This window comes from Rhododendron vialii, chromosome 1a, assembly GCF_030253575.1.
Source record: "Rhododendron vialii isolate Sample 1 chromosome 1a, ASM3025357v1".
Classification (NCBI taxonomy): domain Eukaryota; kingdom Viridiplantae; phylum Streptophyta; class Magnoliopsida; order Ericales; family Ericaceae; genus Rhododendron; species Rhododendron vialii.
The window spans coordinates 10,440,866-10,512,954 of NC_080557.1; the positions used below are offsets into that span (position 1 = coordinate 10,440,866).

Consider the following 72,089-nt stretch of genomic DNA (forward strand, 5'->3'; position numbering starts at 1 on the left):
ACAATTTTTTTATGAGGTTTCAAAAAGGAAATAAGCACAACAAATTAGGACAGAGGGAATAACTACTTAGTATAATGTTACTCCTATGTCAATAGCTTAAAACTTTTGGGTTGAATATAATTAAAATTTGTAGAATGACCTTGGAAAATCTTGTCAGATGTAGAAGAATTAATATAAAATTTCAATTAACTTGTAGCATATATTGAAGTGTATTTTGAATACTGTAGCATTCACATGCGGGGAGGTTTGGAATTCCGGAAAGGATAATTAAGCTAGCCCACCTAAGATTTCGATCATGCGAGTGATTTAGAGAAAAGGGCTTTTCATGCTATTATCACTATAATACCATGACTATGTTTTTATGTACGTACAAGTTGGTTTGAACACTTAATTATACAGAGTAATCAAAAAAAAATTCCCTAAGTTATATATATATACTAATACCATTGTGTATATATATATATATATATATATATATATATATATATATATATAGGGGGAGAGAGAAAGAGAGAGAGAGTCCAGATCTTATAAGGGATCCCGCAAGGCCTTACCGTGCAGGACTCCCCTTTCCCGGTCGAATTACGACAATCCGAGCCGCTCAAAGTGATCAGAACGTGATTTTAAAGGTACTCGCGTGAAATCAGCAAAAAAAATGATCGGAAAGGGCTTAATCCGAACAGTTTTTTATTGAACGGTTTAGTAAAAAACTGCTCGGATCAAGCCCTTTCCGACCATTTTTTTTTTGCTTAGTTCTCGCGAATACCCTTAAAATCACATTCTGAACACATTGAGCAGCTCGGATCGTTGCAATTCGATCGGAAAAGGGGAGTCCTGCACGATAAGGCCGTGCGGAATCTCTCATTGGATCCTAAGTGTGTGTGTGTGTGTGTGTGTGTGTGCGCGCGCGCGAGTGCAAGGCCGGCCCAAAGGCAAGGCTCAAGAGGCCACCGCCTTGGACCTCCACATTTTGGGACAAAAATGGGGCACCCCTTCCTAGATAAATATATATATTTTCTATGCGCAACTATAATACAAACTCTTTTGGTGGTTCAGTGATAAAGTGTTTGTTTTTCCACATAAGATGCTTGAGTTCAAATTCTGGTAGGATATTGTTTTGAAGTATCTGTTTGCCTTTTGAAGTGTGTGTTTGCCAAAAAAAATTATCTTGTCACCCAAAAAATTAGGGCTACTATAATTCGAACCTGAGTCCACTAAATATTATAGCAACCGCACAAGCTATTAAGACCAAAATATTACCATGTTAAATAGTATGAACTAAAATGATATATAGATAAGTATTCTTGTTTATTGTTTTTAAATTAGAAAATTTATGTAGAACCCTATTACATCATTTTCATGACCTAAGGTATCCAAATACCTTAGGCCGGTCCTATGTATGTGTGTGTGTTCTTCTGTATATATATATTTACCCTCAATTAAGACACATGATACAGCGCATGCAGGCTACAAATTATTCACAATGGAATGGTCAAAACTAAAATGCATGAGATCATAGAATCACCTGTAGAAATGATAAGTATGAGAGCAAGCACCAATTTTAAGTTAAAAGGGGAGAGGTTCTTCATGTTGGATTGATTTGTCAAGTTTTCTACCCACTCGATCGACTTTCCAGCAAGAAGAATGGATTGGTGTGTCTGGACGTTGCAGATTTTCTAGTCAAATTTATATAGCCTTATAGGTTATTGCTAAAGGTGTGAGTATTTATTGCTTGTATTTAGTACATTGACTTGGTTACGATACGGGAAATCATTTTAAGAGATTACTGTAATCAGATTTTACTATTTATTGCTTGCATTTAGTACATTGACTTGGTTACGATACGAGAAATCGTTTTAAGATCACTGTAATCAGATTTTACCGCTTTGGAGATTCATATCAAAGTAAATCGTTCGTAACTTTCTTCATCGAGAGGGACAGATATAGCTGGCTATTTATAATCTCCCGCCGTTCATATTGAATCCCCTCTCGCTCTTCATTGGTGGAGTACGTGAAAGTTTTGACTTCATGATCGAAACCACATAAATCTTTGTGTTTTTGTTTCGATTACTTGTTGGTTTGTTTATTTTCTACTTTGTAATTTTTTTTGATTGGCAAAAGTAATATTTTATTAAAGAAGACTCTACAAATGGTACAACAAGGTGGGGGAGAGGGGAGAGAAATTCAACCAAAGTTGTATATAAAAAAACACCTCAAAGGCTGAAGCCCAAACACCTGGGGCTAAGCCCAAAACATTAGATGGGCCAAAATCCCAACACCTAAAAGGTCAAGCCTCGAAAAGGGCCAAACCCAAAACAACAACCTCAAAAAAAAAAAAAATTAGCCCAAAACCACAAGCCTAGCCCCACTCCGCCGCTCCACAAAATCTAGCAGCCCAACTGCAGTACAATTTACAATTCAATTTCCCATAGTTGAAATTTACAATTCAATTTCTCATAGTTTGTGGCTTTGCGTTTAATTTTAATTTTTGCTAAACGTTATTAGTACAATGTGCACTCATGTGAGGCAAATCCTAGGTCCGCCACTGTCTGGACCAGGACAGCATCAACACTCGCAAAGCAGACACCAACAGCACTAGAAACAGAATTTGCCGAAATCATACCACAGCTGACACCTACCTCAAGATCACCACAAGCCGTTAGGCAAAGACCGGCTGCACCCCAGGGAAACACCGGCGGGAAACCTTGTCAAACTCGCCACCTCTGCCAGCAAATCTGCACTTCGCTACGGTAGTTGTCATAGCAGATTGGTATAAAAGGAATAATGAGAATAGATTTACCCGTAGAAATGAAAAGTACGAGCACAAGCAGACGAAATGAAAGTTTTAGTTTTGGAGTGTGTTTTCTCAATAACATTTGCCAAACTTTTCTCCAGGATAATAGTAAGCCCTCTATAAGTTCCCCAGAGTTCCGCTTCAAGGCTAGAGTCCCAGACAAGCTTACCAAAGAACCCTAAGATCCAGTCGCCCTTTGAGTCTCGAAACAATCCTCCAAAACCTCCTTTACCGTTTGATTCGTACCAGCAACCATCCGTGTTTAACTTGATTGAACCTGTAGAAGGAGCAATCCAATTAGCACATTGTGAATGGGGCGGGCCATGCATGCAGAGGGATTTAAAGGCTTCCTCAATCTCGCGCGCATAAGAGTATATTAGCTTGGCACTAATGAAAACTGCCTAGTCCATATTATCAATACTTTTTTTTATTACGGTCTTTCCAAATTTGCCAAAGAGAAGTGATAAATAGAGTAGGCCAAGTTAATATTCCATCTATGCTCGCAGAATTTTTAAACTTTAGGTTCAAATGTAGCCATTCAGATAAAGGTCTATCCCATCCCCTTCGCATGCTATGGCCAAAAGTGATTGCATTCCAAAGCTCAACAGCTTTGGGGCAGAACATAAGACTTTCAGTTCATTTATTTACCAATTAAGGGATACGCATTGCCTCATGAGTGCAAATGGCATTGAGTACTTACATTTGATCTTGGCCATGCAGTACATCAAGTAAGGCAAAGCGGACTACTAGGGAGCTAGGTTAATTTAGGGGTACTTTTAATAATCAATTAAGTACTACTAATCGGCAAGGATGCTTGCTTGCAGCTGAGACGAAAGAAAAATCCACGGCAATGTCCTTTTAGCTTTGCTTCCCATTATCTTCTTAGGCGCGCCATCACATTTGGTATTATTATTCGGGCACAAAAAACTTTCCAAGGAATGTCTGTCTTGCATTAATGTCACCCTCTTCTTCACAGCTTGTTCAGAAGCACTACCATGTGTTGCAGGCTCTGTATATAGTAAATATTTATAAGTGACATCAATTTGTTTATGATATGAGCCAGTAATTAAACGAGATAGATTAATTTCTAATTTTAGTCAATAGGGTCAAAAAATCGTACCTAAAGTCAAGCTGATTGGGCTATAACTCCCCGTTAGGATGAGGTTACTATACTACAGAATTTTATGTAGTTATTTGGCTCATACTAGCTTTACCCAAATCGTTTGCAGATTCTACTTGGTGTACGTACGAAGCATTTTCAACTAAAGGTCCATAGTTTTTGCACCTAACAAATAACATATATTGCCAAAATTCTAAACGTGCTTTCTCAAAATTTTCCTCTAGAAGCTAAACGTGCCATCGTTAGGATGAGGTAACTACGCCATAGAATTTTATGTAGTTATTTGGCTCATACTAGTTTCACCAGAATTGTTTGCAGATTCTACTTGGTATACGAAGCATTTTCAACTAAAGGTCCATACTTTCAGCACCTAACAATTAACATATATTGCCAAAATTCTAAACGTGCCTTCTCAAAATTTTCCTCTAGATGCACTTCAGAGTCCTCATATTCCATTTTAGTTGTCTTGATACAAGAATATTGAATTGCACATTTTGCAGTACTGGAGAAAACTTAAGAAATTTAATTGCTCATGTTGGGCATGTGAAACCTGATTTGATTTGGGTCGCAACTTCGCGGAGGTAACTTGTTCTCTTTCTTCATTCAATACATGGTGCAACTTGTGAGAGCCCTGGATGTACTCAACAAGACATACCAAAAGAAAAGCAAAAGCTCACAGAATAATGTCCCAAATAAAAACAGATAGGCATGTGGGTGGGAGGCTAATTTTTTTCCCCTTCAAGATGAAAAGGGGAAAGAGGCAACGAGATAAGATAACAAGCAACCGAACAAATAGAGAAATTTCCATCTATGGAAATCCTAACCTAGAAACAGATAGTTAGGTGGGAGGCTATCTTTTTTCCCCTTCACAATGAAGAAGTTAGTACAACTTTTAACTTAAAATGGTTAACTGCATAACTTAGAAGACTGCAGAAATTTTCTAATATCACCAAATGACGAATGTGTCACATTGAGTGGCCCCTGGTGACCTACATGTGATATCGTGACCGGCCAAGCGGGTGTTAAGCCACCGAAGGCCTGCTCAAATTCTAATTTAGGGATTTCTCACATCATTGTCATTTTAAACCATATAAGCAAAGTATGCGGAAGCGTAGAATAAATAACATAATCCCAGAGCTTCTAGGTGTACAAGTATAATAAATACAAACCATTAGACACCGCTTGATTCTCCACGGTTATTCTAACACTTCAATCGGTCCACAACTTGCTATCTACCTTAACCTGGAAAGATTGGAAAAAAATTTCATAAGCTAAAGCTCGGGTGAGAAACGTATACCAAAGTTATAAATTTGACCATGGAAATACCCCACATTATAAAATAGTTCAAAGCAACAATCCAAATATTTCATTGAACATCCTGTACATGCATTTTAGTCCGTAAGCTCATTTCTTCGGTCCAAGAGATGTACCCTTTTCATTTCATTTCTCTTTCTACTCTTGCACTTTTGAGCGATAATAGCATTTAACGGTATTTTTGCCAGTCGGTTGGGGAGCGACCCAATTGAAGAGTGGTAAGATATCAATACCCAATGATGCCTGGCTGCATCTCCTACCTTATTACTTCATGCCACTAGTATCTTTACCGTTCCCTAGCGCTTGGGACACTGTTTGAATGAATCATATTATCACGAGCATGTACTAGCAATCAATAAAATTGAAGTTTCCAAAATATATTGGCATGGTCTAATTTAACTGAAACACAAAAGATTTATAAACTAGCCATCGCATGGATTAACATCAACTAAACCAAGTAGAAAGTTCAAATTCCATATTTTCCACGAAAATCAAGCAATGGCATCTCATTCCAAAATTTCATAAATACATGTAACTAAGGTACGCACAACTCACCAAAAAGTAGCGTCTAGCTCATCACGCATGTGAACTACTTCATTGAATTGATACCTAAGTAGAAGTGCACTGATTATCAATAACCCGAAATTATGGCTAAGTAATTAGTCTAAATTAGGACACCCCTGTAGGACCAATAACAATTAGTTCCCAAATCTCCCACAAAAATCCAATTCTCAACCTTTTTCACCGATTGAAATTCCAAAAGGATCATAATGAAATGTAGTTTAAATGACATGAAATATTTATCTATTTAATACTCTTAACTATGAAGAAAACATCAAAAATAGTAACTCCTGCGAGTTTGTCTGAAAATTTTGGAATATGTATGAATAAATTGAGGGAATGGGACCTAGAACTCAACAGGCAATCTAATCCTTTGTCAAAAATAAGTATCCTCTGAGATTATAAAATGGGTTTTATGGTGTAGGGCTCGAAAATTAGGAGTAGGGATCAAGAACAATGAAGGATAGGAGGATTCAAATTTACCGGTTAAGTTTCCTTGACTTCCGAAAAGAAATTGGTGTTGAACGATGATGGTCATGGCTGGACCAGACCTTAAAGGAGAAAAATGGCCGCCGCCTTCTCCTTTGCTCTCTCTCTCTCTCTCTCTAAACGGTGGAAGAAAACAGAGGTGGGGTTGATATCCTAATACTAACTAAAGTGTAATTAACTAATATAGGAGTAATATCCTTATACATGAATATATATACTTCGGTGGATTCAAAAGTTGAGTCAGGACCCATTTCACCCATGCATGCCACATGTCACCACAAAGCACCACGTCCCACCACGCGGTGCTTCGTGCCAGATTGTCGCTATTCTGATTCATTCGCATACAAATTCCGGTCTCCAAAAATTCTCATAATTTCAACATAAACAAATAAAAATATGAGGATCATCGTAGCGGTTTTCGATTTTCAAGGAAAAATCCTAACATAGAATAACTCGTACCATGTATCAGATATAACTCAATTGTCCCTTAATATTTACAAAATTAAATCATACTTCCCACATTTATTCGGATCATGATACACTTCGCGTAGCCTAGCTTACTACTTGAACACTCAAGTTCCTATTCGGATCACGTGACTAGAATATTAAAAGTCAGGATTTTACAATTTCACACAATTAAAATAAGATAACAATAAGATAAAGACAAGCATGCATAGGAAGCCGCAAGAAGTCAAAGGGAGGGCATTATTGTCTCATCCATACTACTTCTTTTAAATGTGTAATGATGTTTCCTACTCTTTACTTTCCACAAATATCCCTAACACTTACAATTAATACCTATCCCACCCTATGCCTCTTCCCAAACGACACAACACACCCAATGACGCTTCTTTTCTGAATGCTCCACCGGTCGTCAACTACAAAAACCCCTCTTTCTAACTCTCCCTCCATCTACTTCTCCCACCTTCATTCCAATTCCGTCTTCCTCTGAGTCTACCTCCACAGTCCCCTCTAACATTCAATCCGTTTGTGGACTGTTACTCAGACCCTATCCTTGCGACCTCCAACGAAGTGGAGTATGGTGCCCATTATATATAGCCATCTTGATGACCTCTTTGGACTGCTGTCACGACCCAAAACCTACCTTGGAAGTCGTGACCAGCCAAGCGGGTGTTAAGCCGCCGAAGGCCTGCTCATAATCTAGTTTAGGGATTTCTCACTTCATTGTCATTTTAAACCATATAAGCAAAGTATGCGGAAGCATCGAATAAATAACATAATCTCAGAGCTTCTAAGTGTACAAGTATAATAATTACAAATCATTAGGCTATACACGATTCTCCACGGTTATTCTAGCACCCCATTCAGTCCACAACTTGCAATCTACCTTAACCTGAAAAATTGGAAAAGGTTTTCATAAGCCAAAGCTCGGGTGAGAAACGTATACTAAAGTTACAAGTTTAACCATGAAAATACCCCATATTATAAAACAGTTCAGAGCAACAATCCAAATATTTCGTTTAACATCCAGTACATGCATTTTAGTCCGCAAGCTCATTTCTTTGGTCCAAGAGATGGACCTTTTCATTTCGTTTTTGTTTCAACTTTTGCACTTTTGAGTGATAATAGCATTCAACGGTATTTTTGCCAGTCGGTTGGGGAGCGACCCCATTGAAGAGTGGTAAGATATCATTACCCGATGATGCCTGGCTGCATCTCCTACCTTATTACTTCCCGCCACTAGTATCTTTACCAGTCCCCTAGCACTCGGGACACCGTTCGAATGAATCATATTATCACGAGCATGTACTCGCAAACCAGTAAAATTCAAGTTTAAAACATATTGCCATGGTCTAATTTAATTGCAACTCAAAAAATTTACAAACTAGCCATCGCATGCATTAACATCAATTAAACCAACGAGGAAGTTCAAATTCCATATTTCTAGCAAAATCAAGCAATGGCATCTCATTCCAAAATTTTAGAAAATACATGTAACTAAGGTATGCGCAACTCACCAAAAAGGATGCGTCTAACTTGACGTGGCACTGAACTAGCCCAAGGCACTGGTACCTAACAAAATGTACAACAAATTACCATTTGTTACAGTTGAACTTAGGGGTAAACTAATTTCCAATTCAGGCCATCGAATTAGCATATGGACTGGTTTTTCTTTATAGTTCTAAATTAACAGTATTATATACTTAACCTATTACCTATTGTGAAGTTACGGGAAATACGCAGGAATTAATTAGCAGAGTCTTTTATTAGTTTAATCAAATTGCTATTCCAATCTCTTAAATCAATTTACGATGGCGAGTTCCGGAACTAAACTCTTTACCGAAAGGGGTTTCGCTTGTGTGAAAATTTCAAGGGTTCAGGTATAGTGAGTGCAAGGAGAGAGAGTTATAAGAAATTTTGCCCCAAAATTTATTCCTCTATTATGAACAGTATACATATCTCTTATTACTAACTGTAAAATAGAGTAATAGGTGAGAAAAGATTACCAATAGGAGCTGTAGAAATCCTTCGGAAAACAAACGGAATCGATCGAAATCGAAAGCGGTGGGTCGATCTCGGTAAAATGGAATAGGCAGTAGTCTCTCTCTCGTTTTTGTTTTGTTCCTTAATTTAATATTTACCCAATATATGTATATATATATACTTCGGTGGAACGTTGAAGTAAACATGCAAGAGGACACCTGCCATAATCCTCATGACTCATCAAATTTCACGTCCCATTAACGCAAACTATGATCAAACGCGTTCGGATTTCAGTTTTCAAAAAAAATTCCAAAAATTCAACACAGACTAATAATAATTTAAGGGTCAACGTGGCGGTGTCGGATTTTTAAGGAAAAATCCCATCGTTGCGTAACTCATACAATGAGTCGGGTTTCTATTCGGACCACGTGATTAAACTACTACTTTTTTTTTTCCTTTTAAAAAAAGGCAGGATTTACATTTCTCCCCACCTTAGAAAATTTGGTCCTCCAAATTGAATATATTGATAATCATCGAATAACAAAGAGTCTTTGCGAAGCTTGAGTAGCATTTTTTTTTTCTTTCCCATTTTGCGTAGTCAGCTTAATTTCTTGTATCTTGATCAGCGGTGGTAGAACACGTTTGTCACATTTGGTACACAGCGTTCTGAGTTTCACTCGACTTGTTCCTCGTATGCTATCTCCTTCCCAATCGTTGCTCTTCATGAGACATATCGAGATTCTGCAACACTTTCCGTATAAAGCTTTGAAGGACGTCTAGCTTGCACTTGTCGGATAGCTACTGGTGTAGGCGAATTCCGCTGATAGTAGTTGCTGCCCTTGACTTAAAAATCCTCGAGTAAACTTGCATCGATCATCTCTTTTAGAGTTAGAATCATTTGCTTGAAAGTGATAAAAATTCCCTAAATCTGGACTCAGATTCTAGATGTCCATTTCGTACAATTACTTGGACATGGAGTTCAAAAAGTTGATGTCGATATTCTAGATGTCAATCAATTTTTCGTTTTTCATCGATATGCTTCCTATGTCTTGTCATTCAGCCCAAATCTTTCTGTCCCATCCGGAGAACGGGAATTCGTACCATCGTATGCATCTACTTCAGCTTTTGATGTTCTTTTCATATTTCTCTATCGAGATCTTTCCTCATCAGCTTTGATAATAACGGCAGCCTCTAGAAGAAATCCTAAAATCTAGTTGACACAGTCTAAGAAAACCTATTCATACTCTACCAATTATTCCCTATATCAACTTGCTTGAAACGTTCCAGAAGTTGAGTCATATAACAATTACTGCTTTCATAACAGATGAAAATTCAAGGAAAAAGAATCATATTCATATTGGACATTTAACAAGTTCCATGGAGGAGAAAAAGCTTTTAGATTGATCAGATAAGGCACCATTTAAAAGAACAAATCTGAGCATATAACAATTTTGGAGATCGAGTAAATTGTTAGCTTGGTTACAACACATTTCTTTCTAAGTTGTTTGAATAGGAATTGGGTTTAGAGGCAAGGGCATGGAAGAAGAAAATGCACAATTTCTGATTTGTACATTCACTGAACCCACATAAGCCGAATGAAACCAAGTTTACAAAAGAGTTAGAAAGGAGCTAAAAATGGAATTGCACAGAGTCTAGGAATTAATCAAGTTACTCATATGCACATCTTAGAAAATATAATGAGGGCTGACATAGAAGAATTTCTGAGGTTTCACCATTAGGATTCACAAAAAGCAAACAGAACACAAAGTTATACAAAAGCTCAAAAGAAGACTACAAGGGCTAATTGAATCAAAGTTCCACAATAGAGTTCAAAAGAATACAACATGAGGCAGTAGAATCAAAGTTTTGCATCATACAGAGTAGTTCAAAAGAAGTTGAAAATGGATTTTGTTGAGAGTTTAGAGACTAATCTAGATATTTCTCTTGAAATTGAGTCGGCCTAATGCATTTCAAACTAAACATCCAAGACTAGTCATCTGATATAGGCAGAAAAATAATTTAGAGAACAATAATCAGTGTTTAAGGGCTGTACAGTGCAGTCAGAGAGTAATAGCTTTCATCTTGCAATGTGATGAAAGCTACGAACAATTATTGGAGTTCAAACTTCAAACAATCGATGGAACAATTCTCCTATTTCATTCCAGAATAAAGCACAGTAGTAGAGAATTACTTTCAAGAAGGTGGAAGCAATGAGTACGATTCAGACTCATTTGGATCACGCTCAATTAATTATAAGAAGTTCAGTAGAGAAACAATGCTAAGAAATAGGCAATGCTGATTCGAAATATGCCCATCAAGTTCATATTTGATCACAAAAGAAACACAAAGAAAGACCTGAAGTAGCGCAACAAATGAGATTCATCAATAAAGAGTATTGTATGTCACAATTAGATTGAACAAAATTACCTTATCTCAAGAGGACTTCTAACAATGTTGACACAATGAGATTCAAGCAAATAAGCTTCATCTATAATGAGTGTGATCTTATAGCTCTAGATTCTTGGAAAGGTACACTTGATAGCCAAGCTTCCACTGCGCACTCTGATTATCTTTTTCCCAAGTCGTTTCTTCTCCCTTTTTTTTTTTTTAAAGATATAGTTAACTCAGGTCATCTCATATGAGAATTTAGCATCCTATCCCATGCCTTCCATTAGATATAAAACAAAGTTTTAATGTTGACTGCTTTCTAGGACTCGCATTTCATAATTCACACAATCTATTATTTGCTTCTTGTGTAGTTTGTGACCACATTTTAACGTTTCACATCACCCATATTCACTAGAGCCTCCTTCCATAAAGAGTGTTGTGTCTGAGATCATTACTAAACAAAGGCACGATGCCATTCAGTGTCCAAAAGGATTTCCTCAGTGCCATTTAGATCACAAGGTAGTTAGACATCAATTTTTGTCTATCTATAGACACTATTTCTAAATATGAGATCAACTTCAAGGTAGAACAAATAGAACACCAAGGCACATAAGTTGGTGCAACTATTGTGCAGGTGACTCCTAAAGCTCTGGGTTTTAAAAAATCCATAAACTAATGCTTTGATACCACTTCTGTCACGACCCAAAACCTACCTTGGAAGTCGTGACCGGCCAAGCGGGTGTTAAGCCGCCGAAGGCCTGCTCATAATCTAGTTTAGGGATTTCTCACATCATTGTCATTTTAAACCATATAAGCAAAGTATGCGGAAGCGTTGAATAAATAACACATTCCCAGAGCTTCTAAGTGTACAAGTATAATAATTACAAATCATTAGGCTATACACGATTCTCCACAGTTATTCTAGCACCCCATTCAGTCCACAACTTGCAATCTACCTTAACCTGAAAAATTGGAAAAGGTTTTCATAAGCCAAAGCTCGGATGAGAAACGTATACCAAAGTTACAAGTTTGACCATGAAAATACCCCATATTATAAAACAGTTCAAAGCAACAATCCAAATATTTCGTTTAACATCCAGTACATGCATTTTAGTCCGCAAGCTCATTTCTTTGGTCCAAGAGATGGACCTTTTCATTTCATTTTTCTTTCAACTTTTGCACTTTTGAGTGATAATAGCATTCAACGGTATTTTTGCCAGTCGGTTGGGGAGCGACCCCATTGAAGAGTGGTAAGATATCATTACCCGGTGATGCCTGGCTGCATCTCCTACCTTATTACTTCCCGCCACTAGTATCTTTACCCGTCCCCTAGCACTCGGGACACCGTTCGAATGAATCATATTATCACGAGTATGTACTCGCAACCAGTAAAATTCAAGTTTCCAAAACATATTGCCATGGTCTAATTTAATTGCAACTCAAAAGATTTACAAACCAGCCATCGCATGCATTAACATCAATTAAACCAACGAGGAAGTTCAAATTCCATATTTTCTAGCAAAATCAAGCAATGGCATCTCATTCCAAAATTTCAGAAAATACATGTAACTAAGGTATGCGCAACTCACCAAAAAGGATGCGTCTAACTTGACGTGGCACTGAACTAGCCCAAGGTACTGGTACCTAACAAAATGTACCACAAATTACCATTTGTTACAGTTGAAGTTGAACTTAGGGGTAAACTAATTTCCAATTCAAGCCATCGAATTAGCATATGGACTGGTTTTTCTTTATAGTTCTAAATTAACAGTATTATATACTTAACCTATTACCTATTGTGAAGTTACGGGAAATACGCAGGAATTAATTAGCAGAGTCTTTTATTAGTTTAATCAAATTGCTATTCCAATCTCTTAAATCAATTTACGATGGCGAGTTCCGGAACTAAACTCTTTACCGAAAGGGGTTTCGCTTGTGTGAAAATTTCAAGGGTTCAGGTATAGTGAGTGCGAGGAGAGAGAGTTATAATAAATTTTGCCCCAAAATTTATTCCTCTATTATGAACAGTATACATATCTCTTATTACTAACTATAAAATAGAGTAATAGGTGAGAAAGATTACCAATAGGAGCTGTAGAAATCCTTCGGAAAACAAACGGAATCGATCGAAATCGAAAGCGGTGGGTCGATCTCGGTAAAATGGAATAGGCTGTAGTCTCTCTCTCGTTTTTGTTTTGTTCCTTAATTTAATATTTACCCAATATATGTATATATATATACTTCGGTGGAACGTTGAAGTAAACATGCAAGAGGACACCTGCCATAATCCTCATGACTCATCAAATTTCACGTCCCATTAACGCGAACTATGATCAAACGCGTTTGGATTTCAGTTTCCAAAAAAAATTCCAAAAATTCAACACAGACTAATAATAATTTAAGGGTCAACGTGGCGGTGTCGGATTTTTAAGGAAAAATCCCATTGTTGCGTAACTCATACAGTGAGTCGGGTTTCTATTCGGACCACGTGATTAAACTACTACTTTTTTTTTTCTTTTTAAAAAAAGGCAGGATTTTACAACTGCCAAGTTTTCTGCTTCCAATAATATTTGCATTGTAAGTTTAATTTTTCCCACCATCTATTCCCCCATCTTCATCGACTATAAACATTTACATCAACTATGACAAGCACCAAAAACCTTTACATCAACATTTACACCAATGGTGACACCCTTTGGTGCTCTTTGGTGACAAAAAATTGGTGTTGACACGGAATATACTCAACGGTGACTAAATAATGAGGAGATTTGGTGAGGAGATTTGGGTGACCTGACTAAATAATAAGGAGATTTGGTGACAAAAAAATTTTCACTGAAGATAAATTTCGGTGACAAGTATAGAGTTGTCACCGAAAGATATGAATTTTTGCACTCCCTGGTTCCAATTCATTTAGGCACGCATATAAAAAGTAAAATAGAATTTTTTTTAATTCAAAACTACGTCGTTTCATGCGTTTTGCTTGTCACAAAAAACAAGCCCTAATTTTACACTTCTCACACTGCCTCGCTCCACTTTTACTCTACCTCTCTCCACTCCTGCATCCACGCTCCATTCCCGCTGAAGATTTCCATCAGCAGCGACGGTGACCCCGACCACAAACCGACGGCCGTTGTTCCGATCATCCCAGGTCTTTTTCTGTCCCTCTAAGTATCTCGCCCCATCATTCTCTCTCTCAATCACAAAATTTGTCTCTGTCTCTCTCGATCTCTCTGTTGTCTTCGTCTAGCTAAACATTTTTTTTTTATTCTATCTTCACTGAAAAGGCAGGACACTTCATCTCCGTCCCCTTCCTCGCCGGCCAGCACCACCACCACACTCTGTGATTTCTGGTATATATTCACCAGGTTTGATTTGATTTTTTCCCTTAATTCTTTCCCAAATACAAAGTAGGGTTTTAATCGAACACCATTAGAATTTTATAATCAGTTAGAATTTACACAAATTTTGCACTTGTAGGATTTGGATTTACATTCGTCGAGGCATCGGTTTTCATTTGGATAACATATTGGGGTTTTTAGGTTGACTGACTCATTCGGATAACAAGCTCAAGAAATAGGAGATGAAAAATATTGTTTCCATGCGTCATGGGGACACTCCCCCAGCCCCCAAGCTATTTCCATCCCAAATCTTCTTATCCACAGGTAACGGGCAATTTTTTGATTTCCATAATTTTTTGTCTCCACATGCGATCTTTACTTGTTGAGCTCAAATTTCGTGATGTACATGTCCCTACTTTTTATAGCTATATTCAATCTTCACGTTGTGATATTCTTTCACAGTTCATGGTTTGTGAGATTATTTGTGTTTGCTTTTTTTCTGGGCAAGTGCAATTATATCCTTTCTCATTATTGGTCACAGAGATAACTCTTCAGACAGCACAATTCTTTCATCCTACCACTTGTTTGATTTAATTTCTGAGAGGAAATAGATGTCATGACATGCTGATAAATGAATCTCAAGTTGCATAAGAAGATGGCCCTATTGATTTAGAACATAGAATCAGCAGGTGTTTTTGTTGCCAAAACAAGAAATGAACTAGAAATAAGAGGTAGAAACAACTTTTGCCAATACTAATGACCAGGACTCCACTTTCTTTTACAGGACAACAAACAATGCTGCTAATGCTGCCTAGGTATGCACCTGTAAGTACGGGGTTTTTTTTTTCTTGGACTAGCTATGTTCGCCTCTGGTGATTTTGATAATTTGAGTAGCAGAGAATGTGTTTTACCTATGAATACATGGAAGTCAAATTGATGTCTTAAATTTTTGGATCCATCGAGAATTTGAACGAAACCAAATTTGTAGGACGAGTAATGAGATTTTCAATTGAAGTGCATTTGGATTAAAAACAATCTGCCACTATAGTCCCATTAATTTGTGCTATATCTCATCCAGATATAAGGGTATTCAAACTTTCCAGATGAAGTGAGATGATTGATCCCAATCTATCCACCCTTTGGAGTCTTGTAAAGGAGGGCACTTATTGCATTGCCATTTAGCTTCCCACTTCAAAACGACTACCATTTCTGCATGTTTTCAGACCTTCTCCTTGAACAAATATATAAGTATCACCTGTAAGGGTGAATTGTGTTCTACGGTTTTGTTCAATTAGGGGCAATTAACCATAGGACCTACAGTCTTGTTTGTTTGGTTAGTTCTATTGTTGCTAAATATATATGCATTGTGTTTGCTAAATGCTTATATCTTATTCCGCACCATTATCTCTTGTGCGTAGTCGACTAGTTGGTACCTTACACACTCATGTTTAGATGTGTATTGTCGCAAGATGTGCAGAACAATAAGGAAGATTATTATTCCCCCAAGACATAAACATAAACAAACAAATAAAAGGACTAGGGCATGTTTGGCCACTTCCTTTTTCATTATGAGTTTTGCATATTTGTACCTCACTTGGTATTAGAACATTTGTCTCTGTCCTATTAATTCGTCCTTTACTAATCTTGAGGATCATGTAGAATCTTAAGTGATAATCCTAAATTCCTACACTCTTCCCATATTTGTAAGGATTAAGTATGACTATTTTCATTTCATTTTGATTAGGTGGGGAAAAAAAATGACTTTATCTCTTTGATCAGTTGTCCCATTTGCTGTCTTTTGCATATTACCAGAGATATGTCTACTACTTAAGCAGTTATGTTTGCTATCTTTTGCATATTACCAGAGCTTGTTCCTGTACTATGGAAATTTATGAAGCAATGCCACGAGAATCAGAAGTGATCAGCCTTGTCTGGGCATTTAACATATCTGCCGGCAGATGCACCTAGCTGGCTATTACCTTTGTCAGTTTTCTGCCCTGTATATAAGTAAGAACTTTGCTTCGACGAATATTCTTTATCTTGATTTTCATGTAGTCGTCTAAATTGATTTGGTATATATGTGTATGAACATCCTTTTTTTATGGACCAGGCATATGCTTACGATAGTTGTTAATGGGGAGTTCTACGAGCAAGAGAAGCCACTGTCTTTAAAAGTTATCAAATGCTTGATTGTTATCTTTAAGGCAGGTAATATTTGTAGTTGTAGAATCTTTAGGTCAATGTATTTCAGAGAAAATGGCTCTCTGCAGTATTTGATAGTCCTTTCCCCTTTTAGGTCACTATATATCATGGCAAGGTGAAAAAGAAAGCATTGTACTATTGTTATTTCTCATCTGAGGAGTTTTTGACCTATACTGTTGATCATTTGTTGGTAGTATATCACCAGTGAAGTTTACATTATGCTCAGTGGCCTTTTTATTTCCTGACGGGCTATAAAGATGGATGTCCAGTTGCCATTTAACATTTTGGTTGCTCATTTCTGTAGGCCTTATGGCAGCTCCTGTGGTTGAATCCTGTTGCTTCCCCAAATGTATCCAAGTCTACTGTTGATGTCTTTTCTCTTAAGAGGCACCCCTTGAATTTATTCAGCATAGAGTTAGCATTGTAGCTTCCAATCTTCTATCACAAGTATATGATCTCATCTTGGTAATTGTTGGTTTGCTTTTCATAGATGGAGTATTGCTTGCTTAGCAAAAAAAATGGATTTTTTTTTAAAATCTGTGAAGCCGCCAGACAGTATAACAGTTATTGGTTAACAAAAATTATAGAACAATTGCAATGTCACCTTCATGAACTGACTTTTGTCTTAAATTATGGTTTTTATGAGTAAGCTTCCTTTTTTCTTCATTTACCTTTTGGCCAGTACCTAGTGTGATAATGCAGTACAAGTAGAACATTCTTCAATAGCTGTCACGTTACTAGTTTCTTGCATTCCCATGAACTGTGACGGATGCCACATGAAATGAAGAAATGAGAAGGTATATTCTCCATGTGCTTAATTTTTGTAAAAGAGAATGACCCGGCCTAAGCAGGCCGGATGCTACCATTGAATTTTCTGATAGTTTTAAAAGTGTGATAAAGCTTGAATTAATGTTGTTCATGTGTTGGATATGTGTCTGAAGTGTGTCCGGAGCTTGTCCATGTCTTATACGTTTCCGACACCGACACTTTGATTTTGGCGAAGTTTTGCTGCTACGTAGGTTGCATATCATCGATATTATATAGAATGACATCAAAATCTAGGTTGGGTAGCTCGTTGGGTAGCTCGCTTAGTCACTCATGAGTCATGCCATAATTCGTTATATAACAACTTGGAGCAAAATCACATTCTTTTTTAAACCTTTCGTAGGCTTGACATGTTACATAATTGCTTCTTTTTTTTATTTTTTGCAATTTTGTACAGGTAAGGAGTTGGAGTTGCTTTTTGACAGTTTACCAAGATGGAGTTGAAGACTTTTTGGTAGATAAATGGAACACTTGTTTTGAGTTCTTTTTGTCATTGGACACACCATGGATATGGATGTTTTGTAGTTTCGGTAATGCTGTTAAGTTTGAAGTGGTCATTGTTGTAGGATGAATGTTTTGAAAGGTTGTAAAGTTGGATGATGAATGTTTGACTTATTGGATATTTAATTTGAATGATATTTTGCTTCTTCGCAATTTAAGTTTTGCTAAGTTGAATCATAAAATACAAAAAAAATTTGAAACTTTGTAAGCTAGCGAAAACAATATTCTTATTTTTGGTGACAAAAGAGATTGTCACGGCTGTGTACTACCACTACGATAGGTTATTGGTGACACACAATTGGTTGTCATGGTAGGTACTTTTGGTGACAACTTTTGTCACAGAAAAATCTCTATTTTATGACAGCATGGTGCTGTCATCATTACTTTCTGTGACATAATCACTTTTGTCGCAGAAAATCTCTCTTTCGTGACACCATATTGTTGTCACTGTTACTTTCAGTGACAATTGTGTCACGGAAAATTTGTCTTCGGTGACACCAAATTCTTGTCACTGTTAACAACATTCCGTGACAGCTACACAATTTTATCACCCTTGACTTTCAGTGTCATGGATACAATGACACCTCTCCTTGTGTCACCAAAGATAATAGGTGACAAAATTTAGACTTTTGGTGACATTTTTACATGTCACGAATGTGTTTTTTGTTGTAGTAAAGCCAATTATAATTGTATTGCTTCCATCAATGTCTTTCCATAATCTGATTCCTTCCTTTCACTTTGTTAAATTTCTTTAGACCAACTTTCAAACCGGGCATTGGAAGTTTATTCTTCGTTCAAAAGGCCCAAAAATGAGATCCATAGAAGGTAAGAATTTGGCAAGACGACTAAAACTCTTGCTAGAAGCTCGAAAACCTGTGATATTCACTTTTGTTATTTAATGGCCTACAACTTGTGGATTCAATTAATGCTCCTATCTTTACTTTTTGGAGTTATGTACAGATGAAACCATGACCCATTAATAGATGTATAGGAGGGATCGGTACGCTTGATTGATTGCTAAAGAAAAAAGAAAATACATTCAAAATGTGTCACGCCCTCGATTTTCAACTAAAATAATAATATGTTTTCTACAAACAAAAGTTTTTTTCTCAACTATATCTTCCTTTAAATGTCGTGTAAATCCAAACAGCCAATCAAGTCGCTTCTTCTTCTTCTTTCTAAATTTTTTTTTTTACATAAAGTCTCCCAAACATTTACAATTAAACGGGTTTCATAATAGTCAAGGAGAAGAGTTTATACATGGCTTTACATATATTCTAAACAAAAGGGCACAACCTTCAATTGGGAGTAAAGTACACAACATGAATTGGACTAGTTGATGAATACTTCCTTAATGATACCAATGAAGCTCTCACGAGACGTCTCAATGTGCACTCCATGCAATCCAAGCTAAGTGTCATGACGAGTACCTGAAAGGATAGGGTGAGCTACACTAGCTCGTAGAGATATCCATACCTAAATTATATGCAGAAGTGAAGACAGATCCCAAAGAAAAACATTTTCCAAAATAAAAACATATTTGTTTTGCTAAAAGGTGGAACTCAAAATACCATACACATGCTAGAAAATATTTGACTCCATGTATCAATTTCTGACGTTCCCACGCGCGCACACACACTCTAGTACTTGAAACCTCAGTTCACCCTTGCTGCCAAATCAACCCTTACTTTTTTTCTTTTTTTTACCTAAAAATTAATCTGAGTTCTTTAATGAAAAGCATCATTTTCTCTCTTGTCTCAAATAACTAGCCAACCTCTCACCAAAAATACACACACTACGCATGTAAAGTTAGAATATGAATTAACAATGACACATCGAATAATACCGCACCTCGACACTAAGGAAACTCACCCGTAAATCCCAAATCCTTTTCATACACCACGACTCCATATTTTATAGTAAACAAATATAACTCCTCTAGCAGAGAATGACCATAACTCTTTGAATTTCCTCATAAGATTGGTCATTAACAGTTACCTACTACAACCCACTCACACACAAAAACTCAAAAACCTACTAATGAATTCGTTAAACCTCAAAGCTTTTGATATTTATTTCAGTATCACAAGTTCTATGGCCTAATAGATCACCTCTTGTTATCGATTGGTTTACCAATTAGCTACACATCTTACACCGATACCCTCCAAACCGTATTGTTGAATCATGCTGAAATCAATCTTCATAAGAGTCCAAACAAATAACCAAGTCCAGATTAAAACTTTAGGTAACAAACAAGGCTCCCGAATTTCATACCTATTCCACATGTTCAACAATGGTGGCAAGAGCAAATAAACACAGTCTAATCTAATCACATCAGCCAAAGTTCAAGACGACTATGAATAGTATTGCTGAAGTATAAACAAGATTTACTCCACTGAATCATCCAAAAATTTCAAGAGTCATTATACACATATCTACGGCCTTTATTAATTACCCAAACTCAATGGCGTCTTCAAAACTAGTAATCGAACTAACTAGCCACTAGTCTCACTTCCCAAAATAACGTATAATACACATCACCACCTAAAGATCCTAGAATTCACCTTGCAACTTGAAGACCAACTCCATGCCCTAACCCAAAATTTAGCACCACTGAATATTCCCTTGTCATTTCAAAACCATGTCTCTAAATTATCCCCAAAAGTAAGAGTTTTAATCTTTCGCAACAAATAAACTAAGAACCCCAAAACTACTAATGATCAAGTCGGTAACACTCCATATTTACTTTAAATGGCATGATAACAACTCTAATCACATGAGTTTACCCAAACAAATTTTCTCTTTAATTTCAAAACTTCCATAATTCCACAATAGCGATACCGTAATGCATTAAACTTTTAAATCAGTGCACTCTATAACTTCACTATCTAATCACCAAACAACTTTAATAATCCCCTTCCATAGACTCAAACCAACCAAAGCACTCACTTGCTGATACAACCATAGCCCAATGCACGTCAATACCAATCAAGTGACCGTACCCTTGCCAAAGCCTATCTATTTACTAACACACCCTCAAAACCAAATAGCTACTACTACGTTTAGAAAAACCCACTTTCAATGATCAACTACTCCCACTTTATATCCAGCTAGCCGTCCAAGTTTTTTTTTTTTTGGATTGAAGAGACGAATCATAGGAATCCTAACCATCAACGAGTTCATAGGGTATTCACCTAACAACCATGCATCAAGGAATTATGGGGTAGTTCCTCAAACAAGCATAATTATTTACCTGTCATAATAGAACATAGCCAAATCTCTACTAGGATCTCAACCATAGGGACAAAGGACCAATCAAACAACAACAATTCAAGTATATCCAGGATGTACTGAGTATTACAAGTAAGAAACTCTTAGCACCCTCACACAATTAAACTAGCCCATCCTCAATACCAAATTGAAGCAATCCTCTAAGTTACATTCTTAAGTCAATATTCTCCAAGTAGTTACCACCAATAGTAATTCTTCAGATTCAATAACATGATAGTCCAACTCCATTCAATCATTGAAGTACTCATAAAATATGTTTAACGATCCCAATATCAAATAAAATCACTCTCTACATTCTTCTCCAATACCCTATCCAAAACCTACAGAAAAATAGTGTTACCGCAATTGTATCACCCAATGACTATTATCTCTGTAATACTATGTGGGAACCAATACACATCAAATAATAAAAGTTCTTACAAATGGCAGTAGGACTCTGGGAACTTGGACCTCCACTAAATGAACATGATACAAAATCAATGCAAAAGAATTTTTTTTTCTTTTTTTTTTAAACCAAGGCTCTGATACCACAATTGTCACACTCCAAAATGAGAAGTGACCGGTCATGAACCACAAGACCAAAGCTCGTAGAACATGCAGCCTAAAAAGAAAATAAATTAAATGCCAAAGCTTTGAATCACTGAGTAGATTTTATTCAAAATAGTATCAACCCAAAAGGTTCAGACAAAAGTATGGGGCACAAACATCCCACGAACCAAATAATTCCAAGTGATCCACCAATAATAAAAAGAATTCAATAACTGACAAATGTTTCAAATGCGGAAGCGATTAATAAAATAAAAATATGATGAGACACCCTAAGGAGGTCAAACTAAAAGAAGTCCCCGAGATGCTGCCAGAGTCCTTGCCTAAATGCTCAACTTGCCTGAAAAAGAAGTTGGAATAAATCCGTCAGCTGACTAGCTTAGTGAATGACAAAGCATGTATATTAGAATAAGGTACAGAAATAAGGATCAAAATAATTTACCATGTCAACATAATTTGGCATATGCGGTGAACAACAAAATAATCCATTAATCAAATTAACGATTCATCCGATAAGTCTTAATGGTGTTCTCAATCCAATCTCCAACAACAATGGAGAACCACAACCAAAATCAATAGTACCAAGTGCCAGTGAATAAATATCTCATAATTGGATCCAATATCGAATTATAGAGTCACCACGAGGAGGCAACCCGTGGAACTTTTCCCTAAGAACGATCCGGTCAATATCAATCGTTGAGCATTAGGGTCATCGGCCTAATCCGGTTTCTTCCCTAATGGCCAAAGTCACCCGTACACAGAAGATTAACTTCCCTGGACTTCCAAAATATGTTCCCATCAATATCCACAAAGTTCTCACCAAAAGATTATTCGAATAACAAATGGTTTCACCAATACCGCATGCCAATTTAATGTAATCCAATATATCAATATGTGTTTCCAATTTCAATCATAAATTTTCCAAAACAAGAATTTAAGAGACACGGGGAAGTTCGAAAATACGTAACATGCTTAACCCTTCACCTGAGTCCAAACGTACTGCAACGGAACAATGAAAAATAAGGCTAACCTGTGAAAAACGAATTACATAATTACTAGCTATATCAACTACATAGATAACTATATAAGCTAATCAGGTCTACCAATAAAGAAATAACTAAATAACTCTAGAACTAAAACCCAACCTTAGATTGTAACCAAACCAAACTTAAAATTTCCGACGTACACCACCTGCTTCTCATCCAATACATCCAAATCACATAATTTTCTGTATTATATAATCCTATAAGCAAAAGATGCCCTCACTCTTCACAACACTAGATCACACCTCAATTCAATTTCTTGCACCACCTCCACCAACCAAATCACCGCTTCGGCCATCACAACACACGCACAGCACAACTCTCTCTCTCTCTCTCCATCACGCCACACCCACAAATAAAACCCGTTGCACTATCTCAATACCAATGCTTGATCCATGTACCCGATTGTGTTTCAAAAGAAGACATGAGAGATGAATAATAATATTACCTCAAGTGAAACCAAAAGAAAATCTCCTTCCAAGTTTTGGCCGCCGCGTCTCTCTTGCCCCGTCTCTCTTGCTGCATCTCTCTCGCAACGTCATATGTTACCTAATTATTATAACCCTAGTCTCATATACTTATTCCCCGAACCACTACTAACCCACGTACTAATAATAGGACTAGGTAATAATTACAACAAGTAGCCCTAAGTTTCCTAATATTACGGTAGCACCATGAATATTTACAACATGCACGAAATAAATAAATAGAACTCGACCATAACACCCAATTTAATAAATAGCCGATATAATTAATTAAATAATTAAAAGTACTAGGCTGTAACATCCTTCCCCCCTTAAAATAAATTTCATCCTCGAAATTGCATACTAATCTCATGCATACAAATGCGGTTACTTCTCGCGCATCTACTCATGATGCTCCCATGTAACTTCTTCAACCGCGTGATTACATTACACCACAACACTTAACCAATAGAATCTTTTTTTTTTTTTTGCTTGCAAAACACCTTGTCCTTTAAATCAAGAATCTCAACGGGTTGCTCATCATAGGTTAAATCATTGCAAACATGGAGTGGCTCATAATCAATTACATGGGACGGGCTATGCATATACTTCCTCAATATCGACACATGAAAAACATTATGAACTTTAGCTAAAGTAGGCGGCAACGCCAAACGATAAGCTACCTCAGCAATCCTTTCCAAAATCTCAAATGACCCAATATAACGAAAACTCAACACCGGATAAATCCTTTCTATGGGGACACCTTAAGAAATACCATGTCGCCTATTGCAAACTCCAAATCCCTCCTGCGACTATCCACATCACTTTTCTATCTACTCTAAGCAGTTACAGACCTTTCTCAAAAATAGTGTTTTTTTTTTTATGTACAATTTCCAAGCGGGAGTTCCGAGCCCTTCCTCTTCTTTCTCTTTACCTCTCTCCATTTCTTTGAAGATAAGATTCTCATTTCTTCTTCCATTGCCGTGAAGCGGCGAAAACTTAAAATCCTATTGTCGTCGGGGACAACCTAAGATTTAAATTCTATTGCCGTGAGGTGGCGCCCGTCGAGAACGGCACAAGGTTTAAATTCCATTGCGGTGAGGGATTTCACTTGAGCTTTCTCTTTTATTAATTCCTTAATTTTCTTTCATCATCAGAGAGAAAGACTTCAGAATTCTATCAACTTGAAATGATGAGCAATTGTACCAAGTTTTCATTCCAGGAGAGAGAGAGAGAGAGAGAGAGAGAGAGAGAGTTCTTGTATGTCTGGGTGATTATTTCAGTATGGGTTGATCGAACTTTAATTAATACCATCCTAGGGTGTACATTGGCCGGATAAATTGCACTTCCATTCCCATCGATGTTTTCCCACCAAATAGCAGTTATTGCTTTAAGTAGGAGAATTTTGAAGAATAGCGTGCCAATTTGTATTTGTACATGTGAAGTGACATTGGGATACGACATGAAATGAAAACCTCATTTATCAAACAAATAGTTTATGTGCAAAAGGTACAGTGAATATGGTTGACGGTAATGCTTGACTATGTCTTTGAAAAGGGGCAAGGGGACAATGGTTCAATTAGAGGCAGGAAGGAAAACTGAATAATTATCTTACTTTCGTTTGGATTTCTATTTGGCAGTGACATTTGATGGCGGTAAGAGTCGGTATGATTTTGGCAGTTGGATCTCTCTGCACTAAAGTACTTTGTAGTGGAGTAGGTGGATGGGCTTGCGCTTTCGAACTTCCTCGTTGGTAACTGGAGTTCCATGGAGTAGATGAATGGTATGGTGAAGCATTTCCAGAAGTAATTTATTCTTCGGTGGCAAGTAGCTTCAGTTGACAAGGGGTGTCATTTACCAAGGGTTGCAACTTTCTCGTTGGCGGTAGTAATTTTTCTGTTCCAGAAGTTCGTTCGACATTGTGTCGTTTACCAAGGGGCACTTGGCAGTTGGGGATAAGGGAAGGGTTGTGGCCCGTAAGATATAGGACAGGAATTCGCAAAAATTCTTGAGGGCAATTGTGAAAACTAAAAAGTAGAAAACTTCTTCGTACTTTTAAAAGAAGTAGTATAGATAAACATCATCATCGACCTCCATGGTAGCCACCTCCATTGCTGGAAGTGGTTTCTCCTCCTCCATACCTTCCCTAAAGATAGCATCTTCCATCTTGTCCGGCGCCGCCCTGGAGTAGAACATAATTTTCGCACTAACCGCCTCGGTTCCTTTGCTCTCCGCCGGCTTCGATTTCCCCCAAACACTTGCGACAATGGTAAATGGGTTTCAAAACAGAGCAATCCCATTTCTATTCAGGAAAACTTCTAATTTTGAAAACTTTGAAAACAAAATGCAATTGGGTTTGATTCCCTCTGTACTAAATGGGTTTTAAAACACAGCAATCCCACGTTTTCAATTCTTAAACCTACCTAGTACCTAACATCCCTGTCTATTTCTCGATCGATCCCTGATGAAGAATTTGTTTTTACCCTCCACCCGAACCCCAGAATCTGTTTATAATAAGTAAAATCAACAAAATTGAGAAAGAGCACACAACGGAATTCGTTCCGGTAAATTTTTCAAGACCAAAGCATAGTAGCATTATTACTTAATTGGAAAAAGGATGAAAAAAGTACAAGGATCCTACAAAATCAAACGTCTAAAATCTCAAAACAACCACAAGCTATAGGTAACCTAAACCAACACCCCCTATACTTCATAGCTTCTCCTAAGTGAAGTTTTACAACGATAGTATGAAAGGAAGGCCAAACTCGTCATTTTTTCTTGCTCATTGTTAGAAAAGAGAAATATTATATTCGATAAATCGTATATTACAAGAATAAACAAGCCACCAATTTATACAGGAGGTGAAATGGAGAGAAAAGAAAAAGAAAATAATTACATGATTACAATAAATCAATCAAGGATATCATATACTCTAATAACCATATCATTATGATATGATATGATACGATATTATACGATATGATATGATATTCTAACATTATCGTACATTGCTGCGACATTATCTCAAGTAGCAGCAAGAGCTTCCTCCATCTTTCACTGCCACGGGAATATCAGAGAGAAGGAAAAACATATGAGTTCAAATACGAAAGCCAAATAATTCTGTAGACTTAGGCCCCTCCCTTTTTTGGTGTTTGCGTACGAGGCAATAAATCTAATATACTCTATCGTATGTGATGTTGAGGTGATTGTTGCACTTGATTACATGGTCCAAGGAAGTACTAGTGCAGGCGTGATCCATGCTTGATGTGAAATGTGGAGGCTTCGGTAATTGTCCCGGTAATATAACCGGACCACCATCAACCGAGTCCTCATATTGACATGGGCCTGTGTATATCTTTCTGTTTACTCGCTCGGCGTCAAGTCTCCTGTTTACACTTCGGTTAGTTACCGAGGTGTGCATTCCGTTTGGGTCTTTTGGCAGAATGCAGCATAGCAGGAGGGGACCATGAACGATACGTGGCGAAAAGGATCATCTGCCCATGTGCTTCATAACCGTCTTATCCCGTGGCATCATCTATGATGTCACCAAGGGCGGTTACCTAAGCGTGACCTCCACGCACTGGCTTGGAGCCCAAGTTAACCTAGGTCTATAAATACAAAGGGATATTCATCTTTGAGAGGTATGCCATCTTCCCCTAACCCTAGACCTAAAAGCAACTCTCCTTACATCTAACTTGATCGTCGGAGGGTCACAAGGCTATTCCAGCCTTAGTGACTTGTTGCAGGTCCAGTGGCGGAGGAACGGAGCAGCGGAAGTGAAGTACTAGTTCAGGCGAAGGTCCCTCCTCCTAAATCGAACCCCTACAATTGGCGACTCCGCTGGGGACCTAGCCATCCTTTCAACTTTCACTTCCCCCCATCTGCTCCGTTAAAACATCCAGAATCAAACATGGTGGAGATCGACGACGCACATCACGGTGGTACCGCCCACGGGCTCGGTTCCCTCGTGGACCACAGCCTGGCTTCTGGAGGAGCGGCGGCCCATGGAAAGAACCACATATCCATCGGAGTTGGCGCCGGAGCGTCAGCTCCAGACGCAGGCCCATCCTCCGAGCTCCACTCCTACATCCGCCATCTCGAGCGCAAAATCGATGATCTCACGACGGTTGTAGACCGCGACAGACACGTCCGAGACGAGTTGGCAGAGATCAAACACCTCCTCATCTCCCCATCTCATTCCTCCGGGAGCCGCGGCGGAAGAATAAACCGTCGCACCCCCCCACGCAGTCACGAAGCCGGTCACCTGCTAGAGCACAGATCCCGTCCTTCAGTCAAGGATCGTCTTGAGTCACCAAGACCGGTGGACACACGAGCCCCAAAAGAAACATCGCGCAGGGACCGTTCTCGCTCTCCTGCGCAACTTCGAAGGAGGCCATCGGCCTTTGACAGGCTCGGTGGTGGGACCGTCTCTGCCTCCTCCACCCACTCCGTCCTTGTGGGCAGGACAGGCCGGGAATCTACCCCTAGCCTCAGAAGGGCATCCAGGGGAGATGACGGCCTTGTCGAGATCCAGACTAGAGGATACCGGGAGCGCCTGAAGGGCCCCCGAGCCAGAAGTCCCATCGTCTCGCACCCCGGCGGCGCAAACAGCAGGAGCCCGGTCACCGAGCGCCTCGAGGCTTCCGCTCGGGATAGCTACCGACATCATCGCCAGGAGCGTTTTCCCAGAAAATTGGTTAGTATCGATCCAAAGAGAAAGGAGCACGAACGATTGGACAAACTCGTCCCCAAGAAGCGTACAGCGACTGAGCGTCCAGACAGCCCCGGCCGTTCGATCCGACCTCATCGCGATGCGCGACTTGCACGACTCTCGACCTCTCCATTCACAAGAGAGATCGACTCGGTTACCCCCCCCAAAGGATTCTCCCAACCCAAGTTCGCAAAATATGACGGCAAGACCGAGGCGTACACTCATCTGGTCCAGTATAAAACCGTCATGTCTCTATTTCTTCGGAATGAACCCTCGGACGATGCTTTCCTGTGCAAAGTGTTTCCAGCAAGCCTCGGCAACCTGGGCCTCACCTGGTTCAATCAACTCCCGGCTCGGTCAATCTCCTCGTTCGATTCCCTCTATGACGCCTTCATGGCACGGTTCGTAACGAGCAACAAGCACGAGAAGGAGATCGACTCCCTCTTAGCCCTCCGTAAGAGGAACGACGAAACGCTTCGGCAGTACGCCGGCCGTTATTGGGAGTTGTTCAATGAGATAGAAGGTTGCGACGGTGTCATCTCTGCCTGAGGATTCAAGCTCGGTCTCACATCCCAGGACGAGCAAGTCTACGACGACCTCGCTCGCCATAAGCCGAACTCTATGACGGACCTTATGACTCGAATCGAGAACTGGTGTCAGCTCATCGAGTCCAAGGCAGAGAGAGGCATCGGGAAGCCTACAAGTTCAAAAGCGTTGAACACTTCGGTATCCATACCGGCCTCCGCACCTATTTCAACCCCGAAGAAACAGGTCAACACGATCAAGCAGTCGCCGAGGAGGGGGCCGAAGCCAAGTGACTTCAACGCCGAAAAGACCGTCTTCACCATTCCCATCTACCGGATCATTGATCAAGTGAAGGATCAGCCCTTCTTCTCCTTCCCCAATCAAAAGCTCGGAACCGAAAATGGGAAAATCAAGAATCCCATCGTTCGATGCAGCTACCATAGCGAGCAAGGTCACTTCACCACAGCATGCAAGCCCTTCAAGGCCTACTTGGAACAGCTTGTTGCTGGTGGCCACCTCGGCAACTTCATCGATCACGAGAAGACGACGGCTCGGACACAGAGGACCGAATCACATACCGAGGAAGAGGTACAGACAATCAACGTCATACACGGTCCCTTGAACCCCGAAGCCGCCCGGGTCATCCGGGCAGAATTGAATGAAGCCTCCTCCTCCAAGCAGGTCATGCTAGTTGGCCCCGAACCGAAGCGCCCCAGAACCGATGACGGCTCCAAATGGACGATAACGTTTACCGAGAAGGATCTCGACCGCATCCAGCTTCCCCACAACGACGCCCTCGTGGTCACGCTCCGCATCGAAAATTTCAACGTCCGTCGCGTCCTCGTAGACCAGGGCAGCTCTGCCGAAGTCATGTACTACTCCCTTTTCAAGGATCTGAAGATTCCCGAGACCGACCTCCGTCCTTCCGAAGTTCCCCTTATCGGCTTCAACGGAGCTCCTGTCTGGCCCATCGGTATGATCACTCTTCCTGTCCGTGCCGGCTCGGTAACGCTTGAAATAGACTTTGTGGTGGTCGACGTCCCTGGCCCTTACAACGCCATTGTTGGTCGAACCTGGCTGCATAGGCTTAAAGCGATTGCCTCCACTTATCACCAAGTGGTACATTTCATCGGCACTAACGGGCACCAGGAAGACCTGTACGGAGACCAGACCGCGGCCAAGCAGTGCTACGTCAACGCTGTCCGAAGCACCAAACAGACCGCCAGGGTGAATCTCATTGAAGCACCAGAAGCCCCAGTTTTGGAGGACGTCGGCAGATCCCCCGACGACAAAACCGTCGAAGATGTGGCCACAATCCCAATCACCGAGGACGGCTCCCGCTTCTTCCTTGTCAGTTCCTCACTTAGTGACACTGATCGAAATGAGACGGTAGCTTTTCTCAACCGAAACATTGAAGTGTTCGCCTGGACTCCCTACGAGATGCCGGGGCTCGACCCCTCTTTCATCTGCCACGAGCTCAACATCGACAAAGCCAAGCGACCGGTCGTACAGAAAGCACGACGGTCCTCTCCCATTCACTCCGAGGCCGTCATTGAAGAAGTCAACCGACTCCTAAACGCTTGGGCAATCAGAGAGGTCCAGTACCCCAAGTGGTTGGCTAACACCGTCGTAGTCAAGAAGAAGAATGGCAAATGGCGTGTCTGCGTCGACTACTCCAACCTTAACGATGCCTGCCCGAAGGACTTCTTTCCTCTTCCCTGAATCGACCAGCTTGTCGACGCCACCTCTGGTCACGAGCGACTCAGCTTTTTGGATGCGTACCGGGTCTACCACCAGATCGCCATGAGCGAAGGCGATATCGAGAACACCGCCTTCATTACCCCCCACGGGATCTTCGGTTACCTCGTAATGCCCTTCGGTTTGAAAAATGCCGGAGCAACCTTCCAGCGAATGATAACCAAGATGTTCGAGCAATTACTGGGAGACACTATGCTGGCATACATTGACGACATGGTGGTTAAAAGTCTTCGCGCCGGTGATCATCTAACTCACCTTGCCGAAGTCTTTGAGATACTCAAGCGCCACAAACTCCGCCTCAATGCCGAGAAATGCGTATTCGGCGTCAGCTCCGGCAAATTTCTCGGCCATCTCGTCTCCCGGCGCGGTATTGAGGCCGACCCTTCCCAAATTCAAGCAATTGATCAGCTCTCGGCTCCCCACAACAAGCGCGATGTTCAGCGTCTAACCGGGATGGCTGCTGCTCTGAATCGGTTTATAAGTCGCTCCTCGGACAAATGTCAGCCATTTTTCGCTCTACTAAAAGGCAGCCGACGAAGCTTCAACTGGACAGAAGAATGTGACCAAGCCCTCCAGTAACTAAAGGAGTATCTTTCCACGGCTCCACTCCTCGTCACTGCAAGGGACAAGGAAGACCTGTTCCTCTATCTAGCTGTCTCCCCGCACGCCGTCAGCTCGGTGCTCGTCCGACAGGAGGGTCGGGAGCACCAGCCAATCTACTACTCCAGCAAAACCATGACTCCCGCCGAGACGCGCTACCTCCCCCTGGAGAAGCTCGTGCTCGCCCTAATCTCAGCCTCCCGAAAGCTTGCCCCGTACTTCCAGTCTCATCGCATCATCATCCTGACCGAGTTCCCCCTCAAATCTCTTCTCCGAAAGGCCGATCTCTCCAACCGAATTTCACAATGGGCCGTTGAGATTGCCAATTTCGAAATCCACTTTCAGCCTCGGACAGCAATAAAGGCTCAGGTTCTGGCTGACTTCATCGCAGAGCTTACACCGCCCAACGTATCTGCTTCGGCACCCCCACCGAGCACCGAAGCAGTACTCCAGGCCAACCCTAGCACAGCTTGGCAACTCTTTCACGGAGATGTATGGAAAATGTACGTCGATGGCGCATCCAACAGCCGAGGCGCAGGTGCGGGCGTCGTTCTTCTCTCACCCTCCGGTGTCTTGCACGAAAGCTCCTTCTCCATCAATTTCCCAGCCTCTAACAACGAGGCCGAATATGAGGCGTTGATCTCCGGACTCAAGACTGCCGAAGCCATTGGCATCGAAGAGCTCGTCGTTTACAGCGACTCCCAGTTGGTGGTTAACCAACTCTCTGAAGAATACGAAGCTCGGGATGACCGCATGCGTACCTACCTAAGCGCCGCAGTCCAGCTCATTCAACGCTTTAAAGCAATCAGAGTCGAGCATATTTCAAGGGAACAGAACGCCCACGCCGACGCCCTGGCAGGTCTCGCTTCGGCATTCTCATGCACTGGGCACCGATCCATTTCCTTCAATTCTATTGACAAGCCCAGTTTTGAACTCGAAGACCTACAGAAGGAAGTACTCAACATAGAGCTCGGTCCGAGCTGGATGGATGAAATCGTCCTTTACCTAAGGGAAGACTCCCTTCCCACCGACAAAAAGGACGCCCACCGACTCCGCAACAAAGCTGCCCTCTTCTGGCTCAATCCCAACGGCAAGCTTTACCGAAGATCGTTTACCGGGCCGTACTTATTGGTTGCACACCCACATCAAGTTCCGGGCATTATCGAAGAGCTTCACGCCGGTGACAGCGGTTGTCACTCCGGTGGACGATCGCTCGCCCACCGAGCCCTCACTCAGGGATATTGGTGGCCGACAATAAAGAAGGACGCTGAAGAGTTCGTCAAGCGTTGCAAAAAGTGCCAGATGTTCGCTCCCATTATCCATCAGCCGGCCCGGGACCTGAGCCCTCTCACCAGCCCCTGGCCCTTCTCCCAATGGGGCATGGATATCGTTGGAAAGCTCCCAGTCGCTCCGGGTGGATTCAAGTTCCTTTTAACCGCAACAGATTATTTCTCGAAATGGGTCGAGGCCGAGCCCCTGGTAACCATCGAAGAAACAGACGTCATCCGCTTTGTGTGGCGCAACATCATCTCACGCTTCGGTGTGCCGTTCGCCATAATTACTGACAATGGAGGGCAGTTTACAGGACAGAAGTACCGAGCTCTGCTTGACGAATACGGTATCAAATGGGACACGTCCACTCCGGCTTACCCCCAGGGCAACGGACAGGCTGAGGCGGCAAACAAAGCAATTTCATCCGGGCTAAAGCGACGACTCGAGTCACGGCGAGGAAAGTGGGCCGAAGAGCTGCCCAGGGTACTCTGGGGCTACCGTACGACGCCTCGGCGATCAACCGGTCGCACACCTTTTTCCTTGGCATTCGGAATGGAGGCGGTCATCCCACTCCAAGTCGGACTCCCAACAATGAGAACAGAAAATTTTGATGAATCGGTCAACAACACCACCATTGCTTCGGACCTCGATTTAGCCGAAGAAGAGCGGGACAACGCAAGGATAAAGCTCGCTTCATACCAACAGGAGGTTGCAAAGGGTTACAACCGAAGCGTGCGCCTCCGGTCGTTTAAACCTAACGATCTCGTTTGGAAAAAGGTGGTGGAGAAGTCCAAAAAGCGAAAGCTAATGCCCAATTGGGAGGGTCCTTACCGAGTTCTCAAGCACCTCGGTTCGGGAAATTACAAATTGGAGAAACTGGATGGTTCCCCCATTGCTAAGTCATGGAACGCCAACAATTTGAAGAAGTTCTACGGATAGTGCTCGGCTACCGAAGCCCATTTTGTCCTTATTACGTTGCATTTTCTTTTAAGAAAGTTTTGAGGGCAATCTGCTTATGTATTGATTGTTTAAATGAGAATCCTCTTTGGCACTATTCGTACATTGTTTAAATTACTTATACTTGGTCTATTCTTGCCCGGACCATTTTATACCGACTTCAGGGATATTGTTCTCCCATAGGTGATACCCTCGGAGAAAAATTCCCACCAAGTCGCCCGGGCCTCTTCGGTCGTCTAAATTTCTGGTCACTCGCTGTAAGGATACTCGGCCTTTTTCTCCGAGCCCCTAACACCGACCCATCAGAAATTTCTCTCTGTTCGGACTCGCCGCGTCACTAACCTATGGCAACAGCCGTACCACTTCGTGACCTCGGCCTACGTCCCTAGCAGTAATACCATCCCGCGTCTGCTCGATAAGCTCATTTCTATTAATAAGCAGGGGCGTGCAATGTCAAAAATTCATTAAAAAAGTTGCTTCTGATTCGATCCCTACCGACCCTCCTACTCGCTGGGGCTTCGGACCGAGTCACCTTTTCTTGATTAATCATCTTTTTATGCTTGGAAAAACGATTCGGTTAACGCTTCGGTTAAACTTGTTTCTACAAACTTTTCAAGTCCCACCGAAGCAGGGGCATTATAACCTAAGGAGCAAACCAATCAAACAAGCATTTCAAAGATAAAAACATTCAAGAAAAGAAGAGCATTCATTCACGAACAATAAACAAAAAGGGTACTGCTTCAAGTATCAAACGATTACAATCCCTGGAACGGCAAACTCCAAATGTCCGGAGCCGTCCAGTAAACCGACCATTCAGGCAAAAATTAAAGTACTTTTTCAGAGCTACGAAATATAAAGTTCCTATGCTTCATCAGGGAACAGGGGCGCTAAGGTCAGCTGGCTCCTCGGTCGCTTGGGGCTCCTGGTTCGGCACCTGCTCGCTTTCCTCCTCCGGTAGCACGAGCTCTTAAGGAGGGGGCTCAGGCACGGTTCGAAGCTCCGAACCCTCTGGCAGAGTAAGCTTGCTTATTAAGGCCTCGTGGCCGTACCGAAGTCCGTCCAAGAACCGATCTCTGAAAAGCTCGGCTTCTATCTCCCGGACCTGCTTCTTATATTCCACTCCGGCAGCATCCCAGCCTTCATCGTAGCCTTTGTTCCGTGCAAACTCGACCTCCCGAGCTCCAGCAGCCCTCAATGTGTCAGCATCCTCCTCAGCTTTTTTGGCCCTCCCTTCGGCAAGTACCCGCTCCCGGTCGCACCGCTGAAAGTCGGCTAGGTAGAGGTCACAAGTCTCCCTCGCCACTTTCAAGTCGTCCTCTCTCTGAGCAAGAGTCTTCCTCAGCAGCTCCATCTCCTGCTCTCGTGCCTGGCATTGTTCGTTCACAGCGAGCACCCGAGCGCCGGCCTACCAACACAATTAAAATTGATCAAAATTCCAACAAAACGATCAAAGGAGTAAGAAGAAACTTTCAGAAGTAACTTACTTTCAGAAGTGCCTGCGCTATCTCTCCTGTCAGATCCACGGTGCACCCCTCAACAGCCCGGGCATCCTTCGGAAGAATACACGACCGAAGCAGCCCAAACGCCGTCCCAATGTTAGAAGACGCGCTATCGGCGTGATGAATTAGGCGCCCCGAGTAGTGACGAACCTCGGGGGCCCAGGGGACCTCCCTCGCCGGAACACGAGTCCCCGTTTCGGTTCCTCCCCGGCTCTCCACATCTCCTTCATCTCCTCGGGTCCCCGTTTCTTCTATCAAGATCGGCTCCCCGCCCCTTCCTCGTCCGAAGCTTTCCTCCTCGGTCCGAGCCCTCTTCTCCGGAGGCTCCTGAGGAGAAACAGGGATCACCCTCGAAGCTCCAGCCCCCGGCGAGCCTATCCTGACGCCGGCACCCCGTCCTCGTGGCCTTTGGCGCCGAAGGTTGAGCACTTCTCTTCCACGGCCGCTCATCTCTCCACTAAGTCCCGTCCTTTCTGGGGTCTCCCGGTCGATTTCTTCTCGGATCACGCCTCGGGGACCAGAATCACCAACTTCGTCTTCTGTCGCCCCAGCTCCTCCTCTCCTACCTTCTCCTCTTCCTTGGCTTCTCCCTCGGCCACGTCCTCGTCCCCCTCGAGAGACTCCTTGCTGCCTCGGCTTCTTTTTCAAATAGCCGGTATAAGTCGGTTTGTATCCGAGCAGTTCAGGTGCATACCGACTCGTGATAGGAATGGCGTAAGCAGCTGTTATTTGCGCTCGGTTAGCCCTTGCCCGAAGCTCTGCAACGATTCCCTCGGCTGAAAGATAGAGAATGGAAGAATCAGTATACAATGAGGAAAGAAAAATGTGCAAACATAATAAAGCTAAGAAGATGCTTCTACCGACCAGGAGCCCCGGTTTCGAACTGAACTGTGGTGGCTGTGTCCGCGCTCTCCCCGGGCCCAAACATAAAATTCCCAGTGACCGACACATAAATACTCGCCCACTCTTCCGAGTCAGGAAGATGGTCGATAAGGAAGGTGTCGTATCCCGTCCTACAGGAGAGGTAGTGACGGTCGCTCTCCCGGTTAACTCCAACGAGGTATACACCGAAAAGCTCCTCGAGTCCGAACGTGAGGTTATATTGTCTCCTCAGCTCTATAATGCTCGTGATGATCCGGTAGGAGTTCACCGTCAGCTGAGAAGACGTGAGGGAGAGAGCTCGGAGAACCCTTCGGACAAACTGATGAAGGGGGAATCTAACGCCCCCCTCTGTGATAGCCATCAAGGGGAATATGAGTGCTCCCTCCCGGTGAGGAAGGTCCTTGGGATCGCTGTTCGGTAAAATGCGAACATCAACGTCATGAGGTACGCTATATACCCTCTTGAATTCAGCATAAGAAGCCGAGGAGCCGTCAAAGTACTGATTTCGGTATGGGCATGGCCTCATCGCCCTCCTGCGTCCCCGTACCTCCTCGGGGGCATCCGCGAACGGACCCGGACCTTGGTTCGAGGTACTTGGGGCCTCCATCTCTTGAGAATCAAATGTCGTCACCTCACGAGGAGCTCTCGAGGGTTCAAATGGTTCAACGCAGTCGATTGGAGTTCGGAAGAACGCCCTCTCCCGAAGTGTCTGGCGAATGTCCTCGGGAATTTCGATAGGAGAAGAGCCTGAACTACCGGAACTGTCCGAAGAGAGCTCGATGACCATTCGCTTCTGCCTAACCAAGGAAAGGAATGCAAAAAACCCGTTAGCTATGTGCTCAGGGAAAAATCAATGTCTAACGCTCGATGCGGAATGGTCATCGCTCCTCGGAGTCCTCGGACAATCGTTTCCTATGAAGGTGCTTCCCTCTCGGAAGAATTTCTAAAGATCAAAAAGCCCTTTCCCTTGAGATCAAGATGAGTCTAGGTCTCGGGATGAGTTTTGGCCTCGGGATGAATCTAGGTCTCGGGATGAGTTTAGACCTCGGTAATAGCGTGAACAACGCTGGAGAAGCCCAGCGCCGCCTTGAACCAGACGGTGGCGAGCGGTTGCTCAGCCGTAACAAGTGCAAGAAAACGGCGAAAAAACTCAAAAACAATGATCAAAACATGAAGAATAAAGCAAGGAGGTCGACATACCTCAAGTTTGTGCAAGATCTCCCAACCAAAACGATCGAAATCTCGATTGAAAGCTGGAAATATACGGCGGCGGCGGTTCGACTTCAGAAGCAGAAGAAAGGGTGACGATCTCACCTCTGTCTCTCCTATTTATATTGGTAAAGATGGAAAGCTGCGCGGGAAACGAAGCGTCGTGCATTGAGCCGTTAGATCATCGACATGTGTTATCATCGAACGGCTAGTATCAAGGATTCTGCACCGAGGACAGGCGCCGGATATTCAGGCCTTAGGCATGTTGACGCATGTCACCGAAGCGACGTTTCATACCAATCAACTGGCATGGCACGTGCCGAGGCAGCTTTTTGATTCTGAGATCTCGGCAACAGTTGACACGTGGCTCTTCTCTGGCGCGGGTTGAACGAAATCTACCGAAGCAACTTCACCCTTCGGTTATTCTCTAAAAAGAAAGACCAAGGCCTGATGTCTCATACGATAGGATCAAGACCCTGAAGCAGAGGTGCAACGCTCCAGGGACTTGAGGGGCTATTGTGGAGGCTTCGGTAATTGTCCCGGTAATATAACCGGACCACCATCAACCGAGTCCTCATATTGACATGGGCCTGTGTATATCTTTCTGTTTACTCGCTCGGCGTCAAGTCTCCTGTTTACACTTCGGTTAGTTACCGAGGTGTGCATTCCGTTTGGGTCTTTTGGCAGAATGCAGCATAGCAGGAGGGGACCATGAACGATACGTGGCGAAAAGGATCATCTGCCCATGTGCTTCATAACCGTCTTATCCCGTGGCATCATCTATGATGTCACCAAGGGCGGTTACCTAAGCGTGACCTCCACGCACTGGCTTGGAGCCCAAGTTAACCTAGGTCTATAAATACAAAGGGATATTCATCTTTGAGAGGTATGCCATCTTCCCCTAACCCTAGACCTAAAAGCAACTCTCCTTACATCTAACTTGATCGTCGGAGGGTCACAAGGCTATTCCAGCCTTAGTGACTTGTTGCAGGTCCAGCGGCGGAGGAACGGAGCAGCAGAAGTGAAGTACTAGTTCAGGCGAAGGTCCCTCCTCCTAAATCGAACCCCTACATGAAACAACCCACATAGCACAATTTTGTAGATCATTCTAGATGCAGAATATTCTAGAAATACTCCAAATTTTCACATATTATTCATAGTTGGAAAGAAATACAAGTTTAGGAGACAAATCCAATCGTATATCTAATCCGAGCAATCAAACAGACGCCGATATCTTATTGACATAGCACCTACAATGTATACAAGGTGGAAAAATAAGTGTATAAAAAAGATGATTCTTATTTGAACTACCGAGTCTTATGGGTACCTAATGATTGAAACAGGAATTCGATCATCATAAAGGCAAAATGGAGGAAGCAATTTCAAACAGCATAATTAACATATTGAATGCTATACTGATAATTATTGTAGGGCAATTTCAAACAGCATAATTAACATATTGAATGCTATGCTTGGGAGCCAAATTACATAACAGATTTGAATTTTTTATGCTAACTTCTGAGGTATCTGATATAAAGTTAAACAAAGAAAGAAAAAAAGAGCCGAATTTTGCCTTCTCAGATATGACTGATTCTCATTCCTCTTGGCATTTACATTTACTAAATGTGTACCTTACTCCAGAAGAGCACGTTCGGTACCAGCAATTTCTTTAATTGTCCGATTACATTCGGGACCTTAATGCTGAAGTTGTCGTTTGGGGAGATTTTAATGATATTTTGTCTCTGGAGGAAAAACGGGGAGGTATGTAACTAGTAGATTGAACATGTGTAATTAATTGTGTAACTGGTTCTCAGAGGATTCACACAGTTTTAATTTTGGTTATGAGTGTTGTAAACGTGGAAAATTTGAAGTGTTGAGCGAACCCTCTTCTGGGTTGCATGCACGCGATTATGTCTAATATGAAGAAAGACATCAACACTATCTTCAAAATGTAATACCAGATGAACTACGCTATAGGAGTTCCATTTCCAATATACCTACTAGATTGCAAAAAAATAAATAATAAACCAATATATATAGCTGTAACCTGGCTAATTCATTAACAATCGTGAAATGTAAGCATTAGGAGATCATACCTGAAAATGCTATCAATGTTTGTTACTTTCTTCTTGACACTATGTCTGTAACCATTCTCCTCAATCTTATCACGTTTTTAGGCTTTTCTCTTTCAGCAAGTCTTACAAAGAATTTAGATCTACCAATTAAGAACATCAGAGATCCCAGAAAGAGTCCAAGTGTCATTCCACACCCATAACCTATCACCACAATTTTCCAAAAAGATGCATCAATATCTGAATCATCTTCCTCCTGTTCTAACACCGCCGGCTGTACTTTTGTTCGATTATTGTCTTCACATTCCTTCGACAATGGCAACCCACATAATCCTGAATTCCCAACATATCAAACATTCTCAAATGTATTAAATTGTTGACCCCGGAGTATGGGTCCATGGAGACGGTTCCATGAAAGATTCAAGAATGCAAGAAACGGCAAACTTGTTAATCGGCTCGGAATTCTTCCGGTGAGCTGGTTAGAGGAAATGTCTAATGATTCAAGGATTTCCAAATCTCCCAAAGACGATGGAATATGGCCAGTGAGACTATTATGAGAAAAATTAAGCACTATGAGAGAATTGAGCTTTCCAATGACATTTGGAATCTCTCCACTGAAATTGTTCGATGAAAAACCGATTGTTGTGAAGATAGTTAAAATTCTTAGCAGTTCTCCCTCAAGCCCCTTTATTGTCACGATGATAGAGTAATGATAATAACTATTCACATCACTCATGTAGTTTTTCCCCGGCATAGTTTTGTTCTTCGTAGCTTGGAAATATTTGAAATATGTCACTGGCAAATGGCCATTGAACTCATTGTAGGACAATTCAACGATTCGAAGCTTAGGAAAGGGAAATTTACTCTTTGAAGTATATATGGGACCATGAAATCGGTTGGATCGTACGACAAGAACTTGCAACTCAAGAAGAGTCTCCAACCAATATGGAAATGTGTCGTTAATCTTGTTGTTTCCAACGTTTAGAACTTCCAAGCTTGTACAATCTGCTAATGATCTTGGCAGTGGTCCTTCAAGTTGATTTCCACTCAAATCAAGACTTCGTAATTGGTTTGCCTTTGCAAATGCCAAGGGAAGGGTCCCCGTAAATCCATTGGAACGTAGATTCAACACCGAGAGAACACTATTAAAATTTTCCAAACATTGTGGAACCGCACCACTCAATTTGTTGCGAGACAAATCAAGAATCCGAAGGGAACTCGCATTGCAAATTAAGGAAGGAATTTGTCTACTAAGATTGTTGTTTGAGATGAAAAAGATTTATATGAAGGGAGGTGGAATGGGAAGTGGTCCGTGAAGTAAATTGGAACGAAGATCAAGAGTTATTAGTCCCTCCCAGGGAAGTTGCTTCATGTTCGTTGAGAAAGTTGTGAGAAAGATTCAAATACTCTAGTGAAGCCTTCCCAATTAACCCAACCCAATTTGGAACCTGTCCATGAATTCTATTGCTAGAAAGATCCAGCACTACAAGATTCTCTAAGGTTCTTAAGAAATAAGGGAACACCTCGATGTTGCAAGATGACATTTTGAAATACCTAAGGTTGGGAAGGGTATTGTTGACATGGCTTCTAGCAACCACCGATAGATTAGTGTTGGAGAGATCAAGGGCCTCAACATTTTTTGGTTTTTGCAGGTCCACAACACCGCTCAGATCATTTGATGCAAGAAAGAGTCTGGTTAGATTTACAAGAGTTGAAATTGACTTTGGAATGGGGCCACGAAGTTTATTATTACTCAAGTCAATGGAGTCCAAAGGTAAATCATGCTGGAACTTAGGAATTTGGCCGGTTAAACGATTGGAGCTCAGGTCTACAGCTTCCAACGATGGAAGAGTAAACAACCATGGAGGTATTACCCCACTGAAATAATTACTAGATAGTCCCAGACTTTGTAGGTTTTGAAGACCACTTAAATTGGAGGGGATCGGACCTTTGAGCTGATTATATGATATATGTAGAGTAACAAGTTGTTTCAAATTCGCAACCCAGAGTGGAAATTTGCCTTTAAGGTTGTTGACGGAAAGTTTCAACTCAGTGAGTTGCTTAAGATTTGAAAGAGTATATGGGACTTCACCATTTAAATCATTCACCGATAAATCTACTTTATGGATCTGAATAAGGTTCCCTAGAGATTTAGGAATGGAACCTCGTAATTTGCACTTGCTGCTGGTCAAGGAGGTCAAAGACTTGAGATGGCCAATTGAATCAGGCAGTTCTCCAGACAAATTCGTAGAAGAAAGATCCAACTCCCTTAGAGAACTACCACTACGCCAAAATGATTCCGGCAAATTGATATCAAGATCAATGTTGCCCCTTAATAAAAGCCTCTGCAAGTTTGGAAGGTGGTAAACGCTTTCAGGCAAGTTCCTTTGTAATTCGGTCCATGACAGGTCTAGAGCTGTTAAAGAAGTAAAATTTGTCACGGAATCAGGTAAACCAGAAGATATATGTAGCCCAACAAGGACAAGTTCTTGTAACTGGGTCAGGTTTTTTAGGAGAATTTTGAAATTGAGCGGTTCAATTCTCATCAGTCATAATAAAGAAAGGTCAAGTGAAGTCAGTTTGGATAGGTGGGAGATTTCAGAAGGGATTGGAAACAATAGACCTACTCCAAATGAAGCGGATAGGTTTAGATGTGTCAAACTCGTCAAGTTGCCAAATGAAGGGGGAATGTAGGCGGGAATAAAACTATTCCAAGCGAGAGTGAGCCGTTGGAGGTGAGAGAGCTGGAAAAGGCTGCTATATGGATGGATTGTGCCAAGAGCTGGCTACAACTAAGGTCAAGCCCAATCACGTGACCTGTCAACGCATCGTAGGTGACCCTATCCCGAGAACAACAATCAGTAGCGTTACCCTTCTGATAAGTAGAATAGACCTAAGGAGCTCAGCACTACGAGAACTACAAACCTGGGGAGTATAAGCTAACCTCACCAGGGCCTCTCTAGGAACCTACCTGGAACAAAGCCAGGATTTGCCAGCTCTGCCCTTCAGACGAAGTAGGCAAAAGGTCCAAGGATCAGCTCCGGCCCCTAGCTATAACAAGGAGGATAATATCCATAATATTATCCATGGAATATACTTATTCCAATAAAGATACCACGCAAAGAAACCTAAATCCTAAGGGGTAAAGGAATGCTGACTGTAAGATGAGCATAAAATGCCAATAATATACATGATCAAAGATGGGTAAAGATTCCTAGCTAACGCAGGACGCCAATGGATTCCTAGCTAAGGCAGGACTTCACATTCCTCAAAGAGGTAAATCCGGAATCTACGAGATATAGTCCTGCAAGGACTCAACCTCCTATCAAAATGTCTATAAATATGACACTAGAACTCCAACAAAAAGGTACGCAACATATGAATTGAGAATCTCAGTTCTCTCACCACATAGCAAGTACTCTACTGACTTAGGTATCGGAGGGTGGTTGGCACGCCACCACACCGGTGACTCGAGCTCTTGCCTTGTTTTGCAGGTTCAAGTCGGAGCTGAAGACAAAGCTAATTGATCAGCTGGAGCCGTCTGTGGGAAACGAATCCATCATTCACATGTATAAGCATTTCGGACGTTATGAATTTTTCCCCAGTACTGCTTGGATTTGTTAGAAATTGGATTCACCCAGGCCGCTATGAACGACCGAAATCAACCTGAGTCGAGTAATGAATTATTCAATTAGGTTTTTGTGAGTTGACCTGAGTCTTTTGCACAAATGGACCAAATTCTAGAAACTCTAATTTATTTTTATTTTTTAGAAACTCAACTATTCGAGCCTTTTTAGTAAATTCTTTTTGTTTTTTTTTTTGCAACTTTGACATTAACTCATCAAAAATCAAACTATTGTAGACTTGGATGCAAAATTGCAAATCATGATGCAACTTAACCATCCTTACATTGTAGCATAAAACCACTAATAGTCCATATACAAAATCATAAACCACCACTAATTTAAGTATCGGAGTACGTTCTCATGTCGCATGTCAGTATCGATATTAAAAGGGGGTATGAGTTTCCGTAATTTATTAATCGATATTAAAAGGGGTATGAGTTTCCGTAATTCTGAGACTTTAATGAGGCTCTTCTTGCTTGGCAAGGTTGGAGATTACTTATGAACCCTCAAGCATAAAGGGCAAGGCTCTTGAAGGGCACTAATGCTTCATGAGCTTGGACGAGCACTCTTCACGGCATAGATCTCCTCTCCAAAGGCCTTAGGTAGCCCGTGCAAAATGGTCAAGACGTTTGGTTTTCGATCGCAAGATAAAATGGATGCAATTCATTCCTAAATTTTTCTCTCCCTGTTAAATAAACAGAGAGTCATAGAGAGCTCGGTCCATGTTCAGCTTAAGTCACTCGACCCTGCAGCCAAAGAGTAGCCAAAGAGACGACGAGTGAAATTTCAGTTTTTGAATCATGCATATATATCTCAAGCATCTGTGTCATGGAAACCGTACACAAGTGGCTCTCTATGATTGCCCATGGAGTTATGCTAGCAATCAATGGTGAACGGATTCAACGGAATAGGATGAAACAAATGGACATAACAAAACTAGGGTTGGCAATGTCGAGACACGGCTGGGTATCACAATCTCTGTCCTCAATCCCGGAATCTATCTCCCATCCCTGTACTCAACCTGATTGTTGATGGTGAATTATTAGTACCCTCCATCTCCGCCCCAAAACTTGTTTATCAAAAGTAAAATCCACAAAACTGTGGAAAGAGCATACGAAAGGAATACATTCTGCTAAATTGTTGATGACCAAACAACCACTAGCTAGTCACCTAAGCCAACACCCACTCTAGTTTATAGTTTATACTACGAGAAGTTTTAAAACAAAAATATGAAATGTGGCTCAGACTCGTCATTTTCTTGCTCATCTTCTCATCCATTACTCCAACATTATCTCAAGTAGCCATAAGAGTTTTCTCCATCTTTCACTGCCACGGGAATATTAGAGAGAGAAAGAAAAACATGTTCGTTGCAATCGCAAAAGCCCCATAATTCAATAGACTTACAGTACCATTTGGTTTACTAATACCACCTATCCAACGTATTGCATTCTCACATTCCGTGCGATTGGTCGTACGTACAATGGATGTAATTCCTCCACTAATTATTGCAATCAAATGTCGGAAATGCAAGTTTATGAGCTTCGTGATCCAATCATATATCTAATTAGAGAAATCAAACAGGTCCGATATATTATTGGCATAGCATCTAAAACTAATCAAGGGAAAAAAAAAAAAGTGTAGAACAATGTCCTAAGTGAACAACTATTAAGTCTTCCGGTTATCTACTGAGAGAAACAAGAATTTGGACAATACAGTTATTAACTAATTCAACAATAATGAAATGTAAAAGCATTAGCAAATCTCCTGAATCTTGTCACCTTCTTAGGCATTTCTATTTCAGCAAATCTCACGAAGAATTTAGGTCTACCAATTAAAAACATGAGAGATCCCAGAAAAAGTCTGGCCCTAGTGTCATTCCATACGCTTACCCTATCACCACAATTTTCCAAGTAAATCCATCAAAATCTGAATCATCTTCCCCTTGTAACACTGGTGGCTGTACTTTCGTTCGATTATCTTCACATTTCTTCGACAATGGCAACCCACATAATCCTACGTTCCCAGTATATGAACTATTGTCAAATGTATCAAATTGCAAACCCTGGGGTATGGGTCCATGGAGACGGTTCCACGAAAGGTTCAGAACCACAAAAAATTGTCAAACTTGCATGTTAATTAGATTGGAATTCTCCCGGTAAGGTGGTTAGAGGAGATGTCTAATAATTCAATCCCTTGTCAAGTCTCCCAAAGATTCTAGAATATGGCCTATAAGGCTATTACAAGAAAAATTAAGCACCACAAGGGGATCGAGCTTCTCAACGGCATTCGGAATTTGTGCATTTGAATCTGTCAACAAAAATTGTTGGACGAAAGGTCGATTGTTTTTAAGATAGTCAAAATTCTCGAGAATACAATCTCTCTCCCCTTTGTTGTCACTATCACAGAATCGGGATAGTAACTACTCTTACCACTCATGTAATATTGTTCGTAAGGCCTGGTATTGTTTTTCATTGCTAGGAAATATTCAAAATACCTCCCTGGCAAATGGCCTATGAACCCATTGCCAGAAAGGTCAAGAATTAGAACCCTAGGAAAAGAAAATTCACTCATCATAGTGTTTATGGGACCATGAAATCGGTTGGATCGCATGACAAGAACCTGCAACTCTTGAAGAGTTCCCAACCAATATGGAAATGTGTCATTAATCTTGTTGTTTTCGACGTTTAGAATCTCCAAGCTTGTACATGCAGGTTGTCAAAGTTCGAGGCAATAGTCCTTCAAATTGATTTCCACTCAAATCAAGACTTTGTAATTTTTGTTTGGCTTTGCAAATGCCAAGGGAAGGGTTCCCGTAAATCCATTAGAGCGCAGATTCAACACCGAGAGAACACTACTAAAATTTCCCAAACATTGTAGAGCCGTACCGCTCAATTTGTTGTCAGACAATTCAAGAATCACAAGGGAACTCACATTGCAAATCAATGAAGGAATCTCTCCACTAAGATTATTGTTTGAGATAAAAAAAAGAAAGTATTGTATCAGCGGGGGTGGAATGGGAAGTGGTCCTTGAAGCAAATTGGAACGAAGATTCAAATATGACAGTAAACCCTTCCTGATGAACCCAACCCACTTTGGAATCTGTCCACGAATTGAATTCTGCTGTCAAAAAGATCTAGCTTTTCAAGATTCTCTAAGGCTCTTAAGAAATTGGGAAACACCTTGATGTTGCAAGATAAGAGATAGATATTCCTTAGGTTGGGAAGAGTATTGTTGACATTGCTTCTAGCGACCACTGATAGATTAGTGTTGGAAAGATCAAGGTACTCAACATTTTCGAGTGTTTGAAGATCCATAATACCACTTAGATCATTTGATGCAAGATATATAGAGCCCAGTTAGATTTACCAGAGTTGAAATTGACTGCGGAATGGGGCCACGAAGTTTATTGTCACTCAAGTCAATGGTGTCCAATTGTAAATGATCGTGGAATTCAGGAATTTGACCAGTTAAATTATTGAAACTCAAATCTATATTTATCAATGACGGAAGAGTAAACAACCATGGAGGTATTACCCCACTAAGAGAGTTGTCATACAAGTGGAGCACTCGTAGTTTTTAAAGACCACTTAAATTGAATGGGATGGGATGGGACCCGTGAGCTGATTAGTAGACTTGAGATAACCAATTGAATCAGGCAAGTTCCCAAGCAATCCGGTCGATGATAGATCTAGAGTTGTTAAAGAAGACAAATTCGTCAAGGAATCGGGTAAACTTGAATATATATCATCCCCGAAGGATGTCACCAGGTCATGTTTGTAAGGAAAATTTTAAAATGGTCATGTTTGTAAGGAAAATTTTAAAATGGAGCAGTTCAAATCTCAGTGGAGAAGAAGAAAAATCAAGTGAAATCAATATAGAGAGGTAGGAGATTTCAGATGGAAATGAACCTGAAAAAACAGAATCTGATAAGTTTAGATGTGTCAAACTTGCCAAGCTGCCAAATGCATATGAAATGCGAGAGTACCGAAAGTGATTGTGAGCCAGATTAAGCCGTTGTAGATGAAAGAGTTGGAAAAGGCTCCTATTGGGATGGATTTCGCCATAGAGCCGGCTACAACTGAGATCAAGCCCAATCACGTGACCCCATCCGAATTGCAACAATCAGTTGCATTCTCATCCCAAGAGAGGGTCTTATTTTTTTACAAGATTTGGGTCAATCTTTACATCACATGATCTCTTCATCTTGAAGAGAAGAATTGAAAAAGTTTGAAAGTCCATATAGGATGGCAGCCTTTCTCGATTATCACTTTTCGGATTATAACTTTCATCAACACAAACAATAAGATGTAAAAAATTTATATAAAGCACCCAAAAAGACTGTGACAAAATGTCAGGAAAAATTAGGCCGTATACTTCCTCTATTTTGATGATTTCTATGCACTGGGAAATGCTTCAATATGATCATTGTATGGAATGTATGTTATCCTAGTGCAAATTCTGTATATTTGATGGAAGTGGATAAAAATAGAGGAAATAAATAGTCGCTTCAAGGCATGTCAATGATATTCGCTCCAACCTATTCAACTGAATTTGGTTTGCATGCATCAAGATAACAGCAAATTCGCCTCCAGAATACATTGAAGCCTAGTCCTGATTGATTATTTGTCCAACTGTATTGTGCACCAATGATGAAGAACCAGAACACCTTCGGATTTTTCAAGCTGCCAAGAACTAGAATAAGGGAAAAAGTTTTAGCGAGAGAGACCGATTAATTGTGTTATGTCTATTCCAATTGTCGTCTTTATTTACTTGGCCCCAACAGTCACACCTATGGATGTCGATCATTCATTAAGTTGTCAACTAGTTCTTCTGCTTTGCGTATGTATTTTTTTGTTTTGAAAAAAAGAAAAAGAAATATTCGATCTGTATTGCTATGTATACCTATGCTTTATTCGAATATTCAGCAAGTACAGATTTGAATGGAAGGTCACAGTTTTCTATCATTGGAAAAGCAATGAGATATAAAATGAGTAAAAGCGAAAGAACGAGGAAGTGTTTGTTTCTAAACAGGGGTCCAATACCTCACTAGCCACTACCTGTTTGATAAAAAGCCACAGTGGAAACCATTCATTGAACCCTTTAGAATCATCCATTGAACCCTTTAGATCTTAGGGAATTTTTCAAAAAATGATGTCTTAACAGTTTCGTAATAGCCAAGTTCATTGGGTGGAGCAAAACGCATGTTTCATTTAGTTCGCTTGGGAAGAGCAAAACGCATGTCCATTGGGGGCCTCACATTTAAGGAAAATGTAGTTTGCTATAACCCACAAATTATAGTAACAATAACAATACAGTTTGGAACACCTCATCATAAGCACAACTATAAATCACTCTGCACTTAAGAATTTTCATATCAGCCTCTCAATCAAACCTATGGCGGGGTATAAAAAAGAAGAAAAAAGCAACGTCGACTTGACCATTAAGATTACATAATTTTTTGTGTCATCCTGCATTTAAGAAAAGAGGTGTTTTGAAACTTCATTCTGTTATTGAATGTAGAGACTTAAAACGCAAAATTGAGCTAGAGTGCCATACTGCATTAATAAGCACAAATAAATCAACCCGCGCTTAAGGATTTTCATATGGATCTTTTATCAAACACGTGGTGGGGTATAAAAATTGCACAAACACAATTCAAATGGTACTCGAAAATGTAGCTTTCTATTTCGTTGTAAAAAACAGAGCAAATTAAAATAGAAGAAGAAGAAAGCAACAGTTATGCAAACGCCTATGCTGGTGAATACTCTCAAATTCCTTTGATTTTTACGTAAACTCTCTCTTGGTGCACAATCTGAAAGTACTACAATTTGTGAAGATGATAATCCCCTCCAACGATTTAGCCTCACATTGCATGGAGTCAATTGAACGCAACAAGATGGAATCAACTCGAAGAGAAAGAGACTTACCGTCACACTAGCAAGGATGTCGGAGTGAGTCGTCGCCGGAATGAGGTCGTTGAACCAGAACAAGCAGGGGGGAGAGAGGTGAGAGGGAGGGAGAGAGAGTCAGACGAGAGAACGTCGGTTTTTGTAGAATTCCTTGACAGGGAGAGGGAGAAAGATGGGTACTTGGTTAATTGATAGACTGGTTTATTCAGTTTCAAACCAACTGTTAAAAATTATGGTGCATACCGTACATAATCTAGTAATTGGTGTGTACCATAGGTCTCCCAGTATGGTTTTCCTTTTGGTCAAAGCTTAAAGGTGCTTTCATTGATACGAAATCATACATTAATAACGGGTGGCCGCCCCAAGGAGAGAGGAAAGCAACCACAAATGATGCCTAAACTCATAAACAAGGGAAGTGCTACAATACACACCCCTTATTTGGGTGTGTATCATATGCACCCTCGTTGAAATACACTAAAATGTTATGATTCCCAAAATGTTATGAATGTATTATTCAAAAGTTACGAATCATATGATGAAAAGTTACGAATTTTTAGTATAAAAGTTACGATACGAAATAAAATGTTATGAATGATCGGTCCTACAAATAATTTTTTTATGAGGTGGCACAATATGAACCACACAATAGGTGCATATGGTACACACCTTAAAGGGGTGTGTATTGAAGACTTTCCCCATTAACAAACATTCAAGACCTCACACAAGACTCAGCTCCGACCTTGAAAAGCCATCAAAGCGATGTAGAAAACCCCCCACAAAAAAGAGAAGTCCCAAAAAAGCGAAGAAAACCAACAAAAACAGCAAACAAAAACTAAAGCAAAACCTGTAAGAAAAAAATAGATCAACACGCCTAAGTCCAACCGCCCAAAAACGCCGATCAAGACTATCACTGCCACTGCCACCACTGCCACAAGGGCGGCCAAGATACAACAAAGACCACGGAACAGAACCTTGATCACCACAGCATGCACACCCCACTGTACAACACCATCTCTACCTCCATCCGATCCCCATATGTTGATGAGGTCTCATTTTCTCGATTTATAGAAAGACAAGTTGATATTGAGAGGAAAATTGAGAGTTGTCTATCTACTTCAATATGACTACACTTTCTAAAGTCTCAACACGCTTTAAGGTAGACATTTTCATTCATTTCAAATGCACTTTCACATATTTCACAATATCCACACACTCAACAAATACAACCTAGAGAAAATGTTTGAAACCAAATCATTACTAGATGAAAACGAAGCAAAAAAAAAAAACCACAAACAACATCAGACCAGAAGGGTACACCACAATCGAAGCAAAATCACGAATAACCACTAGCTAGCTACACAAACACCCACTCTACTACAAGAAGTTCTCCAACAATAACATGAAATGCAACCCAAACTCATCATTTTCTTGCCCATATATCTTCCCATCCTATATTCCAATGATATGTCATGTAGCAACAAAGCTTCCTTCCTAGCTTGTACCTGCAACGGGAATTTACGAGGGTGAAAAAAATACATAAGTACGAATGCCGGTTAAACTTGATGACATGTGACGAGCCCATTTGATTCGGCCAGCTTATGATGATGAGGGTAATTACTAATACCACTTGTCCTAGTTTTGTAAACACAACTTTTGTGGGATTGGGTTTGATTCCTCTACGAATTGCAGCAATCCATGCCACGATCGAAGTGTAAGGAATTTTTAACCAAAGCAATCAAATATGATCTAACGTCTTATTGACATAATACCAACCAGGTGAAAAATAAGTTGACAAGTACAGTTTATTCGTTGTAAACTGCTGCAAGTCTTGTTTTTCACGAGCAAGCAATAATATTAAGTGGACTTGAATCAATATGAAGGCAAAATGGATGAACCAAATTCAATCCACATATTGGAATGGGATAGCAACAGATTTCCTAATTGAGAAGTCATGAAATGAAAGAGCGTTAACATGCAGCTCATACCTGACAATGCGATCAATGTTTGCTAGTTTCTTCTAACCACTATGTCTGCAACCGTTCTCCTCAATCTTATCACCTTCTTAGGCAACTTTCTTTCAGCAAGTTTGACAAAGAATCTAGGTCTACCAATTAAGAACATGAGAGATCCTAGAAAGAGTCCCAGTGTCATTCCACACCCATACCCTATCACCACAATTTTCCAAGTAAATCCATCCAAACCTGAATCATCTTCCTCATGTTGGAACACCGGTGGCTGTACTTGTGTTTGATTATCTCCACATCCCTTCGACAATGGAAACCCACATAATCCTAAGTTCCCAGCATATGAACCATTCTCAAATGTATTAAATTGTCGACCATAGGGTATGGGTCCATGGAGATGGTTGAACGAAAGGTTCAAGACTGCAAGAAATGTCAAACTTGTTAATTGGCTTGGAATTCTGCCGGTGAGGTGGTTAGAAGAGATGTCTAACGATTCAAGGCTCGTCAAGTCTCCCAAAGCTTCAGGAATATAGCCTGTAAGACTGTTATGAGAAAAATTAAGCACTTTGAGGGAATAGAGCTTTCCAACTACATTTGGAATTTCTCCACTAAAATTGTTGGATGAAAAGTCGATTGTTGTGAAGATAGTCAAAATTCTCACCAATTCGATCTCAAGCCCCTTTATTGTCACTTCGATAGAATCATGATAATAACTACTCTCCCCACTCATGTATTGTTTGTCCGGCATAGTTTTGTTCTTCATAGCTTGGAAATTTTCGAAGTACCTCGTTGGCAAATGGCCAGTGAACTCATTATAGGAGAGGTCAACAATTCGAAGCTTAGGAAAGGAAAATTCACTCATTATAGTGTTTATTGGACCATGAAATTGGTTGGATCGTACGACAAGAACCTGTAACTCAGGAAGAATCCCCAACCAATTTGGAAATGTATCATTAACCTTGTTGTTTCCGACGTTTAGAACTTCCAAGCTTCTACAATTTACCAAAGATCTTGGAAGTGGTCCTTCAAAATGATTTTCACTCAAATCAAGACTTCGTAACTGGCTGGGCTTTTCAAATGTCAAGGGAAGGGTTCCCTTAAATCCATTGGAGCGCAGACTTAACACCTCGAGAAAACTACTAGAATTACCCAAACATTGTGGAACCTCACCGCTCAATTTATTGTGAGACAAATCAAGCATTTGAAGGGAACTCGCATTGCAAACCGATGAAGAAATCTCTCCATAAAGACTATTGTTTGACATCAAAAAGTACAGTATAGAGGGGGGTGGAATGAGAAGTGGTCCTTGAAGCAAATTGGAACGAAGATCAAGAGTATTTAGGTGTTCCCAAGGAAGTTTGTTTATGCCTGTTAGAAAGTTGTGTGAAAGATTCAAATACAGCAATGAAGCCTTTCCGATGAACCCAACCCAATTTGGAATTTGTCCATGAATTCTGTTTTGAGAAAGATCTAGCTCTACAAGATTCTCTGAGGCTCTTAAGAAATAAGGGAACACCTCGATGTTGCAAGATGACATACGGAAATTCCTAAGGTTAGGAAGGGTATTGTTGCCATTGCTTCTGGCGACCGCACTCAGATCATTTGATGCAAGATAAAGCTCGGCCAGATTTACAAGAGTGGAAATTGACTGTGGAATGGGGCCACGAAGTTTATTGTCACTCAAGTCAATGGTGTCCAATGGTAAACGATGCTGGAACTCAGGAATTTGACCAGTTAAATGATTGGAACTCAAGTCTAATTGTTCCAATGACATAAGAGTAAACAAGGATGGAGGTATTACCCCACTGAGAGAGTTCTTATTTAAGTAGAGTTCCCTTAGGTTTTGAAGACCACTTAAATTGAAGGGAATGGGACCCGTGAAATTGTTATCCCCTATATGTAACTTCTCCAGCATTGGGAACTCAACAAAAGCGAGAATTCTGCCTCCAAGGTCGTTGGAGTCAAGTATTAAATGAGTGAGTTGCTTGAGATTTGAGATAGTAGATGGGACTTCACCAGTAAAATCATTTCCCGTTAAGTCTAGTTCACGGATCTGCGTAAGGTTCCCAAGAGATTTAGGAATGGAACCCCATAATTTGCACCGGGAGAGAATCAAGTAATTCAAAGACTTGAGAAAACCAATTGAATCAGGTAGTTTTCCAGATAAACTTGTCCTGGAGAGATACAAGGATTTCAAAGAATTGAGATAGCCAATTGAATCTGGTAGTTCTCCAGATAAACTCGTCGACGAGAGATCCAAGGATTTCAAAGACTTGAGATAGCCAATTGAATCAGGTAGTTCTCCAGATAAACTCGTCCACGAGAGATCCAAGGATTTCAAAGACTTGAGATGGCCAATTGAATCAGGTAATTCTCCAAACAATTTGGTTTCAGAAAGATCCAACACCCATAGAGAACCACCACTACCCCAAGTTGATTTTGGTAAGTTGATATCAAGATTCAAGTTGTCACATAAAACAAGTTTCTGCAAGTTTGGAAAGTGGAAAACACCATCTGGTAAATTCCCTGACAATTCGGTCGATGACAGGTCTAGAGCTGTTAAAGAAGTCAAATTCAACAAGGAATCGGGTGAACCAAAAGATATATTTACCCCATGAAGGACAAGTTCTTGTAATCGGGTCACGTTTTTCAAGAGAATTTTGAAATGGAGCGGATCAAGTCTTAGTCGCGCGCGCGGCTCAAGTCTTAGTAGCGACTTAAATCTTAGTCGCCCTATAACTCTTAGTTGTGGATTAAGTCTTAGTCGAATAGAAGACAGATCAAGTGAAATCAATTTGGACAGGAGGGAGAGTTCAGATGAGATTGAACCTAAAAAACCAGACTTGGATAGGTTGAGGTGCGTCAAACTTGCAAAGCTGCCAAATGCATATGAAGTGCGCGAGTAGTTGAAGTCATTGTGAGCCAGATTGAGCCGTTGGAGGTGAGAAAGCTGGAAAAGGCTGCTATTGGGTTGGATTGTACCATAGAGCTGGCTACAACTGAGATCAAGCCCAACCACGTGACCAGTCAACTCATCGCACGTGACCCCGTCCCAATTGCAACAATCAGTTGCATTCTCATCCCAAGACAGGGTCTTTGGATATGAAGGAATACCGGCCCGATCGCAACGCGAAGAAGCATTGCTGTTTATGTCAAACAAATGCTTAAATTGAAGCAGTGCAGACCTCTGGTCATGACGACACAAAGGGTGTGCAGAAGAAGCAAAAGAAGAAAGAGGTGACGATGAAGAAGCAGCAACTTGATATTCCAAGAAATAGAGAAGGAATGGAAATAGCCAAGTTAATGCCCCCATTCTTTTAAAATCAAGAGAGAAACAACGGAAGAGAGAGAAGAATGATCAGTGGATTTTGGTGATGATGGGAGTGCTCATGCTCAACCCTTTTAATACAGGATGCTAGCTGCAATTACATCTTGTAGCTTAATTGCATAAGAATCCCTTTTTGACTTAGACGACTTTGAAGCAAGATTATCGGTACCGTTCCATACTGGACGGTACATACCGTTTTTTACTGAATCTGGTACCCTACACCTCTAATTCCGTTCCAGCTCAAATACCGGTCGGTAACGGCCGGTACCAGCCAATACCGGACGGTTCTGGAGATACTAGTCAGTACCGGCCAATACCGGATAGTAACGGACTACTTTTAAATTTATTTTTTTCTTCAAGTACCGGGCAAATACCGGAATATATATATATTTTAAAAAGTGTATATTATACTATAAATTCTTTTAGGTAGGAAAATAACACTAATAGCGATCAATCCGAAACGGTACCCGATATCTCACCGGTACCGGTACGTACCGTACTAGTAAAAAAATCGATACTCTAGCAGGTACGGTATTCAAAACCTTGCTTTGAAGTTGATCACAATAACCAATTGATCACCACATTCGGAACCTGATGGAAATGAAAAAAGATTTTTATCAATCGCAGTACACAACATATCCAAAGGAAAGATAATGGAGGACACATCGGGGGCGGGGGCAAAAAGGATGAGTGTAATGACCGCTCCAGCTGACCTGCTAACTGTTCGTTTAATCACGCTGTTCAAAAAATTAACTTCAAGTTATACAATAGCTGCTCGGCCTTACATTATATTCCACATCAACTTCCAAGGAATAACCGATATGGGACTATTAGATATTTTAGATATTTTGACACTTTTCAGAGTTGTCCAAAACCTCCATTGGTGTCTTTGTTATATCAACTCCGTTTGATTGTAATATATGGGTAGGTTTGGAGGGGGGTAATTAACCATTATACTCCGTTTGTTACCCACGTACTTTGCCTTGCTCCTTCTCTATTTCTTCCTTCTCTCTCTCACAACACTTCTAGCTAGCTAAGGACAAAGAATTCAATGCACAAAATTCTTTGAAAATTCTGTGAATAAAAGCAACTGACAAAGAATTCAATGCACAAAATTCTCTTGATTTGAAGCAGCATTCGTTGCCAAAAGATCATTGACATTCACATCCGTGTACCAATAAGTTATTGGAAAAGTCTTCAATACACACCCCTCTAAGGTATAACTCTTTAGCAATAGATTCGTAACATTTTGAAAATTATAATATTTTAATGTGTTTCAATGAGGATGCATATGATACATATCCAAATAAGGGATGTGTATTGTAGCACTTCCCTAAGTTATTTGAAGACTATGAAACATGTGTCCTAGAGGGCAAGACATTATTGCAGTACTCGTTGTAACCATCCCACTTATTTTTTCTTCCCGCAAAATTTCAGAAGAAAGAAAAACATTAAAACAGCATTAGAGAATCACTTTCAACTCTGTCTCTCCATTTTTTATTTGGTCAGAACCATATCTATATGGATATATTAATTGTCTACGTTCTACCATAATGACATATATGTTATATTATAGGCTCAAAATGACCTTTGGAATACAATTTAATGTTAAACGTATATGTTAGATATTTGAAATATATATTGAAAAGTGTGTGGCTAACACCTTGCTAATCCTTGTTAATGTATATATATACAATATTGGCAATTGGTCGAAGCTTGTATTGACCTGGGTTCAAAATGCAGCAGGAGCAAGAAACTAGGATTTTTTTCCCATATGAAAATGTCTATTGGGACGAAAAAATTTGTCACCGATTCCTTATATTGGCAACATAATTTTTTTTCACTAATGGATCACCTTTGGTATTGAATTTTGTCGTCGATTCATCGCTAGAAGTAATAATTGGCAACATAAAAATTCGTTGTCAAAAAGCATTAATAGGCGAGAGAAAAAATTTCATCACAAATTATTCATTTTTTGCGACGAAATATTTCGTCATCAAAAGGCACTATTGATGACAAAACATGTTTCTTAATAATATTAATAAAATAATAATATTTTATATTCTTTATAACAAAGTGCTCTGGCATTACCCCTCATTGACTCAGACTTCCAAGTCAAGACAATATGTGGAAAATTCTTGGCCACGGAAAAAGATATTTTCATCACTTCCATCAGGGACCAGCTCCCCTCCACACTTCATTCCTCCATATTCCTCCAAACTCTAAATTTTTTACCATATCTTGAGCCCAGAACTCTGATCTGAATTATTCATCTAGTAGAACACACAAAAATATATGAGTTTACAAAATATGAGTGTGATTTGATGCTTATAGACGCACAAACACATGGAAATTAAGCTGTCATGCAAAATGAAAGGTAAATATATTCTAAAATTTAACCTTACATTTTACAAGATTAACGGTTCAGATCATAATTTTGGTCTTGAAGCAATTACCTGTGGTATGCCACGTGTTTTGATTGGTAATACTGCATACCCATATATAACTATTATATTGATAAACTAGGAAACAAAATGACGTCTAGTTTGTTATTATTAGTATGGAACATTACTCCAAAAGCACTCAATATATAATCCCTCCATGTTTAGGGTCTTTCCCAACAGTACATCCAAAGTATGGTGGTTGTCCATGTCATGTTTGGTTCTTTTCCGAAGGGGTATGTCTAATTGATTGTCATCCATGTCTATTACTGGCAAATTTATGACTAATAAATAATGTACTTTAGGCAAAAAAGATTTCAAATTTTATCTAGTCACTACAAGAAAATTGACATTTTATAGCGTTTGAAAAACGCTGTTAAATGATATAGACAGCGTTTTTGCGAACGCTGTATTAGCCGATGTTGTTAAAAGTCTTGGACCTTAGACAGCGTTTTTAAAACGCTATAATATGGTAGACTTTAGATAGCGTTATTAAAACGCTATAGTATGGCAGACTTTCTACAGCGTTTTTAAAACGCTATAGTATGGTAGACTTTCTACAGCATTTTAAAAACGCTATAGATTGTAAAATTTCTATAGCATTTTTAAAACGCTATAGATTGTAAAATTTTTATAACAATTTAAAAACGCTATAAATTGAAAATTTCCCACAGCATTTGAGATTGAAAAGTTTCCATAACATTCAAGGAATGTTGTAAATTCAAGGTTTTCTATTATTCACCATAAATTTTTACCCCGTTGTCCATTGTTAATTTTTTACAGCATTTCAAATTCCAACTGGTTTCTAGCAGGTTTCATAACTTTATACAACCTGCTCGAAAAAAGAAGATGGCGGCTCCAATGACATCCTTGGCAATATATTTCACAATATTCCATACAAAACCAACAAAATGTCTCCAAACATCAAAGCGATTACCATTACAAAAGAAATTCAATATACTAAATGTCCTTCCAACATTTCTATCTAGTACAAGCCTTGTTACCAAATATCAACAAAAAGGCCTTCCAAAATATCTATGTATCCCACAAGTGGAGTACAAGCCTTGTCACTAAATATCAACAAAAAGACTTTCCAAAACATCTATATATTCCAAAAGTGGAGTTCAAACCTTACGCCAAAATATTAACAAAAAGGCTTCAACCAAAACAGTCCTTCCAAAATCTCTCCATCCCATAAGTATCAACAAAAAGGCTTCAATCAACCAAGCGATAATGACAGTCATCACACTAGCAAGATCATACCTATATCTTCAGCAAAAAGTCACAACACTTCTTTATCAACCCATAAACCTACATATGGGAGAAGCAAACATTTCAATTTGATTGAGTCATAACAATTTCTACTTAACATTTCAATTAGAAATAGCATCTTCTTTTAGATTATTCCAAGGTGAGCTTGGTGTATCATGTTCAACTTTTTCCGTATCATCCTAAAAATTGCATAATAAAAAATCATCGTAAATGACCAATGAGACTGTGAACATATATAACAAGTAGAACACACAAATAACGAATGAGTGAATTTAATGCTCAAGCAGCCTCTAAAGCATGGATACTCTATTTTGGCCTCCGTACCACGTATCGGTATCCGTATCGGTATCCGTACTCTCGGATACTCTCCGTACATATCGTGTCCGTGTCCCGTATCCGTATCTATGCTTCTTATCTTGGACTAATAAAAGAGGTGGTGGTGGGTATAACAAAGTCAAGCATGGCTCATGCATGCTAATTAATACTACAGTACGACTGCATGAACAGCTAAGTCAGAATGCATGTATTTCGACAGTATGCATGTATTAGTAGTGTATATATCATCATCATCATCATCATGTAGACAATGTGATAAATACTACTCCACTAAATAAGAGCAAGACTACGCCCACCGATTCCCAACGCAACTAGTTTGGATTTTTTTTTCATAGTTTCCCTTTTCATCTGATATATCGTGCAGAGAACAAATAGATGAATTACTTTCTGAAATACTTTCTTAACCAAGACTCAAGCCTATAATTCCCTTTCGGGGAGTAAGAGATACCATACAAGTCATAAATGAATTACTTTCTGAAATACTTTCTTAACCAAGGCTGAAGCCTTCAAAAATGAATTACTTTCTGAAATAAGAAAGAGCTGAACTAATATTTGAAAGAAAAACTTTTTGAGATCCATGCAACAGCGTTTAAGGTTTATGCAAACACCATTAGTTCTTAGAGGTCTGTGCAAACACCATTAGTTCTTAAAAGTTTGTGCAACACCATTAGTTCTTAGTATTTTGCACAAAAAATCTTTTCCTTTTCCTAATTTGACTCTAGCCTAGTGTAGAGTCCACAAGCCTAGTGTAGAGTCCACAAGAACTTTGTCAACTGGACAACTAAGATCAACATTCACCCATTCAGCATTTAAGACGCAAGAATCTAAGTATAACTAATTTTGTCCATGATCTTAACAGCATCAAACGTGTTTCCTAGCATGATGTGATTATACATACGAAATCCTTACAAAGTTATACATAGACATAAATCATTCATGGAAATAAGTGGGGGGAGAAGAACACCAAGCAATAATGTATGTTTTTGGATGCAGTAGTTGTAGAAACTACTTCAGTCACGTCTTTATCAAATGCACATTTAACCCAACAATATAGGATATCAAGATGGTATGATTGATCTATATTCCAAAGGTCGTGGGTAGAAGATAACAAGGATCAAATGTAAGGGCGGTGAGGTATTCAACTGGATGCATATCCTTCCACCTCCGAATCATAGTAGAGAGAGCCAGAGAAGAAAACCACCAATAAATACAGGAGTACAAGGCAGGAAAGTAAAGTTTAGAACAGAAAGGTATAATGGAAAAGAATGGAGTAACAAAATAGAAATGAGACACGAAGAACATTTTGGCCCTCTAATTGTAAAAAATTTACCTCTTACACTGATTATCAGTACGGGGAGCTGCTACTTTCAGTCGCTTGTCCTCATCCAAAGTCCACCTCCCTACCCTTTGCCAAGCCGGGTGAAGGGATTTTATCCATCTGCATTTATTAAACAGATGTACATAGGTATCATGTTACTGATGTATTGCCAATGCACCCAAAGCTGAAGCATTAAAATAGTATGAGAGGAACTACAGAAGTTGCAGACCACTATTGATAACTAAACAACAATTGATCAATGAAAACCTCTTCCAAATGTTTAATAACATGGTACAATAAGGGTAAACTTGTAAGAATGCCAAATTTATAATTCCAGGGCCCAGGCATTACCCTTGTGCCCTTAAAACAAAAAGGTGCTTATGGAATTTTTCTAATGAGAGATAGAGCCACCTGATCAGCTACCTGAGAAATAGTACAAAATCTATCACTGAGTTAACATTTTGTTCATCTACACGGACACAATCATGTTTATATTCTTAAGACAAATAGCTAATAAAATTAAAACATCCTACAACTTTCCTAACAACAGAATAGAGCTTAAATCCAAGCATTGCACTAAAAATCTCTTGCACTAATCACTTTAAAGTCAATTTATGTTCTTTTCACGGGACTCGTTAGCAGTCACAAGGCATCAATTTCCTCTTTTTGGAGAAACTCTTTTTGGAGAAACTCGACCATGAGTTTTGCAGAACTTGACAATACAGAATTAATCATCAAGAAGTAAGAATCAGGGTACTGGCAGAAAAATTTCATCAAGAATGCATGAAAGCTGGTAGAATTACACATGTAAGTACATTGAACTGAAAAATCATTCCGTTTACCAGATAAAACCTGATAAATATTCAGTCATTGTGAGATTGGATTAAGGCATTGGTCAAGAAGTTTGCAGGTAAGGTTACAAAGAGTTCTAGATCTTCCCACAATATACCAGACCTTGAATCTCTATTACCAATGTTTCCCTAACTTTTGTGCTAGTATGTCTACCACCTATATTGCTAGTTCAAGCCGATAACTAATGGAATTTTTCCAAAGTGATGCTAGAAGACAATAAGCACTCTATTTTATGACCAAAATGACCGACCAAACTTAGTGGTGAAGGGAAACCACCATAGTTAATCGCTTACCAAGACATTTGAAGCTAGCGCCTTAGAAGGGCCTATGTTTGCAAGTGTGTTCAGAGCTATCTCTACAGACATGTTCTGCCAGGCTCAACGTATGATCAGGACCTTCTTGGACACATGAATAAGATGGCAGGTTGAAGCACTTCGCTGAGCCAATTCTTGCAGTGGCTTTTACACATCCCTATATCTGATGTGCTACTACAAATTAGTCTGTCAACTAGCTATCTTCTCTTTCTCCTGATACGCAAAAAAACAATAAAAACCATGGGTGAAACAAACTCTTTTACTCTACAAAGAGAAACAGAGCAATAAAGGGGAGTCACCTCCTTCATTACATTACAAGTTACAACAATTATGGCCCCAACTAGACCATTCAAGCAGATTCATTTACACCTTAGCTTGAACTTTAACAAATGTAGCAAAATTCATGAAATTCAACAGGAAGTTTTCCAGACAAAGATGGTGAATGGTGAAAAGAATAACAATGTCATTATCCGTAAAAGAAATAATGTATTACTACATTTAATCAAATTTATCATTTGAGTGGTTTCTATAAAAGAAAAACACAAATTTCTATTTGATATGGTATGATAATGATCACCTAAAGAAGATGTCAGAATCGCAGGTGTGTTAACAAGCATAAAAAACCTCTACGGTTTACCCTAAGTTATGTTAACAAGCAAAAAATAATAATTCAGTTGAGTGGTTTCTATCAAAATTTTCAATAGTCGTATACCTCTCGGGAGTGGTTGAAGTGATTTCCAAAGAAGATGTCTTACTAAACATATGTAAAGAGCTAGAACTTCCAACCAAAGGTTGGACAAATACAGCCAAGGGCAAAAGCCCAATCCAACGGGACAAGCCTGAAAGCCTAAGGCCTAAAATGCCAAAATCAAACAATGAAGCTCAAGCAAACCCCAAAAGCCAAAAAGCCAAGATATTACACTTTCTCGTTTGTTTCAGGACCATTTTTACCCCAATCTGCACAAAGTATAGAACTAAGGGGAAGGTGGGGAACAAGCCAGGATTATCCCTAGCAAAGAACTAAAGAAAAGAACTAAAGAATAACTCCCTCAAGGGAGTTCTATCACAACACTTGAACCTTTCTCTAGGTCCCTTTTTTTCATCACTTCCCCTAACGTTCCTAACATCATCACACATCCCATAACCCACATGCAAGTTATAAAGAAGCACATAGGCACTTGAATCACATGAATCCATCCAATAACAAGTAGCTGATGGCTCTCAAATTTCAATTTTTTCTTGTCTTACAAGCACTTTGCAAAGTCCTTTTTTGGAAGCTTCAAAAGTCTACGAAATCATGCCTAAGATTCATGAAGAGAAAAAGTACCTAAAAGCCAATCGTTTGAAATAATAAAACAGCCCCAATATATTCATAAGCAAATATGAACGATTAAAAACAAATTATGAAGTTAGTCAAGCAATCAATAGGTGACTACAAAGCGATATAAGCAAAAGTAATGGAAAACGAACGAACCTTTGGCTGGAAAGAAGACCTCGATCATGATTTTTTTTAAAAAGGCCCTATCACGATGGATCCATAAGCAGTCATGACAAGTTCTCACAAAGTGGGAAATCTACCTCCAGTTCACAGGACATCGATTGAAATTTTCGGAGGTTTGTGCGAGATTTTGGGCAGTTCTCACGGAGTGGAAAATCTACCTCCAATTTGCACAGCATCAATTAAAATTTTCAGAGGTTTGTGTGAGATTTTGGGTGCCTGACATCGCCTTAATTACTTGTTGTAGTGACCTAAAATAATATAACATGCTGAATGACTATTAAAACCCTAGCCTTGTATATGGCCAAGAATTAAAAAAAACCATTGAATCAACCCTGATTGGGGCTTCTTGGAATATGGCGTCATTCTTGTCCGAGTAGGAATCAATTGAGGGAGCAGAACAACAATCAAGGTTGGTCATTGATAAGGATTCAAGAGAACCCAATAGCTATTAGAAAAATAGAGAAGAACGCACTTACCTAAAAAAAAGGCTGAAACGGTTGGGAAGAGACATGCGTAGAGGAAAACGATTCTGAGAAATGATTGAGAAAAATGAAGCAACCTAAAACGAACAGAACCCAAGAACAACAGCCGATCCGTACCAGTTTGCACGGATGATGATTCAGAAATCTAGGGTTTGTTCGGACTCTATCGACTGAAAATTTCAAAGGTAAGTGAAAATTTCAGAGGGATATGTGCGTTTAAGAAAACCTAGAAGCTAAACTTATGTTAGATGGTTTAACACTTGGAACATAGAAGCTAAAATAAAATTTCCTCATAATGAAAGTTCCTCTAAGAAAACCTAGATTTTCAAGAAGAAAATGCCTATCATTGTGGAACGGACGATACCAAATCAAAAAGAAAACCTAGATTTTCAAGTGCACAAGCTGAAAGGTACGATAAGGTTTTTTCCTAGGCAAGGCACGGGCTTAGTTAGTTTCTTCTGTTTGCCTATGAACCTTTATAATCCAAAACATGGCAATGTACATCAACAAGTTACAAATAACCTAACAATCTGGGCAGACAAGAATCGCAGTAGCAAGCCATTATGCTTGCTATATAATTATGAACTTACGCCAATCAATAGTCGTTGACACATATGCCAGTGATACAATGATATGACTGCCAAAAGTCCTTACAAGTATCAACCAAATTACTTCAGTTCACTATCAAATACATTAGAACCATCAACCAAACTAAGCAATTAATATCCAACACACGCGCACATTACCAGAACATTGAGGGAGCAGAACAAAAGAAAAGAAGTAACCACATCATCTTCACAGACACCTAATATATAATGAGCCTTTGATGAAGAAAGTGAACCGTATTGGGATATAACTGCCAAGAAATGGAGAAAAAGTGGCAGGCAATCTGGAAGAATGTGAGCATTTATATACAGCCAGCTAAACTCTGTACCCCAGCTCATAAATGTATACTTACTATCCATGGAGAAAGAATGTGAGCTTAGAAGAAAGGCTACATAGATGTCTGGAGGAGGGGAATAACATTGGCAATAGAATAATAAATGAAGAAGAGTGGCTCAAGAAGCAAATTAAGGAATAATTAAAAACTACAGCTACGTGGCATTCTCACTAACATTTAAAGGACACATGGCATTTCATCAAGAACGCCAACAGCTAAATCTCTATGCAATCCAACAGCTGAAACCTTCAAGTACATGACTAAATAAACCTTCAAGTACATCAAATCTCTTTTACATCTGAAATCTTTATGCAATCCACACACACACACACACACACACACACAGAGAGAAATTGTTACCTAAAAAAGCTTCTATTTCATGACTTGCAAAAGATGCTCCTTGATTTGCCTGGGGAGAAACTTGATTTGGGATGCCACTAGCAACATCTTGAGCCAAAGTAATTGAGGGAAGAATTGATATGAGAACATAAACCATGCAAGCACATATAAATTTAACTTGTCTTTACATCACAAGTAAGCATAAAGTTATAATCATAGCCTGAAAACCACATTGCCTAATCAAGAAGTCAACAAATGATTTTACAGTGTTCAGTTCACTAACTGTGGAATTCAACTACTGTTCTTGAGAGTTGAGACTGCACCTTATCTTCTAGCTAAAGTATATAATTTTCTTTCTAGCTCAAGTATATAGTTATTATATTTTACATACTTGTCCATCATCTGAATACCAATAATTAACAAGATCAGCATATCACTCCTAATTAATGGTCGCAGGTGCTGTTGCAATAAATTGTGCAGCTGCTCATCATAATATTTTGTTTTTAAGCTACATGACTAGATCTCCATTGTCACAACTTTTCCCCGATTGACTTAAGTGTATTGTGCTTGATTATTCCTCTTACTCCCTCATCATTCAGAGTAAAATCTTGGACTACAGGAAAATAACGAAGAACCATTTCAGATAGCTTTAGTTGAAACAAGACCAACAAAGATTGGAAACTTAATACCTCAATGGTACTCCAACAATCATCCAACTCCCTCTACACTTTCCATTCTCATCTGTAGGTCTATAGTCATCATCATCCAACTCCCTCTACACTTTCCATTCTCATTTGAGCGTGCTGAATCGAACACCGCAAAGAATTTGCGATACCCTTCACCCCAAAAGAATTCAATCTCATTGTTCCTCTTTATTCTCTCATTTCTTTCTCTAATAATCTGGCATGACTTGATTTGCTAGAAAACCTGGTTGTAGCCACAATTTTCTCCCTTTGGGCATTTTGTCTAAAAGAAAAACAGATTGAGCACTCAGCTTAATGGCTGTATATCTAGAGGAAGAAACATGCAGAGTAAAATCATCGGAGCAAGATAACTAGAAAAGATTCTTCTGCTATGTATCTAGTAGCCAACTAGAAACTGCAAGAATTGAATGCCAAAGTACTTAGTAGCGGCTGTAAACAAATAACAAACAAAGCCAGCTCAAGACTTTAAGCAAACTGAAGCGAAATCCTACGATGGGCCCTTATACATTTTGCTACTAGAAAAATTAAAAGAGCAAATATATCCAAGATGAAATCATAGTATGTAATTGTTGTCTAATATAATCCCCAAGCAAAGAAAGCTAAACTTCAAGAAATAGTCAACGGAAAAAAACCTGGGATCAAAGTGACGGTGAAGCAAATGGAGTTTAGTATAAAGGCTTAGTATTGGTTAGCTAATGGGTATACTAGTTGAACTCCACTTTAAAACTATGACTCCATCACAAATCAAACAACTAACAACGAAAAAAATAAGGGTGCTAACTGATGGAAAATTAAGAGAGAACTAATGCCACAATCAAACTCACAAATTTATCTAACTCAAACACAACACAACGCTTACAAAATACAACTCTCAACTCACGTCTCTTCTTCTCACATTTCAGTGGTGGGGAAAACCCCCCTAGGGAGGCTCCGAACACTCACTCTCCTCTGCTCTCTTTTTTCTCTTTTACCCACACTTGCACAATGCATGTATAAACCATACTTATACATAATCTAAAACATTCTGAGCCACACAACCCAATCACAAAACACATACATCAACTTACTACCTAAAAAACATACTCAGATGCTATGTTAGAAATCTTTGTTCAGGAATAGGCATATATCTTTGGATAACAAAGTTTTCGCAAAAAAAACAATTAACTGAACATCACTAAAATCACATGGGCACTACAACAGGGCTTTTATTTGGGGAAAAAAAATTATATTATCAGCAAAACTGATTGTGATGGAGAAGAGGTTATTAACAAAGTTTCATGAGGGAAAAAACGTTGAACAGATGGCGGGCAGATTTGTGTTACATATGATTTCAAATCAAATATTAAGCCCATAAAAATTTCAAACCCAGAGCATATCAACAAAGTTCAAAATAGAGCAGCCCCAAGCTAAACCTGGAATCGAAACCCTCTAAATTGAAATCGCAAAACAAAACCCCACAATCGAGAACCCAAGTTGAAAACCCTAAAATAGATCCCTGAATCAAAACTTCAAAGTAAATCAAGAATAACGTTGAGAGTGCGTGCAATTATTCGACTTACCGAGTTGTGGTTGAGGGCAGACAAGCGATAGAGCTTGGAGATGAATGGATCGAGGCCCGGCGGTGGTACTACTGGTGCTCGATTGGTGAAGGCACTAGCTTTGAATCACGCCATTCCTTTGCTCTCCTCTCTTCGTGTCTCTTCGTGTGTGTTTCTCTGTGTGCGTGTGAGAGAGAGAGAGAGAGAGAGAGAGAGAGAGAGAGAGAGATCGGCGGAGATCGAGTAGGTAGAAATTGTAGAGAGAGAAGGGATTTCCCAGGAATTTTTTTGCCGTCTTAAAATTTCCCCCAATTGAGAATGGCGCCTTTTTTATTGGGTGAACGCTATAATTGAGACAGTGGAACGCTGTCGAAAGTCTTCTGCTCCCCTACAGTGTTTTGCACGCTATCTTGATGTAAAGATGAAAGTCTATTATAGCATTTTTTAAAGAACGCTGTAAGAATATGCTATTAAAACTCAATTTTGTTGTAGTGTCTTCAAATTAAAGAACTCGGTATTATCTACTAACGTGCGGAAAAAAGTTCCAATTTAGTTTCTTACCAAATTTAATGCATCACATAGCAATGCGTTTTGCGGAGCAAACAAATATAAATTGTATCCCCTCTGTCCAATATTGCTTATTGGATAACTCTTGTTTTTATTGACAATTAGGTATTCCAGTCAACTTTTGCCCACCAGGTGTTCGGAGAAGGAAACAAACAATTAAATACAACGAAATTATTCTCATAATAAGCAATATTGTAGAAAATGTTACACTTTTTCATTGAGGAAAATGGATTGTGAAACTATATACTCTAAGAAAATTAAGGCCACAAATTAGTCTGACAAGAAAGAGGTATATTTTTTCCCCCTCATGCATGGAAAGAGAGAAATGCATACCGTGTTGTATGGAGTGGACTTAGTCTTACTATTGAACTTATATGTCATGCATTTATATTCTAAGATAAGAAAATAGAGACCACAAATTAGTCTGACAAGAAAGAGATTTTTTTTCTCTCATGGAAAGCGAGAAATACATACCGTGTTGTTTGGGGTGGATTGTGGACCCTGTATGAATCATTCACATGCACGTATACATTTTTGGACGTCTCTGTTTTGTTAATTTTTTTCCTAGTACCGTTTGGCTTTGTTGGAGATTGGATTCAAGCAGGCAGCTGTGAACGACCAGAATTAACCCGAGAGTCGAGCAATGAATTATTGAATTAGGTTTTTGTGAGTTGACTTGGGTCTTTTCTGAGCACCAGCACAAATGGGCCATATTCTGGATCTGAAAAATTGAGTCAAGCCGTTCATTTTGTTTGGTTTGTCACGCAAGTGTATAAAATCACACTAATTAGACATCGATATAGGCATGATTGAACCTTGTTTGTCTTGAAATTTTTTTAAAGACTATTATGCATTTGAGACAAAACTTCAAGATAATCAATCATGTGTCGTTCGTGCCTCTACCTTGTCTCGGATCAAAGTGATTTTTGGCACGGCTATTGCGAATTGGAGATGGGCTCATTTAGGCATCGTAGCAGGTCCCCCAGTTAGAATCTTAGTAGCTTGATTTTTTTTGGACACAGAATTCTAACTTGGGGACACCATTTCCACAATTTAGCTTCTTCAAAACGACAAAATAGCTGTTAGATTTCTTGAAGGGTTTCAACCTAAAATCAATCGACAATAGGTGAAGTAGCCTCTAGATTTTATTAATTCCAAACTTGGGCGGTTTAGATAAATGATATGAGATAAAGTCTAACACTCCCCCTCACATGTAGCCCGGATGCAAGTGGAGGTACGAACTGAAAAGACCATGAGATTTGACTCATATCCTATTACATCTCCAAATCCTCCACAAGATTACATATCCTATTACATCTCCAAATCCTACATACAAATGTTTATGGTGACACCAATTGTTCATCTAGCGATCGACATAGTTAAGGCAGAGAAGAAAAGTGGTGATCAACTGTATATCTAGCGATCGACAGAAGTTAGTGGTGATCGCCACTTTTAAAAGTTGCAATCAGTTAGTGAACATAATGAGTGTAATCAAGCTTAGAAAGGGGTTTTGAAAGATGTTCCAACAACTTGGGTTTACAACTATTCAAGCGGGAATTTGTACTCTTAGCGAAATACGTCACGACAGCATGTTCATCATCAGAAAATACCCATAGTAGATCTTAAATACTTGTTAAACTAAATTAGGATGTCTATACAATGTCTATTTCAATAGCGATGTTTGTTCATTTGACCATAATAGTTATAGCTTTTGATTTTGTCATGTCTATTCATTTGAACCAAATAGACACACCTTTCGATTTAAACCTTTTCACAAATAATAGCATTTAATACTCATTAGATATTTTTGAAATGTTCCGACATGATATGAATATTTGTGGTCTGACATATGAATTTTTAAGACTCGTGGTATGAGATTTTTACGGTTAAAACAAAGTAAATTTGTCTGAAATTTTTATGGCCCTACATATAAATTTTTGCACTCCAATTTCTGAATTTTGGTAGTCCTATTCATAAATGTTGACGGTCCAAAAGTTGTCGAATTTTTGTGGTCTGACTTACTATTTTCATGGTGTTTGAGTACAATTTGTTGTGGTGAAGGATTTGAAATTACCAAGTTAATGCCCCATAATTTGTCATAATGAAAAGAAATAGAAAAAGAGAAAAGAGAAAAAGAATAAAGATATTTTCGACAATTCCATCGGGAAAATTTTAAGTGCTGGGTGGGTATCACGTGGTATCCACTCAGCGCATCTGAGCCATTAATTTCATTTTTGGGCGGCTCGAATTTGGAAAGAGAAAAAGAAGAGAGAAAGTGTTGGTGTGAGAGAAGAGAGACTAGGGTTTCAATTCGAGCCGTCCAAAGATATATTGGACGGCCCGAATATGCTGAACGGATACCACGTAGAATATACCCACCGGACACCGAAATTTTTTCTCATTCCTCTAGGGATCATGTCAGCTCCCCTCCATACTCCATCCCTCCGTACTCCTCCAAACTCCGAATTTTTACCATATCCTGAGCCCAAAACTACTATGATTTGAAGTATTCCTTTAGTAGATCGAACATGCAAATATGTAAGAGTTAAAAAAATATTTGTGTGATTTGATGTTAATAGACGTGTAGACACATGAAAAATTGTCATTCAAAATGAACAGTAAATATATTCTACAGTTTAACCTTACAACTTACGAGATGTAAGATTCAGATCATATATATATATATATATATTGTTTTTCTCTTGAAGTGATTACATGTGGTACTCCATGTACATGTATTGTGATTGGTAAATACTGCTTACCCATAACTTCTGAATTGAAAGACTAGCTAGCTAGGAAACAAAATGGCATCTAGACAAGATATAAGTATATTTTTGTTTTCCACATGGAAGGAGAGAAATGCATACCGTGTTGTTTGGGGTGGACTTTGACTTAATTACAATTGAACTTCTATATCATGCATTTATATTCTCAGAAGATAAAGGCCACAAAAGCCAGACAAGATAGAAGTATATTTTTCTGGAATTAAGGAGAGAAATGCATACAGTGGTGTTTGGGGTAGACTCTGACTTCCAATTTAACTTCTATATCGTGCATATATAGGTCCCCTTTGTCTAATTTTAACCGGACATTTTGGCACAGTATTTTTGGTTGTTTTTTTTTTGGTCAAAGTTTAGAAGTGTTTTCATTAATACGAAAACCATACATAAAAAATGGGTAGCCACCCCGGAGGAAAGCAACAACAAAGGAGGCCTAAACTCACAAACGACTATCCAAGACTTCACATAGAAAAGTCTCGTCTCCGACCACGAAAAGCCATCAAGACGACATAGAAAACCCACCACAAAATCACCCTCTAGGTTTGAGAAAAAATCTCACGTAGGGAAAGAAAATCAACAAAAAATAGCAAATAAAAACTAAACCAAAACCTCAAACAGCATGTCTACACCCAAAAACTTTGATCAAGACCTTCACTGCCACCGCCACCACTGCGACAAGGGCAGCCGAGACACAGTAAAGACCATAGAACGGAACCTTGATCACCACAGCAACCACACCCCACCATACAGCACCACCAACTGCTATCTCCGTCCCAAGAGACTACGCCCTCATCAGGGTGCGAGCTTCTACGACACCTAGAACGACAAGAAGAGCACACAAGCAGACTGCTCTGACGATGATAGGCTCCATCGACGTAGCGGCACACTGAAATCAGGAAGGAGAGATCTATGAGAGAGAGAGAGAGAGTTATAATCAGAAAAATATAGACTTGGATTAATTTTTTACATCACATTATTAGTCTTGAAGGAAGTTATAATAAAAAAAATACAAAAATATAGACCAATTATGTTCAAAAAGTTCATATGGCAAAACAAGGCTTGATAAAAGAAGAAATTTCTGTTTAGGTCCCCTTTTGGTATGCTAAGTTTTTTTGTTTTTTTGGGTAACGTAGGAACAATCCTACCGTCAAACTATCATGTGAACCCGACTATACAATCAAAACCTCCGGCGGAGCTAGCGCGATCACACCCATTATGGCCCCCACTTTCTGTATGGTACTTATCTGGTGGGAAATCGGACCTCAGACCTTGAAGAATATTCTTCCAAAGCCGGGGCATCCACCTGAACCACTACGGCAACTCTTGGGTGTGTCGTATGCAAGTATTAATTTGTTTAGGCTTTATTCGAATGGAAGGTCACAATGAGCATTAACGAAAGAACGAAGAAGTGTTTTTTTCCCTTCTAAACAGGGGTCCAATATCTCACCAGCCACTACCTGTTTGACAAAAAGCCAAAGTGGAAACAATTCATGAAACCCTTTAGAATCATCCATAGAAGAAGCAGATATAATTACTCATTTAGTTTCCTCTTTCATTTCACAAAATCGCTGTTGTTCGTAACTGCCATTAGTACAGAAAACGAGTTTAAAAACAACGAAAGGGTTGGCCTTCGTGGTGAATGCAGTCTTAGAGTTTGGTCCCTCCTAAGGTCTCCGGTTCGAAATCTTCCAAATGCTATCAACTCCGATGGTGCCAGCCCATATGGTTCTTTGTCTCACGGATTAGTCGAGACGTGCGTAGACTGGCTCGGACACCTTGAGTTGTAGAAAAGAAAAATGAAAATGAGTTTAAACAATGTTCAGGTCGGCTCAAGGAGAACCGCAAAGAATTGAAAGACAATAAAATACTACAGAGGTGACAATACTTAGGTAGGCCCAGGTGCTATCAACTGATCCTACGGTCTTTATTTTTTTTTTTGAAACCACAAGCAAACAGATTTGCATTCAGACAAGAATTTACATGCCGTTTAGGACAAGAGTATGGGGGGTTAGGGACCTGATATTTTGCATCAAAACATCTGTCAAAAAAAGCAGCTGGCGAAGAATTAAATGCACGAAACTCGCTTGATCTATACATACATTCTTTGCTAAACGATTATTGACCGATTGGCCTCATTGTCCAAGAAGTTATTTGAAGACTTATGATACATGAGTTCTATAGGGCGAGACGTTATTGCAGTACTTGTTGTAGCATCCAACTAACGATTTTTTCCTGCAAAAGTTTGAGAAAAAGGAAAATATTAAGCCACATAGCCATAGGGAGTCGATTTCAACTCGGTCTCTCCAGTGTTGATTTGATCTTGACCGTCCGGTCACATATCTCAATGCTACCAAAAATATGCGAAACAAATCCCTTCCCTTAACGAGAAGAACTTCCAACCAACTACTAAGAAAAATAGTACACCAACCAACTATTGTAAAATTAATAGCATGAAGAAGGAAAATATGTTTGGTTTCCAATACACGTATACTCCGGGGGTATACTCCCTCCCAACTTGTGGGCTTCGTGTGAGCCCCACATGTTATATGAGGGGAGGGAGTATCCCAGAGTGTTAAATAATTTTCCTCTTGCAACTTGCAAGAAGTAATCAACTTTACTCTTTTTGATTTTCTTTCTTTTTCTTTTTTGTTTCTCTTGTACAAGATCGATGATTTCCTTCCAAGAACCTGTTTTCATTTAGCTTGGCAGGACAATTTTGAGCCATGCTTACGTGACCCTTTATATGTAATGCCTCTTGCATCTTATTGCACTTTGTTTTCATGGCTATTGTGTTCCAAGTATTGGGAGTTTGTGACTGGAATTGCCTACAATTACGAAGAAACATCTAGAACAAATTTCTTGGATACGGTTTAAGATGAATATATTTTATCTCACGAACTGCTTCGACGAAAAGTCTGAGCACTGTAGTCAATGAATTACTGAATCGACTAAGATAATGGAGATGCAGGAACTCTTGGACTGGCCGGCTGTGGCGTCCAATTCTGAGCAATGGAATAAATCCTGGACCTTCTCTTTGGAAGGGGAGTTTAATTGTACTAATAGCTTCAGAGT

At 39.9% G+C, this 72,089-nt stretch overlaps 4 protein-coding genes and 2 long non-coding RNA genes across 11 annotated transcripts in view; 1 reads left to right on the forward strand and 5 right to left on the reverse strand.

The window, feature by feature from the left end:
* The first annotated feature begins 14,055 nt into the window (after positions 1-14,055).
* On the forward strand, positions 14,056-18,112 carry LOC131301042 (uncharacterized). 4 transcript variants are annotated; one of them, XR_009191151.1, is made up of 5 exons: positions 14,056-14,259; positions 14,396-14,461; positions 14,651-15,274; positions 16,317-16,456; positions 16,560-18,112. It is a non-coding gene; the product is annotated as an uncharacterized LOC131301042 (long non-coding RNA). The 4 variants fall into 4 exon arrangements; XR_009191153.1 differs by having other exon boundaries at positions 14,400-14,461; XR_009191149.1 differs by lacking the exons at positions 14,056-14,259; positions 14,396-14,461 and having other exon boundaries at positions 14,526-15,274.
* Positions 18,113-38,852: 20,740 nt separating this feature from the next.
* On the reverse strand, positions 38,853-41,352 carry LOC131327882 (receptor-like protein 35). Its single transcript, XM_058361009.1, has 3 exons — positions 40,214-41,352; positions 39,251-40,053; positions 38,853-39,139 (listed from the first exon to the last, which is right to left on the reverse strand). Exons 1-3 carry the CDS (start codon positions 41,350-41,352, stop codon positions 38,853-38,855), a joined length of 2,229 nt encoding a protein of 742 aa, XP_058216992.1.
* A 1,811-nt stretch (positions 41,353-43,163) lies between these two features.
* Positions 43,164-45,746, reverse strand: LOC131327890 (receptor-like protein 9DC3). The gene is made up of 5 exons (XM_058361017.1): positions 45,501-45,746; positions 44,927-45,051; positions 44,690-44,828; positions 44,322-44,494; positions 43,164-43,308 (listed from the first exon to the last, which is right to left on the reverse strand). Exons 1-5 carry the CDS (start codon positions 45,744-45,746, stop codon positions 43,164-43,166), a joined length of 828 nt encoding a protein of 275 aa, XP_058217000.1.
* LOC131301015 (receptor-like protein 49) lies at positions 43,543-53,755 on the reverse strand. Of its 2 annotated transcripts, none has more exons than XM_058327115.1 (2): positions 50,327-53,755; positions 43,543-43,758 (listed from the first exon to the last, which is right to left on the reverse strand). In XM_058327115.1, the coding sequence occupies exon 1, from the start codon at positions 53,616-53,618 to the stop codon at positions 50,349-50,351; it is 3,270 nt and encodes a 1,089-aa protein (XP_058183098.1). In that variant the 5' UTR covers positions 53,619-53,755; the 3' UTR covers positions 43,543-43,758; positions 50,327-50,348. The 2 variants fall into 2 exon arrangements, with proteins under 2 accessions (XP_058183098.1, XP_058183091.1); XM_058327108.1 differs by lacking the exon at positions 43,543-43,758 and adding an exon at positions 49,473-49,843.
* An 8,638-nt stretch (positions 53,756-62,393) lies between these two features.
* Positions 62,394-66,158, reverse strand: LOC131301054 (uncharacterized). 2 transcript variants are annotated; one of them, XR_009191156.1, is made up of 3 exons: positions 65,692-66,158; positions 64,118-64,394; positions 62,394-64,041 (listed from the first exon to the last, which is right to left on the reverse strand). It is a non-coding gene; the product is annotated as an uncharacterized LOC131301054 (long non-coding RNA). The 2 variants fall into 2 exon arrangements; XR_009191157.1 differs by having other exon boundaries at positions 63,426-63,536.
* A 3,469-nt stretch (positions 66,159-69,627) lies between these two features.
* LOC131327897 (receptor-like protein 52) overlaps positions 69,628-72,089 on the reverse strand; it is a 6,244-nt gene continuing 3,782 nt past the window's right edge. Inside the window, exons 4-7 of the mRNA XM_058361022.1 lie at positions 71,705-71,842; positions 71,186-71,249; positions 70,412-70,474; positions 69,628-69,798 (exon numbers count right to left, since the gene is read on the reverse strand). Coding sequence (XP_058217005.1) covers positions 69,628-69,798; positions 70,412-70,474; positions 71,186-71,249; positions 71,705-71,842 — 436 coding nt within the window. The remainder of the gene's footprint in view (positions 69,799-70,411; positions 70,475-71,185; positions 71,250-71,704; positions 71,843-72,089) is intronic.

What these genes read in the sequence shown, in the direction of transcription:
- LOC131327882 (XM_058361009.1), bottom strand. Translation starts at nt 41,352, where the DNA reads ATGAGAATTGAACCGCTCAATTTCAAAATTCTCCTAAAAAACCTGACC. An exon ending in ATTGGGAAGGCTTCACTAGA is followed by an intron (nt 40,054 to 40,213) that starts GTATTTGAATCT and finishes CAATCTTAGTAG; the next exon opens with ACAAATTCCTTCCTTAATTT. An exon ending in AATTCCGAGCCGATTAACAA is followed by an intron (nt 39,140 to 39,250) that starts GTTTGCCGTTTC and finishes TTGGGAATTCAG; the next exon opens with GATTATGTGGGTTGCCATTG.
- LOC131301015 (XM_058327115.1), bottom strand. Translation starts at nt 53,618, where the DNA reads ATGGGGGCATTAACTTGGCTATTTCCATTCCTTCTCTATTTCTTGGAA.
- LOC131327890 (XM_058361017.1), bottom strand. Translation starts at nt 45,746, where the DNA reads ATGGATCTTCAAACACTCGAAAATGTTGAGTACCTTGATCTTTCCAAC. An exon ending in AGAAGCTCGATCCCCTTGTG is followed by an intron (nt 44,495 to 44,689) that starts GTGCTTAATTTT and finishes CCCATACCCCAG; the next exon opens with GGTTTGCAATTTGATACATT. An exon ending in TGGAAAATTGTGGTGATAGG is followed by an intron (nt 43,309 to 44,321) that starts GTAAGCGTATGG and finishes ATTGATTGCTAG; the next exon opens with CATAACTCCATGGGCAATCA.